Source organism: Dasypus novemcinctus, chromosome 17 (assembly GCF_030445035.2).
Source record: "Dasypus novemcinctus isolate mDasNov1 chromosome 17, mDasNov1.1.hap2, whole genome shotgun sequence".
Taxonomy (NCBI): domain Eukaryota; kingdom Metazoa; phylum Chordata; class Mammalia; order Cingulata; family Dasypodidae; genus Dasypus; species Dasypus novemcinctus.
The window spans coordinates 94,770,428-94,842,516 of NC_080689.1; the positions used below are offsets into that span (position 1 = coordinate 94,770,428).

At 41.1% G+C, this 72,089-nt stretch overlaps 1 long non-coding RNA gene, 1 pseudogene and 1 gene segment (V, D, J or C); all 3 read right to left on the bottom strand.

Annotated features, from left to right (window-relative positions):
- Positions 1–933: 933 nt before the first annotated feature.
- Positions 934–1,514, bottom strand: LOC101445003 (immunoglobulin kappa variable 1D-33-like). The segment is given in 2 exon segments: positions 934–1,256; positions 1,440–1,514. Coding segments are annotated over 2 exon segments (372 nt in total).
- An 11,131-nt stretch (positions 1,515–12,645) lies between these two features.
- Positions 12,646–38,966, bottom strand: LOC139436774 (uncharacterized). Its single transcript, XR_011646212.1, has 2 exons — positions 38,737–38,966; positions 12,646–13,716 (listed from the first exon to the last, which is right to left on the bottom strand). It is a non-coding gene; the product is annotated as an uncharacterized lncRNA (long non-coding RNA).
- A 1,708-nt stretch (positions 38,967–40,674) lies between these two features.
- On the bottom strand, positions 40,675–41,854 carry LOC101444554 (BRISC complex subunit Abraxas 2-like; annotated as a pseudogene).
- Positions 41,855–72,089: the final 30,235 nt, after the last annotated feature.

A 72,089-nucleotide genomic window follows, 5' to 3' on the forward strand; every position in this document is an offset into this window, starting at 1 on the left:
TGAACTCAGGTAATAGCAATTAATTTTCATTAATTATCTCTCTCAAATACTAAATGCTATATTCTCTAGTATAGGGTTGGTCTCAAATTACAGAAATGTATGTACGTTTTAATTTTTTACTACAACAAGGATTGTTGTACAGTATGAACTTTGGACGTGATATTTCACATAGGGTATATGATGATGTGGATTCAAATCCTCTAACAATTTAGATAAAATTCAATTTTAGTCAGTATTATACTTTAGCCATTTTATAACATAACCATAGATAAAGATGATGTTCATAGGTATATGAACATTGGTGGAAAATTTTACATACAACCTGATATCAACATAATTCATTTAATTAGTATCATCCCCTATGACATAAGCATTCCTTAGAGAACATGGATATTAAAGGCATTTAAAAATATATTTGATGCCAATAATAAATGAAAATATGTATCTAAAGAGAAAAAAGGAATATCAGGTAAGAAAATTACCTTCTCTCTCATTGGCCAAACAGGCTTGGATGAAAAGCTGGGTTCAAGCAAGGAAAAAGGGAGAAAGATGGTGTTTCATGTGGGAAGATTTGTGTATTTAGAATCAAGGATTTATATTTGGTAGGTCCAGAGTTGGAGCATGATGGCAGAGAAAGAAGGAGAATGAAGAATAAGGAATTAAGATGGCAAACTTCTTAGGATTTAGTAAGCATGTGAAAGAGAGAATCAATCCACCATGGTGCAAAACATACTGGACTCTTACCCAGAGGTTAAGAAACAAATTATTGACCCAGTTATTTGACCTACCCATGAAACATGGGCAGATTTCTATGGTACAATCCCCTAAAATTTGCAGTGTCTCAGACAGATGGAGGAAGCGAAGTTCAGGGCTGTGTGAGGAGGAAGCAGCTGGTGCTGAGGACTCACTGACCTACATCACCGGGGAGGAGGTTTATGTTCGAGGCTGAACCACTGTGGGAGGAGTAGTATCCCACTGCTGACAGTAATACGTTCCCAGATCTTCATCCTGGACGCCGTTGATGGTGAGAGTGAAATCTGTTCCAGACCCACCGCCACTGAATCGGTCAGGGACCCCAGACGGCCGGTTGGATATACGATATATGAGCAGTTTAGGAGCCTGTCCTGGTTTCTGGTGGTACCAGTTTAAGTAGTTGCTAACGCTCTGACTGGCCTTGCACTTGAGGGTGACGGTCTCTCCTGCAGATGCAGCCACAGAGCCTGGAGACTGGGTCAGCACGATGTCCCCACTGGCACCTGCAGTTAGAAAAGAACATTGATCATACCTTAAATCACAGGTACATAAAATATATATCTAAATGTAGCTGTTCTTATTTTTCATGTATAATCAGATCTGCCTTAGACGAAACAATTCATTCACTCTGCCTGTTAGAACCATTCTCCAACTTTATGAAGATACTGCTCTTCTAAACCTCTCACCTGAGACCCAGAACATCAGGAGCACGAGCAGCTGGGCCTGTGACATCATCGTGCTCAACCGTCTGCTGCACTCAGTCCCCGACTGAAGGGAAACCTCATTAATAGAGCTCTGAGCAGGAAACAAAGTCCCGGAGGAGCCTATGCAAAGCATCGGAGAGGATAAAGGCAAACGTTCCTGTGCAGTGAGTTGTGAAGACAATAATGGAATGAGATCAAATATGGTGATCACAGGAAATGCAACTGTACATCTGCAAAAAGCTCAGAAATTAACTTAAGACTCTAATATTCAATAAAGTTCAGCAAAAGAGCCTAACTTAAAATTCAAAGTTCCTGCAATCAATGTAAAACAATAAATTAATTTAGTATTATTTTACTTATCTGTGCATCTGTAATTTGATAACATAATTTTATAGATATCATACCAGAACCTATGTGGAATATTCATATTACTAGATAGAATGAAGATATAGTACAAAAAGTATATGTCTATATCACTGTATTCTAAAATTTAAATACATATTTGTATTTCCTCTTGGAATTCGAATAGTCACCTACATATAACCAAAACCAGACCACTGTGTTGCCCTCAATCCAAACACTATATCTGAAAATGAGTCACCAGTTCCTTACAAGTCACCATCAGCACTGTCTTTTAGGCCATTCAGTTTCTCCAATCACAAAAAAATGCTATTAGCAGAAGTAAAATGTAAGATCCCTACCTAGTAGTACTACATAAAATAGCTTCATCTTCCAGGGTCTGATAGAGCAGGCTCTTCATTTATTCCTATCTCAAATCAATTATTTTTATAAAATTATGCAAATAACAATATCATGGAAAATGTTAGGCATAGAGTATTAATTTTAAAAATCCCTGACTTCATAAAACTTTAATTTTACTGGAAGGAACAGGCAATGATCAACTAACATTTCTGCAACGACTATCCTGCTTCTCTTATTTTCCTCCTCTAGCAATGGGGAAGACAGGTGGAGAAATGTGAATCCAGGTCCATTTCATGACACAACCCCCTCCATGAACAGAATCAGAAGGAGAGAAAATAATCGGGGAAGTGTATCCATTTCATAAATTAAAAAATACTTTCTCTCATGAGTTTAAATTTTCCTCCAAAGAAACCTCCTTAATGCCCCCAAGGGGTAAATTGAATACAAATATTTTATTGCTAAGAGATTTCAAAGTGAGTTGGGAGGTCATTTCAGAGGTTATGTTCAAGCACCTCTGAGAAGAATCTCACTGATTGCCACAATACAATAACCAATGACTCAAGCAGGGTGCTCCTGAGGGCTCTAGAATCATCTGGACACTTTAGGCATGGCACATACACCCAAGAAAACAAAACCGCATTGGTTGGCCTTATCTCAGAATGTATGTTAGCCTATCTCTCCAATATAACAGAATTAGATGCATTTATAATTTTCTTTCACATGGTTCTTCTGCCCCCTTTTTTTCACCTATGATTAGCACTTTATCTATTAAATATCTGTGTCAAGACCTATGTATTTCAGCTAGTCATAAGCCTGTTGAGCCTGTGAATCTCACCAAAGTTGCAGCCAACACTAACTCTCCAGTTTGCCAGACACATTCAAGACAATTAACAAAATGATGATGATGCATAATGCCCATCCAAGAAAAAATCAGAGTATCTACAACTGCCAGCAAGACATTTACATCCATCTCCCCAATGGGAGCTAAGCCCCAAATCAATTGGAAGTGGAAGGGACGTCATCATGCAGAAATCCTCAAAATGGAGGAACGAACAAGTGTAAGAGGGAATACATTTATGGACTAAAGTAGACGTATTATTATAGTAATGGAAGAATTTGTAGCACTGATATAAAAATAGTGCTCACGAGAGGTTCTGTGGCTGGGAGAAGCAAGAATAGGTGCAACATGGGGTATTTTGGGAACATTGAAATTGTTCTGCAAGATACTGTAATGACAGATACAGGCCATTATACATTTTGTCAAAGTTTTGAAATTATGAAGTGCCATTAGTAAACTATAATGTAAACTAAAGGCCATTGCTACTATCAATGCTTCAATATTTGTTCATCAAGAGTAACCAAATACTACACTATTTAAGGATGTTATTAATAGTGAAAATGTTATGGGGGAAAGGGGCAGAGTATGTAGAAATACCCTATATATATTGTAGGTCTGAAAATGTATTTATTATTTACATTTTTAAATGCTCATCTTTTTAATTGAATTAAACCATATAAATAAAAACATAAAAATACTATATTTATAATGATTTTTCACAAAGGCATCTGTATATCAAGCCTCCAGATGGACAAATAAAACATTTAAAATAACTCCAGCACCCCCTTAGGTTCTCTCCCAAGACTAACCACTATCTTGACTGCTAACACTATAGGTTAGTTTTACCTAATTTTTCACATTTATGAATGCAAGCGCATATGTACGATTTTGTGCCTGGTTTCTCTTGCTCAATGTGATGTTATTCATCCATACCTTTGCAGATCACAAGAGTAATGACCCTAAAGTATTTTCATCAATTTGTTCTATAGATTAATTTTAAAATAATTCTATTGATAATATTGATAAAACATCATTCCATCCAACATGTACAATAATGGAATTTGATATAATTACTTAGTTGTTCATTCATTACTTAAATCATTATTAGAGAATTTTCATTATTTTGATAATAATAGTAATAATAAACAAAGAAGAAAATTTTGTAAATCTCTCTCTGCTTCCCTGCCATATATAAGTGCTATTTCCAACTATATTTGTATATCAATTTATTTATTTTGGGGCAGGTTTAATGAGATATATTCACATACCACATGATCTAACCAAAGTGTATAAGCAATGGCTTTTAATATAATCACAATGTTGTGAATTTATCATCACAAAAAAATTTTAGAACAATTTCATTACTACAAAAAGAGAAACCCCACACCCCTTAGCAGTCACCTCTCATCCCTCTATCTTCCCCAGTCTTACATAACCACTAATCTAAATACATCTCAATAAACTGATTTATACTTACATTTTATAAAAACTGGATCATAGTATATATAGTACTTGGTGTTGGTTTCTTGTCACTAAGCATAATTTTTGTCTTATATTAACATCTTATAGTTTTAACATACATAGGTTCAGGTTCAGAGAGAAAATGATCTTCTATGCAATTTTACCCATGCTCATATTTCACATGTGGTTTTACTATGCTATACATTCCCATGTTACATTTTTGAGCTTTTATTTTAGTAGTATTCACGATCTTAAACTTCCCATTTAAACAACTCTCATACTTTTAGTTACAAATATTATGTTGTCATTTCAACTTTTCTATTCATTTCCCAAGAGTAATACACTTCTTTTCTATCAATCCTGCACAAATTAAGCCTCAACTTTCCATTCTCTAACCTTACTCTATATGCTGTTGACCCATATTCAAGTTATTATCTGCATGCTATTACACAATGTATTTAGCTCTTAGTAGGGTAATCAAAGAGTGCGGTCACCCCTCGGGCTGAAGTGTGGTTTGCTGGCCTGGCAGGGGAGCGGCCACGGTAGGCCTAATTCCACTGCCCCCATAATAGGGTGGTTGGTCGGGCCCACCGCCACCCCTGAAGGAAGCTCGGCATGGGCGCAGAGTGCCCTCGGGTCTCCCCTTCTCGGCAGCCATGCTTCCGCGGCCGCCCCTCCTCCCAGATGGCGCCACCCGATGCCTTGTGGGGCGGCACCCTTCTTCTTCCTTCTCCCTGCGCAGGCGCAGGGCAGAAAATTCCAGTCTGCCCTTTTCCCCTCCCCCGACAGCAGCAACAGCCAGGCGTGGGCAGAGAAATCCAGTCTGCCCTTTTCCCCTCCCCCGACAGCAGCAACAGCCAGGCGTGGGCGGGAAACTCAAGTCTGCCCTCCACCCCAGCAACAGCAGCCACCAATCCCTAAACCCTGCCCCTTCCCCCAGCAACAGTGACAGCCAATCCCTAACCACCACCCCTCCCCCCGTCCAGTACCGTCCACTGACCTTTCACCAGCAACCAATCAGAACAGGGCGTGGCTTCGACCAATCAGCCTTCCCCAGCCCCTATAAAACTGTTGCCTCTCCCTCAGTAAAGTTGACTTGCGTGTTGACCTTGTCTCCGCGGTAGTTTTTCTGCCGTGCACCCTCCAGTCCTGAGAGCCCCCGACAAGGGCCTGGCCTCCCTTGTCCCCAGTTCGTCGCCTGCTTCTCCAGGCGACCCCTTCGTCGCCGGCTTTGCCGGGCGACCCCGTCAGCCGAACCGCGCAACCCCTTGTGAGACCGATCCCTCGTCTGCTGCCGGACCGACCCCTCGTCCCAAGTGGGACCGACCCCTCGTCCCAAGCGGGACCGACCCCTCGTCCAGAGCTGGACCGACCCCTCGTCCGCAGCCAGACCCCACCTCTACCGACCGAGCAAGCCGCCGCAAAAGAGTATTTGTCCTTTTGTGCCTGACTTTCTTCACTCAGAATAATGTATTTAAAACTTTATATCATAACACTGTCTTCTTGTCTCCATGGTTTCTTGTGAGAAATCAGCACTTTATCTTATTGGGTATTCTTATGTGTTATGCATTGCTTTTCTCTTGTTCTCAGAATTCTCTCTTTGTCTTTGGCAATTGACATTCTTATCAGCATGCATCTTGAATTTGGTCTACTTGGAGTATTTTGGATGGGATACATTGGTCTTCTTGGACATGGATATTTATGTCCTTCAATAGGGTTGGGAAATTCTCTACTGTTATGTCTTCAAATATTCCTTCTGGACTTTTCCTCTTCTCTTTTCCCTGTGAGACACCCATGACATGTATGTTTGCATGTCTTTTGCTGCCATTAGTTCCCTGATACCTTGTTCTTTCATTCATCTGTTATTTTGTATGTTCACTTTCAGAGGCTATTTTTTTCAAGCTCACCAATCCTTTCTTTTGCTTCATCAAATCTGCTATTATATGATTCCAATGTTTTTAAATTTGATTTATTGCACCTTTTATTCAATTAAGATCTGCTATTTTTCTATGTGTGCTTACAAATTCTTTTTTGTGCTCACCAATGTCTTCTCAATATCCTTAATCTTTTTAGCCATCTCACTGAATTTATTAAGGAGATTTGCTTGAACATCTATGATTAGTTGTCTCAGTTCCTTTAGGTCATGTGGAGACTTATCTTGTTTCTTACCTGGGCCATATCTTTGTGGTTATTGGTGTGGATTTTAATTTTTTTTGTGTGTCATTTCTTCTGACTTACTAGAATATATATTCTAGGTGCAGTTTTTCTCTTTAGTTTAGAGCTTCCTGCCCTTTCTCCCTTGCTGGTTGCGTAGTAGGAGCCAAGGATATAGTTGGTGCTATAAGCTTTGGAGGCACAAGCTGCCCATATCACCTCAGAAACAAATGAAGCTTCTCCCAATTTTCTCCTTTCCCAGGAGCAGGGACAAAGTCACAGCTTTGTGGAACAATACCTGTAATATAGGCCTAGACTCTAGTTGCCCAGAGAGACTGATGAAGCTTCATGACCCTTTCTCCCCTGTCTCGGGTGGAAGTGGAGCTGCAGGTGTTGGTAGCAATCTATGAAGTCTGGGTCCCAGATGACCTCAGTTGCCCTGGTAGACTTCTGACTATTCAGTCTGTGCCAACCAAATATACCTGCAGTTAAGTGGATAGGCTGGTGAAGGGCTTGTCAGCATCTGCCTTGCCAGAGGCAGGTCTGAAATCTAGGCTAAGACTGCAGGGTGATCTGGGTGAAAGACCATCACTGTGTTTCTACCATCACTGTGTTTTTTGGTCAGTCCGGATTTTCCTCAGGGTGGGGGCAGAGTAAAAATGGTGTCCAAGGGCCTCTTTCCAACTTTGACAGGTTCAAACATTAGCTGTTCTTAGGGTTATATTTTAGCTAGCCAAATTTACTAATCGGTAGCTGAAATCAGTGGCCAACCATCTCCTGCTCACCTTTTTTGTGAATGAAGTTTCCAATTCCAACCACAAAATAAATCCCAGGGCAGCTTGTGATGTCAAAGTAGGATGATCACAGGCCTCTGCAGCTTGGCTGGTAATTTCCTGGAGAGGCTGGCAGGTGTCGCCTCAGTTTCCCTCCTGCTGGAGGTGTGAGTGGAGCCTAGGCTAGAGCTGCAATCTGATCTGGATGGAAAGAAGCCGGTCCCCACCAGCACTGTGATTTTCAATATATCTCGCTTCCCCTCATGCCAGGTATGGAGTTAAGATGCCACCGACAGGTGGTGGACTTGGCCCAGTGGTTAGGGCATCCGTCTACCACATGGGAGGTCCACAGTTCAAACCCTGGACCTCCTTGTCCCATGTGCAGCTGGCCCATGTGCAGTGCTAATGCACGCAAGGAGTGCCGTGCCATGCAGGGGTGTCCCCTGCCTAGGGGAGTCCCATGCGCAAGGAGTGCACACCGTAAGGAGAGCCACCCAGCACGAAAGAAAGTGCATCCTGCCCAGGAATGGTGCCACACCAGGAGAGCTGACACAAGATGACGCAACAAAAAGAAAGATACTCATACCGCTGACAACAACAGAAGCGGGCAAAGAAGGTGCAGCAAATAGACAGAGAGAACAGACAACTGGGGTGGGGGGAGAAGGGGAGAGAGAAAAAAAAGATGGCAGCTATAAGCCTCTTTCTCACTTGGACAGTTTCAAACTTTGGCCGTTCTTAGTATAATACTTTAGTCTGCTGAATTTAGTAATCAGTAGCTGAAATTGGTGCCCAACCATCACTTCATCCCCTGTTTTTGGGAAGTGGAGCTTTCAATTTCAGCTGTGGAACAGGTCTTGAGGCAGCTTGTACCTCCAGTGGAGGATGGGCACCCCCTTAGTGGCTTAGAGCCCTCTATATATGAGCCTTCTCTGAAAATGAGCTTTCACCTACTTCCATTCCTTGAAGTATGTTTCAGGATGCTCTTCTCCTCTCCTGGAGCCTCCAAACAGGTGCTACAGCTAGTTCTCAATAACTGTGAGTATTTACTAACTGCCTGTAGCAGGAGCCGACCCTAGAAACTCCTTACTTTGCCCCCATCTTGCTGATTGTTCTCTCAGGTTAGACACATTTTTAGAAGAAAATATGTAGAAATACATTTGAGGATATTATGAGGAATTTGATATATTCCAACGTTTCCATTTATTTGATCCATATGCGTTTAGTTCTTGCACAGTATCATGTCCCTCTAACATAATCCAGTTGTAAACTAAGTTTTCTAATTCAGGTAAAAGGTCTGTTAGAGGTCTTCAGAATTTATGAAATTTCAGATTTTGAATCCATACTCCATCCCCAAATTATTGGTTTATGATCTAAATTAGATTTTTGACAATGCTATATTATCAAAAACACTGCCAGCTGAGCTGAAAGGAACAAAAAGAGGACAAAATGAAAGAAGACTGTGGAATTACAAAATTCTACATGTTGATAAAACTATGAACATTCAATTTGAAGAAAAGCAAAGTACAATACCTTAAATTGCCAGGCTGCTATCATAGGTACTGCAGAATTGGATGGCTTGAACACTGATTATTTATGGACTCACAGTTTTGAGGTTAGGAGATGTCCACTGTTGTGGCATCAGCAATGCATTGCTTTCTTCCTAAAGTCCATAACATTCCAGTGCTGGCTACCAGAGTTCCTTGAGTTTCCTTTGCTACAGTCCCTACCTTGCATTCATAGCAATGACCTCTTCTTTCTCTTCTGGTTTCTGTTGACCTCCATCTTCTGGCTCCTTCCTGTGGCTTCTGTATTTTTTAATGATTTTCTCATGCTTATAAGAGAACCCAATAATCAGGATTAAGGCTCCCTTTCAATCAGGTGGGCCACACCTGAACTAAAACAACATATTTGAACTCTTATTTACAATGCACCCCCACCCACAGGAAAACTGACAATGATTAAGAATACATGTATAATTCAGTCTACCACAGATGAAGACAGAGGTGAGCTCTGCAGGCAGAGATATCACAGACATAGGCTCAGAGACCAGAGACCTCGGTTCAGAGGCTAGAGTCAGAAGTCCAGAGGGCAGAGCCATGGGCCCAAGGGAAAATGAGTAGGCCACAGAGATGACCCTGGCAATGAACCTGACAGAACTTCGGGATTTCAAAATTGCTTGGGAGCAGTAATTCCTTTCTTCCTTTCAGCCTCTCCCTTTTGGAATTAAGATAGCTGCGACATTTGTACTACATCTACCCCACCATGGTATTTTGGAATCAGTAAAATTCTTTTCTAGTTACTGGTTTACAGAGAGAAATGAATTTACCCCAGATTGGATCCTATTGATAATGTAATACATACCAAATTTAGATAATTTAGATGGTGACTTGGGACTGTAGAGGAGATCATATTTAGGTTTGGGAATTGAGCTGAGGATGTAATTTGTTTAAAATGTTTGGGCATGTTGGGATGAGGACAATGTATTTTGCATTTGGGATATTTGGGCATCATTTGGGATTGAAGGAAACACATAACACACTGAATACCGGCCTGAAAATACCTTGTCTTATATCCTTGTCCCATGCATGCTACCTCATATGAAACACTCATTGTACTTTGTTTAATTTGAGAAGGAGGGATTATCCTGGGATTTCAGGTTAGGCAAAAATGCAAGCACATGTATTCCTATAAAAGGGATACAGGATAATTTGACAGACAAACATAAAAATGCAAGAAAGAAAAGAGCTTAGAGTAATTTGAAAATGCTGGCCTTGAAAGCTGGAGTAATGAAGACTCAAAAAAAAATTCTGGCAGCCTCCACAGGTTGGTAGACTCGGGGAATATATACTCCTGGGGAGCTTCCAGAAGTGTGACCTTACAGAATCCTTGATTTCAGTCTTGAGATACTGATTTCAATTCTCTGGCTTCCAAAACTGTAAGAGATTTGAATTTTGTTATTGTGAGTTATAAAGTTTTTTTTTTTCAGTTTGTTAGAGCAGCCAAAGAAAACTAATTTAATCATTAATAACTGATAAAAAATTGAGGCATTTTAAAGGAGATAAGAAAAGACTATCAATCATAGGAAACAAGTATTTTCTATGTATGAGGTTTGGCTCATAGCCTCACAACATCCTCACAAAACAGGGGCGATTATGATATACACTTTATATCTGAGAAAACCAATACACTTGGAAGTTAAGTAATTTCCTAGAGGACACATGGGCAGAAAGTTTCAAAGAAGTATAAAAAAAAATTAAATTGATACTTGAGGGGAAAGGATCATGGATAAATTTGCACATACTTACAAGTAGGATTAGAAAATTGTAGAATGGCCTTTAACAGGAAGAGAATGACAAAGAGAGATAATATTCAGTCTTTTAAAATTTTCTTTTATTTTCAAAAGAAAATGTAGAACCCAACAAAGGCATTGAGATAGGCCTGTAAAATACTACCAGGAGATGCTGAGCAGGAGGGCCTGTCCCAACAGAGGGTAGAGTAGGTAATGAGGGGAAGTGACAGACAAGAAGAGAGTCTAAACCTGTGCTGGCCAGGATTATATCTTTATATCATATTTGGAGGAAAATAGCAGGAACCAGAGGAAGGGAAAGAAAATAAGAAGGAGTGAAAATAGGAAAGTTTAAATACAGAAGGCACAGGGAAGAGGTAATTGATTCATCAGGGTATAAAACACTGAAATGGGCTTTCACTTCATCTTCTGAAGCATGGAAATAGCCATCAGAAGAACCTAGAATTAGTCTTCCAGGTGTCAAAAGACATGTGGTGCACTCATCCCAAAACCACGCTGAAGGCCAATGAAGGGACATGTGAGGGAAATCAAAGACAACTGAGCCTAGATCAGGCAGTCTTCAGGGGACCTGCCAGATAACTATACACCAAGAGTAGGCCCAGATGAATCAGTCAGGCCCCCATATGAACAGACTGCATAGTTCACCCAAAACTCACCAGCTTAAGCTTTTGGCTAATGGATTTGGGCATGTTATCATACACGACAGTAGATAACTGATACATTAACATCTTTTAAAGGGCTATTCATTCTTAGGCCATAATCTCCTCCTCAGACCTAATTTATTTTCCATCCTATCACTACAAAATGGCATAGTGTATATTTTTCATATGTGTTTTTTTCTCATCAACTATAATGATAGGAAGAATCTTTTCAACTGACAGAGGAACTAATTAATAAATATTACTTAAGTAAATGAATGACATGGATTCAAAGTTAAAATACCTCTTATTGCTAAGAGTAAAGAGCAGTTATATGTGACAGAGAGTTTGGTGTAGTCTACTCAGGTTTAATGAGACATATGGTGAAACTGTATTTCATCCACCAACGTATTTATGAAGAAATTTCAGAAATAATACTAGAATGTCTGGAGTATTTTCACAAGCACATGAGAACAATGTGTTAACTGAAGTTTATCCAAAGTGTTCAGCTTATAGAAGACTTAAGAACCATGAATTCCTTCAGTGTCAAGGGATAGTAAGAGAGAAAGTTGACAATTGGTGAAAAAGTTCAGGAGGAAAGTTGTCACACATTTCTAGATGGTTAAAGCTGAAGAATCAGAAAATTGCCATAAAAGAATTAGACTAACTGAAAGAGAGGGAGAAAAGAAAAGGGGCTTTACAAAGGAGGTGGACTTTCAGTTATTCTATAAGTATTTGAATATAGACTGTTCAAGTTGTCAGGCTGAAATGGGTCGGCTTTCACAAGAGGTATTTATTAACCTAAAAGCTTGCAATTTTGAGACTGAGAAAAATGTGTAAATAAAGACATGATCAGGGAATGCTTTCTTTCCAAAGACCAGCTGCCAAGGATCCTAGTCTCCTCTGTCATATGGTAAGACACATGGTTGCATCTGCTTGTTTCTTCTATATCTACTAGTTTTCATTGCTTCAGATTCCTGCTGCCATGGCTTTCTCCTTCCTTTTCTGAATCTCATTCTCTTATAAAAGACTCCAGTAAAGAGACTGAGCCCCAAAATGAACCAGGAAATAACTGAAGTAACCTTCTCAAAAGGTTCCACCTATAATAGGTTACACACACAGAAAGGATATACCTTAAGATCTTAATTTACTGAGGTTCATACTGCTTCACACCATCAAATATACATATATTCCATTTTGCATTATTTTTCTTTTTTACACACATGGAAAATACAATATTAGACAATGTTGTAAAGAATAAAATTTTATATGTATCAATCGAAAGATATAGGCATAGGATGAAGTAAACACAGACTTTATAACAATATGGAAAACATTTATTTTTTGGCAAGTGTTACAGTTCATCCATTTTATAAGAGAAGTATAGAAATAGGGTGACAATCACAGGAATATGAAGCTCACTGGAAAATTTTACATCCAAACTGAAATCAATCTATTTCATTGAGTGAGAATCATTCCTTTTAACATAAACATTCTTCAATGAGTATGGTATATTAAGGCAGCCACAATTACTATTTGATGGCAACAAGAAATGAAAATAGTTATCTAAATTAAAAAAGAAGGTAGAGTAGCAAATCAAATCCCCTTTTGTGACACTGAAAAGAAAGACTTGGATGGCACAGGGTCTAGGGAAGGAAAGAGTAAGGGAGGAAGATGACCTTCCATGGGGGAAGTTTTGAATATGAAGGATCAAGTATTTAATCTTGGGAAGGACCAGAGTTGGAGGATGATTGGGGAGAAGGAAGAAGATTGAAGGAATAAAGAAAGTAGCTGGTAAATTTTTAAACATTAGGGAGGTACAATGAAGAGAGAATCAATCCATCAGGGTGTAAAGGTTAAAAGACCCTTGCCTAGAGGGTAAGAGGTAGATTTTTACTTATCCTGTCATTTGATATGGCCATGTGAAAAAAGATTTCTATGGTATAGTCCCCTAGGGGATGTGGTTTCTCAGACAGATGAGGGACGCAAACAAATTCAAATCTATTTGAAGAGGAAGCAGTTGGTGCTGCAGGATTCACTGCCCTACAGCCGTAGGGAGGAGGTTTCTGTTCGCGGTTGAAGCACTGTGGGAGGATAGTAGTTATCCTGCTGACAGTAATAATCTTCCAGATCTTCAGGCTGGTATCTGCTGATGGTGAGAGTGAAATCTTTCTCAGACCCACTGCCATTGAATCAGTCAGGGACTCCAGATGGCTGATTGGATGTAAGATAGATGAGCATTTCAGGAGCCTGTCCTGGTTTCTGGTGGTACCAGGCTAAGAAGTTGTTACAATCTGGCTGGACTTGCACTTGAGGGTGATGGTCTCTCCTGCAGATGCAGCCACAGAGCCTGGAGACTGGGTCATCACGATGTCCCCACTGGCACCTGCAATCAGAAAAGTACATAGATCATACATTAAATCACAAATGTGTAAAATATTTATCTAAGTGTAGGTTTTAATTTTTAATAGTTTTTAAAATTATCTTTTTTTAAAGATTAATAGAGCACACAAAATGTTACATTAAAATCTTAAGAGGTTCCCATATACCTCACTCCCCACCCCCCACACCCATCATTTTTTCAATTGTATTTTTTGAAGATACATAGAATATGTTACATTAAAAATATACCTGAAGTTTCCATATACCCAACACACTCCCACACCCCACTCCTCCCACATCAACAATCTCTTTCATCATTGTGGCACACTCATTGCATTTGGTGAATACATTTTGAAGCACTGCTGTACCACATGGTTAAGAGTTTACATTGTAGTTTACACTCTCCCCCAGTATATTCAGTGGGTTATGGCAGAATATATAATGTCCAGCATCTCTCCCTGCAATATCATTTAGGGCAACTCCAAGTCCCGAAATTGCCCCCACATCACATTTCTTCTTCCCTTCTCCCTGTCCTCAGCAACTTTCTACATAAATCCAGAAAGAAGAATTATCATCCTGTTTAGTTCATGACTGAATGATGCTGACACCTGTGTCTTCTTAAGCAATGTTGTGTGCTTTATGCCCCTTTTACCCACAGATGATTTCCTGATGAATGACCACATCCACAGAGTCAGGGCTGAATACTGTGCTATGAAAATACAGGTAAGAGCAGAACTAGCTTTGACGGTGGTCAGGATCTGTCCCCTCTGTTTCTATGGCCATGTTCTCTGACAACTGAAGAAATTCTAGACAGGGCTGTTGGTAAGAGGGCAGTGAACTGTGGCCATCCCAGGTAGACCTGAACCACGCTGCTGTCTACATATTTGCTTAAGACCCTGGAATGTTTCGGATCCCTAAATCTGAATGAATCCTTTCTTCTACATGGGACAACATGGGAATGTTGCATTTTTTCTTGATCTAAGAAATAGTCTTATTCTTCCATTTCTTTTAAAATTTATAATTCTATGTGTTTTATTTAATATTGCATATGCCTGTTGTTCAAATGATTAAGTATATCTTAATTAATTATAGATAAAATCAACTTAGCAAGTATATTTTCTGGGCACAGCTCCCGCTACTCTATGACCACCAGGGGGCAGTCAAGCCAAGTGCTCCTGTTGCAGACATAAAATCAGGCTGAAAAATACATAAGTGCCAATTCAGATGCAGCCAGATCTAACAAGTTTCAGGGTTCTCAAACAATTCTAAATAATCTACGCAATTCCTCCTCCCCAGTATAGATACAGAGCCCCAATGAATGTGCTCAATAATTTTGGTCATGAATAGATGAAAGCAATGTGTTAGCAAATCCTTTTTTTTTTGTCTTTATTTATTTTTCCAACATTACATTAAAAAAATATGAGGTCCCCATATACCCCCCCAGCCCCCTCACCCCACACCTTCCCCCACAGCAACAACCTCGTCCATCATCATGAGACATTCACTGCATTTGGTGAACACGTCTCTAAGTACCGCTGCACCTCCTGGTCAAACAATTACTAAAACCGCAATGATTTTTTTTTTTAAATTGTAGCTACTAAAGACACTTCTTAGGTTATAAAAACTCTGGAACAAATTCTAAACTGGAAAGTGCACTACAACAATTTATATAAAGCCAGATTTTAAGGCATTATTGAAGAAATAGGGTTGAAGAATTCACAAAAGAACTCAATCTCTGAAAGTTCACCAATTACGTTGTTAACTAAGATGATCTTGACATCTCAAATTAGCTGGATATCAGAATCTGGTGGAAAAATGTTTGAAAATATGAATCTTGAGCCACAGTTAGACAAACTACTCAGAATTTCCAGAACTAGATTTAGGGAATCTGTTCTGAGCAAAGTCACCAAATTTATAGCCTGTCTGCACAAGTCCATGAATGGGCATTTAGAAACTAATGCTGTAACATGTAAGCTCTGCCAATGACATCAGTTACAAAAATGAAATGTTTTTAGTAAGATTTTATGAAGCCTGAGGTACGTAGAGCAAAACAAAATAATCAGTACATTTATCTTAATAGTAAAGAAATGACAATCTGGTTAAGGATTGAGAAAATGTATATGTGATTTTTAAATTAAACATTAAGGGGGGGCGGGGCAAGATGGTGGCTGAGTGAGCGCACCTGATAATCTCTCCTGCAAAGAAGTGGTTGGGCAGCATTGGAAATTCTTCGGGACCAGGCTGTTTCGGTATTTTGCAGGGTAAGAGGTGTCTGGACATCGATTTGGTGGGAAGGTAACAGAGAAAATTCATGTATAAGATAAAATTGAGGCTCTATTACATGGAGGTGGGGGCTGTGCATGGGACACTCCCTCCTGGGGTGGGCGGAGCTGCGGCATTGGCCCTGTGGTGGCAATTGCTGAAGGCTCTGCAGTACTGGGGAATTCATAAGCACCGAGCAGGTTATTGGGGGCTAACAGGGCAGGAGGCCTTCGCAGACCGATTTGGGGAGACAAACAGGAGTTTTATTGCGAGGTGGGGAATTTTTGATTACGGACACAAATAATAGCACTTCTGGCTAGAGCCCCGTCCCCAAGGTCGGCTTCCGATCTGCAGCAGCCTTAAATCACCGGCAGCAAAGAGATGTCACCAGGAGGCAGTTTCAGGGACTGGCAGGGTGGGAGACGTCTGGAAGCCGATTAGGGGAATATTTTGCAAAGCATGGGAATTTCGGTTTTGGACTCTGTTATTGGTGTTTCCAGCTGGAGCCCCGCCCCAGGGCCTGGCTATTGATCTGCTTCATTAAATTGGCTGCAGTGTAGAGGCGCCCCCAGGTGGCGGTTCTGGGGCCTTACGGGGTGGGAGGTGTCCTGAAGTCGAATTGATGATACAGCCACAGAAGAGACCAGAGTGAGTGGGTGAATTGGGGGCTCAGACACATAGGTTAGAGTTTGTGGATGTGACCTTCCCCATAGGGCTGGCACCCAGCTGTGGGGATCCCTGAAGGCTGTGTTGCACTGCGGTGTTCCCAGGCTCCCTGTTAATCAAATTTGAGGTTGCCAGGTCTGAGTCCCCTAAACCCTGGTGGCCCACACCCCAGAGACTCACACCTCTTGAGTCTTCAATATCACAGACTTTCCATCCCTGAATCCATCATGCCCTAAGTTCCATCTAAGGTCCTTGATTGTCCTAGTCTTCAACGCTTGCATTTTTCCTTTTTTGTTTTGTTTTGTTTTATTTTATTTTTATTTTACTTTATTTTTTTTATTGTCCTGATTACTAACATTGAATTATCTCCTAGTCTTTTCTCCCATCGTATCCCCCAAAGTCTTTTTTTTTTTTCCAGTTATTTAGGGGGGGTTTTTGCTGTTGCTGTTGTGGTTGTTCTATATCTTTTTTTCTTTTCCTTATTTATTCCTCTCCCTTTAAGCACCCCTTTTTCTTTCTTTCTTCTCTTTTTTTTCCTCTCTCTCTCTTGTCCCTCATTTTCTTATTTTATTTTATCTTAATTATACAATAGGTGCTGCAGGGAACACCTCACATTTGCTGGGTTTCCTCATCCTCTGTTGCCTGATTTCTGTGTGAATTGATTTTGGCTACCTGCACTATCTCCTTTCCCCTACATCTTGATATCCTCCATCATCTACTGTCTCTCTTATATTCCACCTCCCTTTCTTTCATCCCCAAAGTGTCTAACTCTTAATTTCTAATACCTTTGTTTTGTTTTCTGTCTTTTATCCACTCTTGAAACTATTGCCTTTCTTTTCTCTTTCCCTCTCTCATGAAAACACTAGCTTTTTAATTCATACCATATTCCTCCCATATTCAGTCGAATACCTCATTATAGGTACTCTACCTACCGCTATAACTCTACACAACTTACATGAATCTAATATCCATCCTCCCAGATCTCATATTGTTGCTCTGTTAACATTTATCACCAATACTACTTTACACTTTTCCCTTGCTTACACAATTGCCTTTCCCTGGGCCTAATACTTTCCTTCAAAGGGAAGTCAGCCAGCAATAAGAAAGTAGAATAAGAAGAACAAAGTGACAAAGAGAAGATATAACACTTACACAAAAACAACAGCTAATTAATCCCCAAGACTAGACAAAGAAGCTAAGGAACTGATTAAACCTCTCAAGATAAAATGATGACCAGACAGCAACAAAAATCTACAAACCGAACCAGTAATCAGGAAAACATGGCTGAATCCAATGAACAACCTAAAAATCAGGAAAGGGAGCAGAACTTTGCACAAGTAATTAAAGATCTCAGATCATAAATCACAGACAAATTTAATGAAGTAAAGGAAGAGGTTAACAATATGAAGACAACACTTGGAGGGGAAATTGCAGACATATGCAAAAAGATAACAGATATGATGGGAATGAACACCACAGTTCAAGAAATCAAAAATACACTCGCAGCAAATAACAGAAGATTAGAAGAGGCAGAGCAAAGAATTAGTGATGTGGAAGACAGTACATTGGAAATCAAACAGATAATAGAATTGATTGATAAAAAGATAGAAAAAATCCGGCTGGGACTTAGGGACCTGTATTACACTGCAAAACGTTCAAACATACATATTATAGGCATCCCAGAAGGAGAAGAGAAGGGAAAGGGGTCAGAAGGAGTGTTTTAGGAAATAATGGCTGAAAACTTCCCAAAGCTACTGAAAGAGACAGATGTACATATCCAAGAAGCACAGAACACCCCAATCGTCATAAACCACAACAGGCCCACCCCAAGACATATACTTGTCAAATTATCCAATGCTCAAGACAAAGAGAAAATTCTAAAAGCAGCAAAAGAAAACCATCACATACAAGGGAAGCTCCATAAGATTAAGTGCTGATTTCTCATCTGAAACCAGGGAGGCAAGAAGGCAGAGGTATGATATAGTCAAGGTACTAAAAGAAACTAATTTCCAACCAAGAATACTCTATCCAGCTAAACTAGCATTCAAAAATGATGGAGAGTTCAAAATATTCACAGATAAACAGAAACTGAAAGAGTATGCCAACAAGAAACCTCCCCTTCAAGAAATTCTAAAGGGAGTTCTGCAGGAAGAAAGGAAAAAACAGGACAGGCAGAATTGGAGGAGAGTGAAAGAGCAACAAAAAAGATGAGAAGAAAAAACAAACAAACAAAGAAAATATGAAAAAAACAGAAGTCCAATCAAAATATGGCTAACATAAATAATTCCTTGAAAGTAATAACACTGTATGTCAATGGATTAAACTCACCTATCAAAAGTTTCAGACTGGGACATTGGAGAAGGAAATATGACCCATCTATATGCTGTCTACAAGAGGCATATCTTATACCCAGAGAATCAGGGAGGCTGAAAGTGAATGGTTGGAAAACAATCTTACAAGCAAACAATAACCAAAAAAAGGCAGGAGTAGCTATATTAATATCAGACAAAATAGACTTTAAATGCAAAACAATTGTGGGAGACAAAGAAGGATAATACATATTAGTGAAAGGGACAATCTGTCAAGAAGAACGAACAATCATAAATATTTATGCTCCTAGCAAGGGCGCCTCTAAATACGTGAGGCAAACGCTGGAAAAACTAAATGAAAGAATAGATGGATCTGCAAATATAGTGGGGGATTTTAATACACCACTATCAACTCTGGACAGAACATCTCAAAAGAGAATCACTAAAGAAACAAAATATTTGAACAGTATATTAGAGGAGCTGGATCTAATACACATATACAGATCATTACAATGAAACACAGCAAGATATACATTTTTCTCAAGTGCACATGGTTCATTTTCCAAGATAGACCATATGCTAGGCCACAAAGAAAAGCTTAATGAATTCAGAAAGATCAAAATCATACAAAATAATATCTCTGACCACAGTGGAGTGAAGCTGGAAATCTGCAAGGGCCAGAGCCCCAGATTTCACACCAAGATATGGAAAATAAACAGCACACTCTTAGAAAAACAGTGGTTCAAAGAGGAAATCTCAAAAGAAATCAATGACTACCTTGAAACAAATGATAATGATAACACAACATACCAAAATTTATGGGATGCAGCAAAAGCAGTACTGAGAGGGAAATTTATAGCCATAAATTCATACATCAAAAAAAAAAAAGAGCAAAAATTGAAGAACTAACTGCACATTTGGAAGAATTAGAGAATAAACAACAAAGTAATCCAACAGGAAGAAGAAGGAAGGAAATAACAAAGAAAAGAGCAGAATTAAATGAAAGAGAAAATAAGAAAGCACTGGAAAAGATAAACAAGACCAAGAGCTGGTTTTTTGAGACGATTAATAAAATTGACAAACCTTTAGCGATACTAACAAAGAAAAAAAGAGAGAAGATGCAAATACACAAAATAAGAAATGAGAAAGGAGATATCACCACTGACCCCACAGAAATAAAGACAATCATAAGAGGATACTTTGAAAAACTATTCCAACAAAAATGACAATTCAGAGGAAATGGGAAATTCCTAGAAACACATAAGCAGCCTATATTGACAAAAGAAGAAATTGATGATCTCAACAAACCAATCACAAGTAAAGAGATAGAATCAATCATTAAAAAATCTCCCAACTGAGAAGAGCCAGGGCAAGACAGCTTCACAGGTGAATTCTACAAAACATTCCGGAAAGAACTAACACCAATCCTGCTGAAACTCTTCAAAAAATCAAAACAGAAGGAACATTGCCTATCTCCTTATATGATGCCAAGATTACCCTAGTACCAAAGCCAAACAAAGACACCAGAAGAAAGGCAAATTACAGACCAATTTCTCTAATGAACCTAGACACAAAAATACTTAACAAAATACTCGCTAATCATATTCAACAACACATTAAATGAATTATACACCACGACCAAATGGGACTCATTCCAGGTATGCAAGGATGGTTCAACATAAGAAAATCAATCAATGTAATACATCATATAAACAGATTGAAGGAAAAAAATCACATGATTATATCTATAGATGCAGAAAAAGCATTTGACAAAATACAGCCCCCTTTCTTGATAAAAACACTCCAAAGATCGGAATACAAGGAAATTTTTTGAACATGATAAAGAGTATATATGAAAAACCTACAGCCAACATTGTTTACAATGGAGAAATCCTAAAGTCCTTCCCTCTTAAGTCAGGATCAAGACAAGGATGCCACTCTCTCCCCTTCTATTAAACATTGTCTTAGAAGTACTTGCTCGAGCACTGAGAAAAGAACCAGATATAAAAGTCATTCAAATTGGAAAGGAAGAAGTCAAAATTCCATTATTTGCAGATGACATGATCCTATATGTAGAAAACCCTGAGAGGTCTACAATAAAGCTTCTAGAACTCATAAATGAGTTTAGTAAAGTCGCAGGTTATAAGATCAATGTGCAAAAATCAGTAGCATTTCTGTACACCAATAATGAGCAAGAGCAGAAGGAAATCAAGAAACAAATACCATTCACAATAGTCAATAAAAAAATCAAATATTTAGGAATAAATTTAACTAAAGATGTAAAAAACTTATACACCGAGAACTATACAACACTGTTCAAGGAAATCAAAGAAGACCTAAATAAATGGAAGAATATTCCTTGTTCATTGATAGGAAGTCTAAATATTATTAAGATATGTATTCTACCAAAACTGATCTACATATTCAATACATTCCCTATAAAACTCAACACAGCCTTCTTTAAGGAACTAGAAAAACTAACTATGAAATTTATTTGGAAAGGAAAGAGGCCCCAAATAGCCAAAGACATATTGAAAAAGAAAAATGAAATTGGAGGAATCACACTACTGGACTTCAAAACATACTACAAAGCTACAGTAGTGAAAACAGCATGGTATTGGCATAAGGAGAGACACAAGACCAATGGAATCGAATTGAAAGTTCAGATATAGAACCTCATACATATAGCCATATAATATTCAATAAAGCCATCAAACCCTCTCAACTGAGAGAGAATGGCCTATTCAACAAATGGTGCCTGGAGAACTGGATATCCATATGTAGAAGAATGAAGAGGATTACCATCTCACACCTTATACAAAGATCAACTCAAGATGGATCAAAGACCTAAATATAAGAGCCAAGACCATATGGACCTTGGAAAGCAGTGTAGGGAAACATCTACAGGACCTTGTAATAGGAAATGGCTTCATGAACATCACACCAAAAGCACGAGCAGGAAAAGAACAAATAGATAAATGGAACATCATCAAAATTAAACCCTTCTGCACCTCAAAGGAGTTTGTCAAGAAAGTAAAAAGGGAACCTACACAATGGGAGAAAATATTTGGCAACTATATATCTGATAAGAGACTTATAACTTGCATATATAAAGAACTCCTATATCTTGAAAATAAAAAGATAAACAACCCATTTAAAAAATGGGAAAAAGATTTAAGCAGACACTTCTCCAAAGAAGAAATACAAATGGCTAAAAAGCACATGAAAATGATGCTCCAAATCTTTAGCTATCATGGAAATGCAAATCAAAACTACAATGAGATACCATCTTACTCCCATAAGATTGGCAGCTATGAAAAAAAACAGAAGAATACAAATGCTGGAGAGGATGTGAAGAAATAGGAACACTCATCCACTGCTGGTGGGAATGCAGAAGGATCCAAACTTTCTGGAGGACAGTTTGGCAGTTTCTCACAAAACTAACCATAGATTTGCCATATGACCCAGCAATACCACTGCTGGGTATATACCCAGCAGAACTGAAAACAAGGACACAAACCGATATGTGCACACCAATGTTCATAGCAGCATTGTTCACTATCGCCAAAAGTTGGAATTGACCCAAATGCCCATTGACAGATGAGTGGATCAATAAAATGTGGTATATACATACAATGGAATACTACTCAGCTTTAAGAACAAATACACTACAAACACACGTGATAACATGAGTGAATCTTGAGAACCTTATGTTGAGTGAAGCAACCCAGGCATTGAAGGACAAATACTACATGACCTCAATGATATGAAATAAGCAAGCTGCCTCAGAGAGCTAGAGACTGGAAGATAGGCTTACAGGAAATCGGGGATTAGAGGAAGGATGTAAGCTGACAGGGGCATAGGGTTACCTTTGGGTGGGGCTTTGCGTGTTTGAGGGGCTCTAGGGATGGGTGGATGGGTAATATTGCCGAAGAAATTGGGGGGAGGGAAGGGAAACATACAAACAAAGGAGATTCTCAGGTGTTGGTTGAAAGTAAAATGCTGAGAAAACTGTATCAAAATATAATTAGGAGGGTTACCTGTTTAGGATGCTCAGAGGGGATGGTCTGACATTGGATGGACTCCTGGGGAATGTCTGAATGCTCATTTTGCCAGGGTGGGTTGTACCATTGGGTAGAGACCCAAGTAGTGAGAGTGGGGGTGGACCCACATCCTGGGGAGGACTAATGCATCAAATAGAGGAAACTGTATCTCTCAAGAGGAAGGGTGGCTCCCAGGGCATTAGCGCAGTTGAGCAAGTCAAACCCTCAAAAATGTTGCAAGTATCTCTGAACATGGCTCCTCAAGAAATGAAGATTGACTGTCACTGTGGGCCCCAAGGGGAAGGGGGGATAAATATTGAATAGATTGAACCAAAGTAAATGTGAGGGCAAAAGAATTGTTTCTCAAGAGTACACAAGGATGGATATAAAACATGTAATATTACACCAAAAACATATAGGGGACGACAGACTAATAATGTAAACCATAATGTAAAACATAGGATAACTAAAAAATTTAGAAAACTGTATAGCCTAAAGTATAAACCACAATGTAAACACAAATGTCACTTTGTTTGAAAGCTATTGTCTCAATATCTGTACATCAGTTTCAGTAAATATGATATGAATAAGTTAACAGATTATCGCTGTGGAAGGGAAAAGGTTTTATAATGTATATGTGGGAGCACTGTATATTGTATATATGAATTACTGTGATCTAAGGCTCTTGTGAAGAGAAGCTCAATAATTAGGAAAAAAGGAAAGAAAAAGATAGGATGTAGAATTTTTCCAAATCAGTATGTATTCTATATCTAACCTTTAAACTCATCGCTATATTCCATTTTACTAGTAAGGGAACCTGACATTATACTGGACTTCACTTTTCAGGAAGTTTTGGATCACAGAGTGGTTCAACAATGGCAGCAGAGGAATACTGGTATGGGATGTTAGGGACAGGCGATACATGGTTGACAGGGAGTTATACAGGGCATGTGTCCAGGGTGCATGGAAATGTTTGGATATACTAATAGTGGAAACAATTAAAAACAACAGTTGGGGGGGTACTGGGTTCCTGGCCTGGGGGGACTCTGTCGTGGTCCCTAGGGGAGCAGCGGCAGTCCCCCAGGTGCAACGGTAAGGACCAGGAAGGAATGAGGGTCCAACAGTGAGCCCCTGATACTAATGACTATGCTTGTGAGCCTATACACCTGAAATAAGAACAAGGTCTAGAGCAGCACTGTGCCTAAGAGTTCCCTCCTGACAGCCTCCGTGTTGCTCAAATGTGGCCAGTCTCGAAGCCAAACTCAGCATGTAAATGCAATGCCTTCCTCCCAGCATGGGGCATGACACCCAGGGATGAGCCTCCCTGGCACTGAGGGATGACTACCAAGAACCAGCTGATGACATAACTAGAAAATGACCCTTGATTTAAGGTTCAATGCGGACCAGCAGAATATCCCTGTCTACATATAATAACAGGAGTTATAAATGCTGTTTGACCTAAAGTAAGCTGGAAATGGAAAGGACAAATGAGTTTATATGGCTATGAGTCTCTAAAAAAGAGTCTGGAGGTTTTTAATTGCCCTTGTGCACACCTTAGCAGAGTCTCAGAGACAGATAAAGTAGATATAACCCCAGATATTGGTCCTTTTGAGGGCTAAAGAGACCCACAGGTTCTATGGTCATGGCAGATGGGGTTCACTGCCATGCCAGTTGGCCCTTCTTTGGAGTTGGTGTATCTGCGTGATGGAGCTGGACTCAGATGGGATCTCTTTTCACAAGGCTTTCATGCTACTTTACTGGAATTGTAGTTGGTGCTGGGGTTTAAGATATATCTAGGCGATTTGAATCTCTGGAATGACAATATGATAGCCAGGCCCTGACCTCAACAGACTTCAGCTCCTACACTCTGATTTATTGGACTTACCCCACTCACCTAACATGGAGTTGAAGAACGTCAACCACTACACCATGGAGCCTAGAGTGCCTACAACTGAAAGCAGGAGGATTGCATCCAATATCCATGTGGAATCTAAACCCCCTCTTGACATAGATGTGGAATGGACACAACCAAGCCAAGGTCCACAGGAAGGAGGAATACAGTAAGGATCAGAGTGGACTTAATGATATCCTATTCATGAACTATTGTGGTTAATAATAGAGAAAATGTGGCATTGGTGTGGAAAAAGTGGCCATGGTGGCTGCTGGGGTGGAGAATGGGAGGAAGAGATGAGATGTGGAGGCATTCTTGGGACTTGGAGTTGTCCTGGGTGTTGCTCCAGGGACAATTGCCGGACGTTGTATGTCCTCCCATGCCCCACTGGATGGAACGTGGGAGAGTGTGCGCTATGGTGTGGAACATGGGACATGGTGTGCAGCGATGCCCGGAGATGTACTCACCAGACACAATGGATGTGTCATGATGATGTGGGAGAGTGTTACTGTGGGGGGATTGGTGGGGTGCGGGCGGTGTGGGTGAATAGGGACCTCATGTTTTTTTAATTTAATATCTTTGAAAAATGAGTAAGTTGAGTAGAATTTGGGGAAAAAAGAATCGGGAGCTAAAAAATAAAATAAAGAATAGGGAAAAAAAAAAAGAAATTAACCATTAATCTCTGACTTCAGTGTGATCTTGCTAAAAAGCAAGAATGTTCAGTGTATTCAAGAGAAGAGAAGGCAAAAAAATATGTTTCATCAGAAAATAGAGGATTCTGAGGGTAAGGATGTGTTTTTATTATGATAAAGACTCAGGACATAAAAGAATGAGAAGGAACAGCTATCAGTAGAGCCTGAAAATGAAGACAGTGACCAAATATGTTCTAGATGCCAGGCATTGTTCAAATATTTTACTGGTATAAATTTGTTGAGCCTCACAACAATCCTACAAGACACAAAACAATTTTTATATCCTTGTACCACAGAGTAGTAAAGTAGCTTCAATTTCCGGGACTAGGAAGTGACAGAACTATAACAATAAATTTCATACTTTAGGGATCAAGGTCATAGAGAAATCTGTACTAATTTATTGAAAGGCATATTTACAAAATTGAGTGGTTTTTAGTAGGAGTATGAAAGAATGAGATGATTGCCCATCTTTTGTGTATTGCTTGTTTTATTTTAATAAAGCAATTTTGTGGATACATATCAATAAAGCATGAATTCCTCCAAAGTGTACAATCAAAGGTGTTTGTTATAAATGATATTTAGCCTGATTTTTGCACATCGATCCTGTATCCTAACACTCTACTGAAACTGTTTATTCAATCTAACTAGGAATAAATATTCATAACTATTATGGTCCCCATTTCTGTAACTGGCCACATGGTCAAAGTACATATTCATCACTACCTTCTTCCACTACCTAATCCAAGTTCCCTTCACCATTAGCAAGCACCTCACCTGGCTGTTGTTCTTTGCCTGATGGGATGACTCAAACCTTCATTCCTAAAGATTCTGGGTCATTGATAGGCCTGCTTGGATTGAGTTGTTGCAGTTTTCCATTGACTTTAATCACAGTGATACCCTAGGTGATCTCCTCTATTTCAGGCAAACTCTTCTTTACCTCCACTGTGTTGTAACAGTCCTTTCCCTCTTAATAGGATCAATCACCTAGCCAGTACAATAATTCCCTTCTTTCCCTTCGATTCAGAGGCATGAAAAGACCAAAGTGGGCAGGTTGAATTCTTATCATCAAGATCAAAGGAATTAACTTTGTATTTCCTGGTGGAAGCACTCCTCCTTTTGGGAGTAAGACAAGTAGTCCAGCTGAGCATAAGGTAGGAGCGACAGGAATCCCAAACTTTCCTGGTGGAACACTAGTGATAAGAGTGTGTGGTGAAACTCCCATTTTTGCCCCTTGATTCTAGGATTGCGAATCCCAACTATGGGAGAAATAGTACCATAGAGTGAATGCTGATTTAGAGCATGCAAAGCTTCCTGGAAAGCACTGCCCAAGCCTTGCAGATACTGTCACCTAGTTGACAAGGTAAGTGAGCCCTCAAATGACCATTACACCAAGATGGAAGAATCATGCATTTTGTTGAGTTTGTCTCCCATCCTTTCTCATCCAAAATTCAGATTATACATTAATAGCCATTATTATAACCCTAGTATGGAAAGGAGTACCAGGCTTGTAAGAGACTGCAGCTAGCATTTGTTAAATAATTATATGAATGAAAAGATAAATGAATAAGAACATCAGTTATGTCAATTTTATTTATAAGTAAAACAGAATTCTAAGCAATTAAATAATATATAATTTTAGATTTTTTTTGTTGCTATTTCATAAAATTAGCAGTAAGGAAAGTAGGTTAGCCTAGCTAAGAATATTCTGGGGAAATAAATTTTAATACAGACTAATGGTACCAAATATGACAAATATTTTGGGGATTAGTTCTCTTGGATACAAACAACAGTAATGGAGTAGGTTTAAGCTAAGCAAAAATGAAAGGACAAAATGAATATCTTGTGGCCTACAGGTCTGATCACAAGTTGGGGCTGCATAGAAAATGTGTTAGAAGTTAAACGGCATTAACGTAGTCTGAGACATCACAGAAAAGAGAAAGATATGATCCCACTCCTACCACAGATGGACGGTGGACACTCCTTTTGGCAACATCAATGCTGGATGCCAGTCATGAGACACTGGAGGTTGAAGACATCTACTGCTGCCATCATGGGAGAGGATTCACTCTGAACTGTTTTAGACTCAGAGATGCATATTAGAAAAATTTCTACTTGTTATGTCCAAACTGTCTGAATATAGCAACTGTAAATAAAATCCTAAATGCAATTACTTTTTTCCAAATTAGTGTTATTAGAGAATCCAAGACAAGAAATGAGCTCTTCCAGCATTTGAAATATATAAGTAAGGAGAAATACAACCAGCAAGAGGATGGCAGAGTAAGGAGCTCCTAGAGTCAGCTCATGCTACAGGGAAGTTAGTAAACACCCAGAGCTATCTAAAGCACCTGTCTTGTGGCTCCAGGCAACCAGAAGAGCATCCTGCAACATCCTTGAAAGACTGGAAAGAGGAAATGACCCATCTGCAGAGAAGTTTTCTGAGTAGAGCACTCCACACGCCAGGCACCAGTACCCATCCTACACTGGCTGCACATGCTGCTTCAGGAGCTAATCTATGGCTGGAATTGTAAGCTCCACTTCCCAAAATCTGGGGAGGAAGAGATGGTTGGACACAAACTTAAGATATTGACTAGTAAATATGGTGTGCTATAGTATAATCCTAAGAACAGCTAAAGTTGGAACCTGTCCAAGCCAGAAAGAGGCCAGTAGCCACCATTTTAACTCCAAGTCTGGCACAAAGGGAAACAGGGTGGACTGAATGAAAACCACAGTGCTGGTAAGGAGTGGTTTCTTTGTATCCCGATCAGACTGCAGTTCTAGCATAAGTCCCAGTTGCATCTCAGGCAGGAAAGTAGCTGGAAAGACATGCACTGGCCTCTCCAGGAAAATAAAGGCCACACCAAGGCAGCTGGTGATATCCTACTTTGGTGGTACAGATCACCTTAGGGACTATCTTGTGGCTGGAATTGGAAACTCCATTTCTCAGAAACAGGGGAGGAAGAGAGAGTTGACCATTGAATTCAGTTACTGATTAATAAATTTGGCTTGCTAAAGTATTACACTAAAAATAGCTAAAGTTTTAAATAGCCCAAGTCAAAGAAGTGGCCAGTAGCCACCATCTTGAATCTGCACCCAGCATGAGAGGAAGCGGACTGAGTGAAAATCACCATGAAGGTAGGGAATGGTATCTTTCACTCATATCAAAATGCAGTCCTAGCCTAGGCTTCAGCCCCACTTCTTGCAGGGAGCAAGCTGATGGGACCTGCACCAGCCTCTGTGGGAAAATGAAGATACGTTCAGCTAGCACAAATGTAATAGTAAGAAATCTATAGGTTGCCTTGGACTTTACTGCATAGATTGTTGCCCACACCTACAGCTCCATCCCCACACCAGGAAGGGGAGAAAGGAACTTGAAGCTTCATGAGTCTCTCTGAGCAACTAGGGTCTAGAACTACACAACTTGGATTTTTTTTCAGTTTTTTAAATTTTATTTTATTTTTGAATTTTGCTTTTTTATCATTAATAGATCACACAAAACATTACATTAAAAAACCTAAGAGGTTCTGTAGCTCTGCATAAACCTTGGCAAGAAGAAATTTGGAGGAAGTTTCCTTGGTACCTAGGGCAAGGAGTACAGCTTGAGCTTCCACAGCTTACAACACCAACTGCATCCTTGGCTTTCTCAACACAAGCAGCAATGGAAAAAGGGCAAGAAATCCCTAAACAAAAGAGAGAAACTGCACACAGAATTAATACTCTAGTAAGCCAGATCTCAAGAAACCAACAAAAATTTACAGCACACACCAAGAAACAAGAACATATGACCCTGTTAAAAGAATAAGATAAGCCTCCAGATGGCATAATGGAATTGAGAGAACTAATCACAGTTGTTCAAACAAATCTCCTTAATAGATTCACTGAGATGCCTAAAGAGATTAAGGATAGTAAGAAGACATTGTATGAACACAAAGAAGAATTTGAAAGCATACATAGAAAAATAGCAGATCTTATGGAATGAAAGACACAATAAATGAAATTTAAACTACACTGGAGTCACATAATAGCATATTTGAGGAAGCAGAATAAAGGATGAAGAGCTTGAAGAAATGGCCTCTGAAAGTGAACAAACAAAAAGGCAGATGAAGAAAAGAATGGAAAAAATTGAACAGGGTTTCAGGGAACTAAATAACAGCAATAGACAAGGAAAATATGTGTCATGGTTGTCCCAAAAGGAGAAGAGAAGGGAAATGGGACAGAAGGAATATTTGAAGACATAATGGTAGAAAATATCCCAACCCTATTGAACAATGTAGATATCCATGTCCAAGAAGCACAACATACTCCCATTCAAATAAATATGAACAGACAAAGTCTGAAACACATACTAATCTGATGTCAAGTGACAAGACAAAGGAAAAAAGAATTCTGAGTGCAGCAAGAGAAAAGTAACACATCACCTATACAGGATACCCAGTAAGATTAAGTGCCCATTTCTAATCAGAAACCATGGAGACAGGAAGAGAGTGGTATGATATATTTAAGATACTGCAAGAGAAAAACTTCCAACCAGGAATTTTATATCTAGAAATATTGTCTTTGAAAAATGAAAATGAGTTTAAAATATTCACAGATAAACAGAAACTGAGTTTGTAAGCAAGAGACCAGCATTACAGGAAATACTGAAGGGTGTGTTACTTCCTGAAAACTAGAGATAGGAGATAGAGACCTGGAAGAGAGTCTAGAAATAAAGATTATGTCAATAGAAGTAAAAGAATCAAAAGAGTGATGAAAATAATATATGACAGATAAAATCCAAATATTCAGGAAATACTTAACCAAGGATGTGATGAACTTATATCCAGAAGAATACAACTAGTAGTTAAAAGAAACAAATGAGACCTTGATAATTGGAAGAACATTCCATGTTCACAGATTATAAGACCAAATATCATTAAAATGTCAATTATACTTAAATTGATATACAGATTCAATACAATCTTCATAAAAATTCCACAAGAATTTAAAAAAAAAGGAAAACATCATTATCAATTTTATGTGAAAGGATGAGTAGTCCTGAATAGCCAGAAACATCTTAAAAAGGAAAAGAAAAATTGGCAAATTCTCATTTCCAGACTTTAAATCATATTACCTATCTACTTTGGTTAAAACACAATGAAACTGGCATAAAGAAAGACATACAGACAAATGCAACCATACTGATGCTTCAGAAAAAGTCCTTCACATCTATGGTCAAGTGCTTTTGACTGGCATGACAGACCCACTCAGCAATGACAGAACAGTCCATTTAACAAATGGTGCCTAGAAAACTGAATATCCACAGTCAAAATAAAGAAAAAGGCCCCCCTATATCACACCTTATACCAAATTTAACTCAAAATGGATCAAAAACCTATATATAAAAGCCAGAACCATAACCTTTCTAGAAGAAATTCTAAGAAAATATCTTCAAGACGCAGTAGTATGTGGTGGTTTCTTAAAGGAGATGAGAAGAGGACTGAGGTGGGCTTCTGATGTTTAATGCATGTACAAAATTTAGTTAACTTTACTGTAAAAGTTTGGAAGTGTACAGAGTTGATGTTAACACATTTAATGAGTAACAGCTGGTTTATAAATAAGAAGGTGGCTGAAAATGGTCATCTGGGAAAGTAAGTGCCAAGTGAAAGAAAGCTAGAAAATAATCTAGGGAATGAATAACACAGCAAACACAGAAGTGGATGAGAATTGGGGTTAAAGGTACAGAGGCAAGAGTGTCCTTGGTGAGCTAGAGCAGGTGAACATCACATTGCAGGGTGGGGGTATGTGGAGAAGCATGGGAAAAATACAATGGGAGTGACCTATGGACAGTAGTTAATAGTAGTAATGTATTTTTCAAGCATCTATGCCAAAGATGTACTCTGCTGATAATGGAGGAATATGGAAAAAGTGTGCCAAACGTATGCTATGGTCCTGGTAATAATCTGATGATACTGTCTTGTAATCTGTAACAAATGTTCCACCAGGATGTGGTGTGTTGATAGAGGGGTGTTTTTTGGGAATTCTGCAAATGTGCATGTTTATTTTGTAGGATTACAACTTCTATCATAAAAATATATTTAAAAATAGGGTGGGTTGAGGGAAAAATACACCAAATGTAAGACATGGACATAGTAAGATTTTGGAAATATTCTTTCATAATTTGTAACAAATGTCTTAAAACAATGCAAGGTATTGGTGGTGGGTTGATATATGGAATCCCTAAATGATGTTATGCATGTTTGCTTGTAAGTTCACAACTTTTACTATACACTTACTGTTTATGTATGTTCATGTATAAATGATATAAAAATAATAATAGTGTGTGTTGGTGAAAAGTACTTTGGTTAGTAGTAATATTTTGAGGGTGCCCTTTAATCATTAGTTAAAAATGTTTCACAATAATGCAAGGTATTGGTGGTAGGGTGAGGTATGAGAGCCCTCTATGCTGTTATGTATGTTTGTTTTGCAAGTCCACATCAGTTGCTATGCATGTATTGTTTATGTATGTGTATGTATGACTGATACGCTTCAATAAATTTATATATATATATATATGTGTATACACTGTTCCCCACCAACTTTATAAAGGGTGCCATCTTTATAGACACCTAACCTAGTCTACATCTGTAATCCAATATCCTCTTTTAAAAACAGGAATTTCTAAACTTTAATTAAGTTTGTTTCTTTCAGAACGAACATCTTATTAAGCATATAAAAACTTCATCCAGCTTTGTACAGAATGCCAGACCCATCTTCCTCCAGTCAAAATAAAATTACAAAGTTTTTACCTCTTGTTAGATAACGATTACAACACTTGGCCAGCAGGAAGTTAATTACAGAAAAGCGAACATATCCCTTCAGTCCCCTTTAAAATTAAAGGTACAATTACTTTAAGGGTAAAATAAAACTAATAAATGGATCTGGAGCGTGGTGGGAAATCCACATAAGCACCAGTGACCCCCAGGATAACCACGGTGTGTGGGGGGGAGGGGCCCTATGCCCCTAGAATTCTGCTGTCCAGAATGAGAGCTTCTTCTGAAATTAGGATGGGCCTGAATATTACCCAAGAACTTTGTCTTTAGGCCCTCACTAAAAAATTAGGGTAATCAATCAAAATGCAGGCAACCGCCCATCTCGACTCTATGAACATACCAGTCAGTCCAGGGGACTCTGAAAATAGTGATGCCTAAGCTTAATGGACATAAGCTTGGCCTCAAAGGAGGAAATATAATATAGCCTGTGCATAAATGCAAAATTATCTAATTCTGTATCCAAGTGTGCCTACTCTCTAGAAATTAAATTAAGTAATATAGGCCCTATAGGCTTTGACTGAATGTGTATTGAAGGTTGCATCCAGATGGAATGTGGATGATAAGTTAATTCAAGCTTACCTGGATTGTGAGTGAGATGTTAATTCAAAGATATGTTAATTGAGGCTTACCTGGAATGTGGGGGATATGCTAATTCAAGACCTAGCTGGTACTCAGCGAAACACTTTATTAACAAAGTAAAGGTGTTTTCTTTCATAAAAGCACCATTAGCCTCCCCACCTGTATAAAAAGAACCCACAATTCCATCTGGCTCTCGGATTTGGGGATGAAAAGCTCTGAGCCTGACTGGCCGTAAATAAATATTTTTTTTTCCTTCCCCAAATTATTCCTGAACACTGGCCTTTCTATACGCAAATAATTGAACCTCTCTCAACTTCTACAACAAGAGCAGAAAGACTTAGTTTTGCAAAGATGAAATTTAGGGAAGTGGATGAGGCTCAAGTGATAAGGCCTCCGCCCACCATATGGAAGGACCTGGTTTGATCCCTGAGGAATCCTGGTAAAAAGGGAGGGGGAGGAAAAGTGTGCCTGCACAACAAGCCACCTGCCCAAGCAGCAAGCCAAGTGCCCATGTGAGTGCCAGTGTGGAATCCCTGTACCCATGTGGCAAGCCAGTCCCTGCATGGCAAGGTGAGTGCCCACACAGTGAGCCAGTGCCCACGCAAGTGAATCACACAGCAAGATGATGATGCTACACAAAAGAGACAAAGGGGAGAGTCAAGGTGAAGTGCAGCAGAAACCAGGAACTGAGGTGGCTCAAGTGACAGGGAAACTCTCTCCCCATCAGAAGTCCCCAGGATCCAATTCCAGTGAATTCTAGAGGAGAAAAAGAAGAAGAGAAGACAAACAGAGAAATAGATACAGACGATCACACAGCAAAGGGTGCAGACAGCAAAAACAGCAGGTTGGGAGAGGGGAAAAAAGGTGAAATCAAAACAAAACAAAACAATGAAATCGACAAAGGCCAAGAAAGTTAGGTAGCTAATTGCTGGTATATCACAAATTTAACTTATTAAAGTGAGAGGACACTCAACCATGGATATCTCAAAAACAAATAGCATGGCAAAAGCCATGATATTTTAATAGTATATAAAATATTCCAGACAAAGGCCTAACTAGAAAGGACAAAATGACAATTCAATGTAACCAGGACACTTTCAGCCAAGCCTAGTGTAACCCTACATGGGAATGAACTCACCACAGAAAGGAATGACACAAGGACGAAAAATCTGCTGGGACACTTGTTAAAAATATGAATCTTGGAATACATTCCAGTCAAATTGGTCAGAATTCCTAAAGTTTGGAAATTATATTCTATCCAGATCCCAGATTTTTCTTTTGTGTACTGTCTCATCAGTCTTCGATTTGGAACCAATATTTCATCAAGCAAACAGCAATAGCAGCATTTGGAATGATGCTAAAATCTACTTTACATTATTTTTATTAGAATGTAATGAAACATGTAAAGCATATCACAAATTATAAACACTATGACTATCATAATGATAATGTAGCTAAGAAATGAAAAATGTGAATTCGATTTAGAAAATAAGAATCACGGTGATCCTTCATTGAGGAGATGGCAGAAAAGGAAGAAATTGCAGAGTATTAAAGGCAATGTAAGGTAATAAATGGAATCAACAAATATAAATTGGTTTAGTAGCTAAAGGACTGTATGAATTAGTCAACGGGAGGCTGATGCAAAATACCAGAAATCTGTTGGCTTATATAAAGGTATTTATTTAGGGTAGAATCTTACAGTCACAAGGCCCTAAAAAGTCCAAGTCAAGGTACCATGAAAGGTACTTTCTAACACAAAGTCATTGGCCATGTGTTGGAACAAGACAGCAGACAAAGTCCGTGATGGTCCAGCCTTCCTGTCTTCCTCTCTTCCTGTGGTTTGTTTCTGTCTGGGCTCACCTGTCCTGCTTCTCTGTGTTCTTACTTCCTGGGCTTCACTCAAAATTCCAACCATACTTCACTGCAGTGAGATTTCTCCAAGAGTCCCTGCCCATCATGAGACTGGGGTTACAACATCCTATCGATGTGGCCCAATCAAACCATGAAGCATTTTTAATGAAGTAAAAGTAAAAACTCTGAATCCAATATAATCTAATATGACCAGAGGGACAGACCAGTTTAGAAACATAATCCATTATCATTTTTTAAATTCATAAACAATATTCAACTGCTAAAAGGTCTCATGAGGTCTCAAGATTTATTCTTGTACACCTACAATAATCCAAAGTTGGCACTACAAAAAATCTGTTCCTAATCCTGGGAACCTGTATATGCTACCTCATATGGCAAAAACTTTGCAGATATGATTAAGTTAAGAATCTTCAGATAATAGGATTTCATGGTTCATGAGACTGGACCTTAAATGCCTCACATATATCCTTATAGGAGGGACATTTGACCACAAATAGAAAATAGGGTGGGAATAAGACAGTGAAGAAAGGAATTAGAAGCTTTGAGATCTGAAGCATGTCAGTCACAACAATCAAACAATTCCTTGCAGTAAGTCCCTTAATAGATATGCTAAGTTCTATTTCTCTAGTGGAATCCTGATTTTACTACCAAGCATGGAGTACTGCTTATAACAAATACCAAAATATGTGTTAGTGATTCTGGAAATGGAAGGTGGATGTAGGCTGGAAGAATTTTGAGGTATCTGATTGAAAAGCCTAGATTTTCTCAAGCAGAATGTTAGTAGAAATATAGACATTGAAGCTACTTGTGTTGAGGGCTTAGAGGAAATGAGGAACTGTTACCTTAAATGGGAAGGATGACTATCTTTGTATACCTGGGCAGAAATTTGGTTAAATTTTGTCTGAGAGTTTTTTGTGTGAAAAGCAATACTTGAAATCAATAAAATTGTAAGCCAAGCAGCTTTCCAGACAAAGTATTGAAAGTATGTTCCCAGTTCTTCTTGCTATGTATGTAAAATCTAGGAGGAAAAATAAATAGAAAAAAAAAAGTTAAGTAAAAAAGACCTGGGAATTATGCTTTAGGCTATTTGCCACCTATCTAGATTGGAAAATATGTGAAAATTAAGATATTAACTGTAATGAAAGAATGAACTTAAGATAATGTCAAGTGTGACAAAATTGCAAATGTAAAGAGATTAGGCAAGTGCTTCATGGATCCCTTTAACCATGAAGCAGAATCCAGAACAAGAGATAGGCATATCCAGAAAGATCTGTGGGCGACTCCCTTGTCTAATGTCATGAAACCCTCTGAGATAGTGTTTTTCCCTTCATAGCAGCTATTCAAGTATTAATATTATTTCATCAATTTTTTACTGACATGAAATAAAATGATGCGTAATTCACTCTAATTACATTATCTAATGTGCCATATATGTATGATGCATCATACATATGATAGTTGTTTAATGCACATTTTTATTGACTTTAAAGAGAAATATCTTTAGCTACCTATATAGATTTCTTTTTTTAGCACTATTAAATTAACTTTTTATTGGTACATTTAGCTGCCTTGTCAGATATATATTGAAGATTTTCATATGGCATAAAAATAATATTTTCATGAATATAAAAATCTGAATGAAAGAGATGGCAATGGCACTTTTAAAAATTAAATTCACACTGGTGCTGAAGTCACTAGGTAGTTGGTAAAAACTAGAACACATTTGCAGGAAAAAAAATGTTCTGCAGCATTTTAAATCAAATAAGATGGTTTGGACAGATGAAAGGATGAGTGGGCGAATTTGGCCTTCGTGGCCTTCTCGGTCACTCCAATGCATAGGCTGGGATGTTTTCCAGGAGGTGGCAGCCCCAGTGGCGCTGATGACTTGAGGGCCAGTTTCCAGGGGCCAGTGATTGAACGCAGCGACTTCGAAGGGAACACAGGAGACTTCAGCGCCAGAATCCAGGAGCCCATCGAGCCATTGCCCATCGATTTTGAGCTCTAATGAGGGCCTCTGGCGGTGCGTGATGGGCATTGTCCACATTATGGCTTGGGAATTCTTCTGAGGGCCTCTTGGGGGTGGGGCTGAGGCCTGCCCCGCTGGGAGTTTAAAGGCTGCTGGGAACCTTGGGTGGAACGGCAGTCACGGGCCCAGTGATATCCTTTCCCACAACGCGGACACGGCATAGAAGGGCCCCTTGGCCGTCACATCGGCAGGTCTGAGCAAGGCACTGGGCCTGGCTGGGAGCACTCATGGACGAAGTGGCCGGGCTGGCCGCACCGAAAGCAGATGGAAGTGGGGCCGGATGAAACAGCCATGGCAGAGGCAAAGGCAGTAGTGACTGTTTTGACTTGTGGGTCGACGTCACGGCGAGCAATGACCCATTCATGCAGAGCCTTGTCACGTATGGGAAGGACTACGGCCCGGAACGGTGCAAGGCACCCGTCAATGACTAACTCTTTGGCTAACGCAAATTGGGCATCCTCGCTGGAAATTTTCCGTTGACAAGCTTCCAGGATGCGGGCGACAAATGCTGGGAAGGTCTCATTGGGGTCCTGAAGCAGCTGCGCGAGCTTGGTGGGCTGCTTGGTGGAAACTAGAGAGAATGACCGCTGGACGAGGACCTTTACCTGGTGCCAAAACCCTGGGTCAATTTCGAGATAAGAACGAGGGTTTGCATAATTGTTGGTGCCCGTGTATGCATCGGAGGGATCGAGGACGCCAGCCTGGGCATTCTCCACGATTTGCCGGTCAACAGCCGCTTGGTAATGGGCGTGCCATTTGATAAATTGACCGGGCATCAGGATGGCATGGGCTAATGCAATCCAGTCATATGGGAGAACGAGTTGGGTCCCCAACTCCTCAAGTAGTTGCTGCGCATAAGGGCTGCCAATTCCGTCTTCCTTTACAGCTTTGCGGAGGGTCCTGACCTCTTCCGCTGTAAAGGGTAGCCAAGTTTGGGGTCACTGCGGCGTGGGCTGCGGATTCAGTGGATACAGCTGGGGGGTTTGAGAAGACGTGGCACCGGGGACTGATGGAGCAGCCAAGGCAGGTGAAGGGCTATTGCCGTACGGCGGTGGCAAGGGATAAGCGGAACACGGGTGAGAAAATGGCAGCTTAGCGGCTTCCGGGTGACAACAAGATGGCGGCGGGACCCTTCCGGGCGCCGGCCAAGATGGCGGAGCAGCCACATCCGGCAGCGGACAAAATGGCGCGAGGGGCGCATCCGGTTTAGCGGAAGATGGCGACCATGCAGCTTCCGGGCCCGAACCGGATGCTGACTGGGCAGGAAGAGGCGGGTAGAGGCGGGAGGAGGAGGACACCGGCGGAGAAGAAGCCGGATGTTCGCCATCTTGGGCAGAAGTGGGGGAAGAAGGCGGAAGTCCGCCATCTTGGGGAGAGGCAGGAGTGGTTTCTGTCTGCTGCAGGGAGCTCGGGCAGGGAGGTTCGCGCTCGAGAGTGGCAGCAAGTTGGTTAGACAGAGAGTCAGTGTCGGCGGACTCATTGGGATCACAGTCTAGAGGCCGTTTGGGAGAAGCTTCATAAACGGCTTCGGTCGGAGCGCCAAGGAGACAAGCGCGAATGGCAATGAGAACGAGTAAGAGGCCCATTGGGAAGGTGCGTTTCTCGTGCTCCATGGCGGAGGTGACTCGATCTATGAGTCGCAAGTATGTGTCCGGGCTCCAGAGTTGGCAGGTGGTGAGCCACGGATTAAAAGGGAGCAAGAGATCCCAGTACTTTTGGAGCTGCCGCAAGGAGACGCGGACTCCATTGGCATCGAGCAGGGCAGCGAGGGCTCTGACTTGCAGCGCCTGATGCAATGACAAAGAGGCGCCCATGATGGAATAGGGACGGGACGACGGCGAGGGGTCCCTTGGGGCTCGTCGGGCGAGGGGTCCCTACCTGGAGAGGAGGACGATCACAGCAGCAGCAGCAGCAGAGAGGGGCCGGGGGAGGAGCTGCCACGTTGGGCGCCAGTTGTTGCAGAGCGTGGGGGTTTCATCCTTGCTCAGGCCCAAGAGTCGGGGGGGCTTGCTCCTGCTGAACAGCCGGCGGGGGGTGCTCCAAGAGGGAGCACCGGTTCTCCAGGCGTGGGGGACGCGCGGTTGAGGAAAAACCATGGAGACCGCTTGAGCACAAGAACAGGTCTGCTTTATTATGGAAGTACACTTAGCTATATAGGGTTGGGTAGAGGGAGGGGCGTGATGAAGGGAGGGTTGGCTAAGGGGTGGCTGTGGACAGGCTGAAGCTGATGGATAGGCCTGAGGTAAGCAGTTACTGGGGAAGAGGGCAGATTGTGGGTTGGCAATATGAGCGGGACTGGCAGGAAGGACGGCGGGGGCTGGAAGGGGAGGAGGGGTGGAGAAAGGCGGCAACAAAATGGCAGTGGTACAAGGCCAAGAAAACAGGAAAGTAGTTAAAGTACAGACCACATAGAGTAGATATCTGAAGAATGGCCAATTGATCAGTTCATTTTTCAGTCTACATTATATTATCTAATTTAGTATGGGAACTGGAGCTCAGTGAGTAAATGCTCTCTTATAAAATAAAACTACTTTTTTGGGGACTTACATTTTAATCCTCTCAAACAGTAGTCACTGTAGTCCATGAAAAGAAAAAATAATTCATGACATACTTATTTGGATGATTACTTACTGGTAATTAGTATTCCTACTTTTTTTTTAAAGGCAACCATTTTAAATGACAATACATATCAGGCTAATAGAAACAAGTTGAAACAAAGCCCTCTCTTTCAATCTCACAAAGTCAAGCAGACAAGACTAGGTAAATTCAATATATTCCAATGAGGCTTCTTGCAATTATCAAATTTCTTTTCTGGCAAAGATGAATTTGGCTCATCATAAGAAGAAGTTTCTTTGAAGGCTGTTGCTAAACTCACTTCCCTTTGAAAAAGCAAATTTCAAAGCATGATAGTGCAAGAGGCAAGTTTTTTATTTATACAAGATTTATAGACTAATTGTGTATAGACTCTAATTTCAAATTAATTTTAAAGAACAGAAATTATTTTGATAAATTCCCATTTGCCTAAATTTACCAGTACTTCCATGGATAGCACAAGAATTAGTACAATTCGATTATCTTAATAATTCTGTCATGAAGCCTTCACACTGCATCAGAAGGGAGGGCAGCGCAGGCAAGTCTCCTACAAGTTCTGTGCACAAGTTTTGTAGAATTTGAGAGAGGTTCAATTATTTGCAAATAGAGAGGCCAGGACTCAGGAATGATTTTGAGAAGGAAAAATGGTTTATTGATGGTGGGCCAGACTCGGGAGCTTTTTGTTTCAATCCCAAGTCCGGAACAAGATTTTTGAGTCCCTTTTATACAGAGAGGAAAGGCCAAATGGTCCTTTTGTTTCAGTTTTCAATAGGCTTGAATTAGCAAATATATCTTCTACATCTTAGGTAAGCTTTTAACATGGACCTCAGGCATTCTAGATAAGCTTTTAGCATATTTTGTTTGCATTTCCCCTGAATACTTAAAGTTTATAGACCTTGCATTGTTAAACTGTTTCCTGGGACTGGAGTCCTTGCCCTAGTCACCAAGGGCAGGACTGCAGCCTTTTATCATCCCAAACCCACAGGTCACAGATAATTTAGGTTATCTCTGAAGAGACAAAGAGCCTCCTGCCCATAGGCCACATCACCAGGACTGTCCTCTTGGGAATCACGGTATATGAAAAAGCAGGTTTCCCCACATTATGTCCTAAAAAACCATGCCAATTAGCAATTTGGAAAAACAGTGCTAAGTGGTGTTTCTTTTCTTCACTTAAATCTGGGAGCTCTGTGTGTTCGGGGAGTGTCCATTGCAACGTGTTCTGGGTCAAGAATCCCTCGACTGTGAGTATTCGCTATTAGAGGGCTCTGGAGGGTCAATCAGCTGTTCATATTCGCTGTCAACTCATTCATCAACCCTGTCTCCAGTTGCTCTTTAGGAAGGAGAAAGTTCTTCTCCACCTCCATTATACTTCAGTCCGGCACTGGTGGAAGCATAATAGGAGGAGCCCAAGGCTTGAGGCATAAAGACACTGCTTTCCATGCTAGAGTGGCTTAAAGTAATTTCTTGATTGTTTGGGTTAAAATCTGAATAAGAGGGAGGAGGATCAGAGGCATCTGCATCTCCAAGTGTACCTCTGCCTTCCACTGTGAACCCAGATTAGGGCATCTGAGGACTGAACACTTGCTCCAAAATTTCAGAATTCGTCTGCCTGCTTAACATCGTCTGCTGCATTCATCTTTCCTGTTCCTTTTCATTTTTTCCTTTGAGTGATTTCTTTGCAATTCATTCTCTTCTGCCTGGCAAGGTTCAAAAACTCGCTCACTCTTTTCACATCTGCACACACGGCCTGCATTTTCTCCTGAAGTGCATTATAAACCTGATTAATCACCCTGATGCCTTTTATTCCTGCATCATTGTCAGAAAAGTCAGCACCATGCTCTTTAATAACTTTGGCAATACTCTGAAAAGTATTTGGCACTGAAGACACCATACTCCTGCTGGCTAGGATGGCCTAGATTGGCAGTAGCAAGTGATATCCTTTGATTATACTTTCATTTTTTTCTGATGATAACATTTTCTAAAGCCTGAGCAGAATTGTTGGCAGTGGAGATGAACCTGAATAGGAGGAAGACAAGGTCAGGTGTGCCAAGGATCTGGGTGAGCTGCTTATGGATGTCCTGCTGTCTATATGACATCTGCTGCTGCATGTTGCATCAAAATCTGTACCACCCAATAACTTTCTTTCTCTGATATTTAGGAATCCTGTCTAAACTCTGTTCATTAACTTTGCTTGCATAGTCATAAAAACTAAAATGTTTTGAACAAGGCTAATGGGTATGGGTTCCATTTACTTGGAGAAATTCTGTGTTGCTGATTTGTGAGTCAAGAGTGATAAATGTTTCCTCTTGTTTAACCTCTCCCAGCAAAAACCTTTGGAATCAGCTTCGCTGTTGGCGCTGTGGAAACAGAGTGCTGAAGGTATACCCCAAAATGGAATCGCCATGATGGAAATCTCCAGTTGGACCCTCAACCTATCATTTTACTCACATTTTAGATTAAATCGATCCTAGGTTGTCTTATCTTATATACTTTCTGGATGCTTCCATGTAGCTACGTCAGGAACACACATATTCCTAATTCTGAATTTTATTGTCCTTTGTGGCAAAGTCTCTCTGAGACAAGCAGATACATGCCACTTAAAAATTCCTGTTGAATGATCAGATAACATTAAGTCAACAGTTATTTCAGAGTATGAAATTGTTTTCAGGTTATGCACATTTTTGTAAGAAAACATGTAGAAATATTTTTGAGGATATTGTGAAGAAGTGGAAGTATTCCAAAGTTTCCATTTATTTAATCCTAATGTGTTTGTGTCTTATATAGCACCATGTCTCTCTAATAGAATCCAGCTATAAGCAAACTTTTCAAATTTAGGTGAAAGGACTCTTAAAGGTCTTAAGATTTAAGAAATTTCAAACTCCTTACTCATACTCCCTACCCACATTATTGGTTTGTACTCTCCTAAACCAGATTTTTGAGAATTTTATATTATCCAAAATGCTGCCTACTGAGTTGAAAGAGAAAAATAAACAACCAAATTCAAGAACACTGTTGGAATTCCAAAATTCTGCATGCTAGTTCATGCAGATTCAAAAAACCATTGAAGAAAAGAAAGGCAATGCCTTCATTTGCCAGGCTGCTATGACAAAAATACTACAGAATGGTATGGCTTGAACAAAGGGTATTTACATGCTTACTTTGGAGGTTAGGAGATTTCCATTATAGAGGCTTCGGCAAGACATTGATTTCTCTCCAAAGTCTATAACGTTCCAGTGCTGGCTACCAGAGATCCTTGAGGTTCCTTGGCTCTTATCCCTGCCTTGAACTGAGGGCAATGTCTACTTCCTTCTCTTCTCAGTTCTGCTGACTTCCATCTTCTGGCTCCTCTCTGTGGCTTCTATATCTATGCCTGAATTTCTCATGCTCATAAGGGGATCCAGTAATCTCATTGAAGGTGCTGTTTTATTCAAGTGGGACAAACCTTAACTGAAATAAAACATTCAAGAGTTCATATCTAACATGGGCCCACACACACAGGAATACTGATGAAGATGAAGAATATGAATATAATTCAATCTATACCTAATGAAGACAGAGGCCAGCTCTGCTGGCAGAGATATCACAGACATGAACTCAGAGACCAGAGATTTGGGTGTAGAGGCCAGGGCCAGAGGTCCAGAGGGCAGAGGCATGGTCCCAAGGACAATCCATAGGCCATAGTTAACTTCCAGGTAGTGAGACCTAAGGAAACTTCAGGATTTCAAAATTGCTTGCCAGAAGTGGTTATTTACTTCCTTATTTTCCCTCCCGTTTGGAATGAGGATGCCTAAACTTTTATATGATGCCTGCAGCAACATTGTATTTGGAATTAGTAAACCTGTTCTTTGTTCCTGGTCTATAAAGAGAAATGGATTTTGGATCAGAATGGGTCCTTTCAGAAAGTCATATATACCTGATTTAGACAAGGTAGATGACACCTTAGGACTGTGAGCAGATGCTATTTAGATGAGGTTTGGGAATTGACTTGAGGCTGTAATTTGTTTAGACATTTGGGCATGTTGGGATGAGGAGAATTTATTTTACATATGTGGAAAATGAGTACCATTTGGTTTGAACAGATTACTGTATAGATTGAATAATACCCTGAAAATATATGGTCTTAAACCTGGTACCCAAGCATGCTCTCTTGTATGAGATAAACTATATACTTTATTTAACTTGAGATGGAGAGAGTATGGGTTTTCAGGTTGGCCATAAATGCAGTCACATGTATCCCAAGAAAAGGGATGCAGGATAATTTGACAGACAAACAGAGGAGAAGGCAAGTGAGGGCAGAGCAGAGAGACATTTGAAGATGCTGGGCTGGAAAACTAGGGTAATGTAGTCTCAAAACAAAGAATTCTGGCAGCCTTCCTGGACTGGTAGAGGTGAGGAATGAACTCTCCTGGAAACCACCAGAATTGTGGACTTACAGACGCCTCGATTTAAGCCTTGTGATATAATTTCAATTGTCTGGCTTCCAAATTGTGAGAGAATTGAATTCTGTTATTCTGAGTTATCCAGGATTTTAAAATTTGTTAAAGCAGCCACAGAAAACTAATTTAATCATTCATAATTGATAAATAACTGCATCATTTTTGAAAGAGATATGAAAATACTATCAATCCTGGTAGAACAAGCAAGATGGCAGCAGAGCAAGGAGCTCTGAGAGTCAGTTCCTGCTACAGGGCAGTTAGCAAACACCCATAGCTCTCTGGAGTCAGGTGAAGTGCCTGTTTGGGGGTCCCAGGAGACAAGAAAAGCATCCTGCAATATTCTTGAAGGAGTGGAAAGAGGAGACAGCCCATCTACAAATAAGACTAGTTAGCAGAGTGTTCCATGCAGCGGAGGCCATTGCCCATCCTCCAATGGAGGCACAAGGGGCCTTGGGAGCTGAGGCACAGCGTCAGGCAACAGTCTGGCTTGCCTCTCTGGCCAGCTCTGGCGCGAAGTAGGTACCGCTTCCGCTAGGGTAAGGGTGGCTGGTATGGGCGCTCCGCCCTCGGCCTGGTACGGGCATCACCGCCCTCGGCCCACCCTTCGGCCCTCCCACCGCACATCATCTCATGCCCCCCCCTGCTTGCCGAGCCGACCACCTAGCCTTATAAGGGCATGTAGCCCGCCCGGACCAATAGGGAGCTGGGGCCAGCAACGGCCCTCCCCGCACCAGCCCAGTATATCAGTGCCTGCAGTTCCGCAATAAACCAGATCTGCGCCATCAGCCAGTCTCTGTGGTCTGTCTCCTCTAGCTGGGCCGCGTCGTCCTCGCCTCCTGCGACCCCATGAAGCCCCACAGAGGCTTCAACTGGCGCCCAACGTGGGGCACGAGCACACGCTGCCCGTGAGCAGGTAAGGACCAATTCCTCCTCCGCTATGGGAGCCTCTTTCTCCAGGCGGCAGGCCCCGCAGGTTCGGGCGCTTGCTGGCCTAATGGCCTGCCACCAATGTAAGGTTTCGGCCAAGCAGCTCCAGACTTATTGGGATTTACTGATCCCCTTCAATACCTGGCTTTCCACCGCCAATCTATGGGACCCTGACACCTACCGCATGCTGGTTGATCGTGTTTCCGCCGCTATGGAACATGAAAACAAGCGCTTCCCCCCCGGCCTTATTCCCACGTTTATTGCCATCCGCTCTTGCTTGCTCGGCACCGCTCCGCCTGTCACAACCTATAACTGTGCCAGGCCATACCCCCTCAAACAGGGCAATTCCGACCCACGGATAATGATTCTGCCTCCTTAGTTTTTCAGCTTAATAACATCCTGGAGGAGGACGAGGCCACCCCGGGTCCACCGATGCCCTCTGAAATCCAAAATGATCTTGCCCCAAAAGGCCACCTTGCCATCAAACAAAATGGCGATTCCACCGCCGCCGGGTGCCTCCCTAGCGCTAATAAACAAGATGGCGAACTTCCTCCTTCTTCCTCGGCTAACACACGGTAGTCTCTGTACCCGGAGCTTCCTCCTTCGCCATCCCCTGACAAACAGGAAGAGGTCAACTTGAGAGAGGAACCATTACCTCACTCGCCCCCAACTGGAGCGGTTGCCTCGGGGCGGAAATGAGGGCGAGGTTACACAACCCCTCTCTAAGCAATACCACAGCACCACCTAGTGGTAGCCCTATGTTAACCCTGTCCCTCCCTAGCACCTTCTCCCCTGCTTTAAACCCAACACTCGCTTTTACTCCAAGCACCCTGCACCCGCTTACTCTTCCTCCGGTGGCCCCTCCCCCCACACCGCTTACCTCCCATCAAGCCATGCCCCCGCCTCAACAACCCCCTCAGCTATACCCGGTCAACCTAATGCCTACGCCTCAGCACCCCCTCCCCTGGTACCCGTACAGTCCTTCGGAGGTGAAGCGCCTGTGTGAGGCTGTCCGGGAGGATGGACTAGGCAGCCCTTATGCCCAACAACTCCTTAATGATATCTGGCTTAACTTAAACCTCCCCTATGACTGGCAAGCCGTTGCCCAAGCCATCCTTACTCCCTGCCAGTTTGTTAATTGGTGAGCCCACTTTCAAGATCAGGCTGAGCAGCAGGTGAGGGCCAACCACCCCAATGGCATTACTTTTTTCCTGAATGCCTTCCTCGGCTTACCACCCTATAATGTCCCAGCAGCCTTCGCTCAGGCCACTGCCGTTTTCTGGGATCAGCTCCGGAGCATAGCTATGTGTGCTTTTGGCAATTGCTCCGCTATAAAAACTGAAACCTTCACCAAGCTTGTTCAGGGCAAGGAGGAGGATTTTTCTGCCTTTGTTTCGAGAGTTTAAGAGGCGTGTGCCCGCAAAGTAACCAATGAGCAGGCCCAAGCGGCTCTCGCGCAGGAGCTCATCTTAGAGGGGGCAAACCCTGTTTGCAAGCAAGCCATTGCTTCCAAACGGGAGGGTAGCCTCCATGAGTGGATTTTGGCCTGCAAAGACCTAGACCAAACCTCTCATACCCTTGCCACCTCCTTTGCTTCTGCCCTTGCTTTGGCCATGGGACCTTGTTTCCGATGTAACCAGGAAGGGCACTTTGCCCACGACTGCCCCAACTCAAAGGGAGCCCCACCTCCCAAAAAGCCACCGGGGCCAAACACACCTTCTACCCCATGTCCAAAGTGTAAGAGAGGCTATCATTGGGCCAGAGATTGTCACTCATGGTCAGACATAAACGGCAAGCCTTTAAACTTCAAAGGGGGCAAGCCTCAGCCCCGCCCCCAAGAGGCACACCACCTGCCAAAACCCTAATATGGTCCGTCCCTGTAACTGGGGATAAGCCTACTATGGCCCTAAGGATTAACAACCACTGGTACCATGGCACCCTAGATTCTGGGGCTGAAATTTCTTGCTTCCCTGCCTGCTACGCCAAACATTGGGAAGTACAGCGCGGACTGCCCGTTTAGGGGGCCACCGGGGACTCAGTATCTCAACGAGCGCACTATCCCGTCACATGGGAAGATGAAGAAGGTCATACAGGTACCTTCCAGCCACTCTTCCTGTCTGCCCTCACCACTATATTATGGGGGCGAGACATTCTAGAGCAAAGTGGAGCCGTCTTAACCACAGTTCCCCCCCAATAGTTTGCGCCACTGCTCAGCTTGCCCCACCTGACCCCACCCCTCTGCAATGGGACACAGAGGAGCCTATTTGGGTCGAGCAGTGGCCCCTACCATCCCACAAACTTACCGCCCTGCGCACCCTAGTCCAAGAACAACTTGAGGCCGGCCATATTGAGCCTTCCACTAGCCCCTATAATTCGCCTGTCTTTATTATTCACAAAAAATCCACAGGCAAATACCGGCTTTTACATGACCTCAGGGAAATTAATAAACATATTCTTCCCATGGGGTCCAGCCAACCTGGCCTTCCTCACCCTACAGCAGTCCCCCGTCACTTTCATGTCGCTACGATCGACATCAAGGACTGTTTCTTTTCTATCCCACTGCATCCACAAGATCGACACAAGTTTGCCTTTACAGTCCCACTCCCCAACCATCAGGGAGCCGCTTATCGGTATCAATGGAAAGTGCTCCCACAAGGCATGAGGAATAGCCCTACCATCTGTCAAAATTTCATCAACCTGGCGGTTGCCCCTCTCCGGCACCGAGCCTATATCATCCATTATATGGACGATATCCTCCTTGCCCACGAGAAACCCCACCAGCTGCAACTCGTTCTCACACAGCTCAAACTAAACCTGTCACTTATAGGCCTCCACATTAAAGAGGAGAAGGTGCAGCTTAGCCCTCCTTTTACCTTCCTCGGGTTTCGGGTTGCGCGCCATGTTGAGCCCATCGCCCCCCAACTGAATGTCCCTGCTCAGCTCTCATTAACTGAGTTGCAACAGCTATGCGGGAATATCAATTGGGTTAGATCAGCGCTTCCCATCACTACGGCACAGCTCAACCCTCTCTTTGAGTTGTTACAAACATCCAGCAACCCACCCGAGGCAATTACTAAGAAAATCACCATCACACCAGAGGCACGAAAAGCCATACAGGCCGTGAGTCATGCCCTGCAGTCCTGCGCTCTCCAGCGCTACGACCCCACTCAACTAATTTTGGCACTTGTTCTCGCCACTCCAGGAACTCCTACGGGAGTTCTGTGGCAGCAGGGACCCCTGTTGTGGCTACACCCATCCAAGAGCAAGCTCCAAAGGATATGCCCAGCTATTCACCTTTGGATCTCTCTTGCTGCAGACCTTAACACCCTCTGTCTGCATACATACCATGTTCCCCCCTCTACCGTCGTCTGGCCACTCAATGCCAAGCAAACCACCCACCTCATCCAAACCAATGAGGATATGCAAGTCTTGCTTGAGGACTTTAGGGGAGAGTTCGACAATCACCTCCCCCACTACAAATTACTGCAGGGCCTGGTCCAACTCCCCTTTGCTGACCCATTCCATCCCTTCCCCTCTTCAACACCACTGCCCCATTCTACCACCATTTTCACAGACGCCTCCAAAACCAAATATGCGTTTGTAGTGTACCAACCTGGGCACCCCCATCCCCGCACGTTCACCTATACTAACCAATTCTCTGTGCAGACGGGTGAGCTACTGGCCGTGTATGCTGCCTTCAGGGACTTCCCAGCCAAGGCCATCAATATCTTCACTGACAGCCAGTATACACTCCAAGCCTGTCATGTTCTGGCCTTTTCCACCTTCTTCCCTAAGGACACCCCCATCGACACGGCCCCGGCCTCATTAAAGGAATTGCTCGAGCGCCGTACAGCTCCATGGTACGTGGCACACCTGAGAAGCCACTCAGTCTTGCCCGGGTCCCTAACTCGGGGCAATGCCTTAGCCGACCAAGCAGTCTCCACCTATGCGCTCACCGCCATAGGGAACCTTATCACTCAAGCAAAGATACTTCACTCTAAATTTCATTTTTCAGCTGCCTCTCTTAAACATCTACTGCCGGACCTTTCTATAGATACATGTAAATATTTGGTGCATGCCTGCAAAACCTGCACCCCTTTCCTGCCTCTAGGGCCCCTGCAGCCACAGGGGGCAAACCCCCATGGCCTTAAACCAAATTCTCGATGGCAGCTAGATGTCACCCATGTACCATCCTTCGGACGCCTCAAATATGTGCATGTGGCCGTCGACACCTTCTCTCACCTCTGCTATGCTGTCCCCCTTGCAGGAGAAACAGCCAAGTACTGCATTAAGGCCCTAAGGCAAGCCATCCTTTTCATGGGAGTTTCATGGGATCTAAAAACCGACAATGGCCCCGCGTACTGCAGCTCCTCCTTTGCTGCCTTCCTCAGTCTCTACAACATCACTCACCATTTCGGGATCCCATACAACCCCCAGGGCCAGGCCATAGTGGAACGCACCCACCGCCACTTAAAAATTCAAATACAAAAGGAGAGAGACTTGCACCCACACAGCCAACCAAGTGACATCACAACAGCTTGTCTTATTCACATGAACCTCCTCTCCTTTGATAAGAATGGTCTCTTCCCCCTTCACAAACATTGGGGCCCCTCCTACGCACCAACGGTCGCCCCAATGGTTTATTGGAGAGACCCAGAAACACATACTTGGGAAGGGCCCAGCCCCCTTCTCACCCAAGGGAGAGGGTTCTCTTGTGTCTTTCCAGAAAATGCCTCACAGCCAATCTGGATCCCAGGCCGAAACATCAAGCCAGCCACCGCAGCAGCGACGGATGACGAGGAGGGAACGTTACCAGCTGCGCAGCCTCACCTACCGGATGACCCGCCTCGTCCTCGACGAGCCGGCCACCGAGCCCAACACTGAGCTTATCCAGCTCCTGTGCCTGTACCACCATGCCCGAACTGTCCACCCACCACCAAATAACACCCCCACCTCGCTTGTTCCCCTTCTCATCCTTCTTCTCTCCCTTGCTGCAACAGGAGAAGCCGCTAAGCCCCGCAGCCAGTATGAGCTTTGGGCCACTTTACAAGCCCCTCCCCCGGATTCCTCTTTCTGACCCACTCTAGCCCCCTCTTCCCCGCCATCTACCACACCTCCTGCGACCTCGGCCTCCCATGCAACCCTATGTTCCAACCTTCCTCCTTCCACCTCAACGTTTCTGTTTCACCCCCCTGGGATGCCATTTTCCTCTCCCTCAGTAATCAGTCTGACTCGTCCTTCCCCGACACCCTCTACTTCCTCCCTCGCAATATCTGCGAAGTTTGGTACAATCGCACCTCCGCCTCCGCACGCACTTCCGGCATAGCCTACCGACTAGATGGCCTTTGGCCATCCACCTCCGACGCCACCCGATCCAAACAGTTTGCAGCTTATGTGGAACGCCCCCCCCCCGTCCCCAATTGCAGTCCCAAAGGCTCCCCCCATGCTGCACCCTTACAGTCTTTTCTCTGGCGTGACTGCACACACCCCAACCCTACCGCCACAGGCCTCTTCACCCCCATGGCCTTGCTTCCTAATGAAACAAGTACGACTATCTTTGCCGACCCGCTCTGGGTCACACCCGCATACTCCTTCTCTACCTTATCCCTCTGTGGGCCCTCTTCCTGCCTCAACCTGCAACCCTTCGTCTGTCTCTCCAACTGCTCCCTCTCCAATGGCACTCTAACGGTCAACGGCTCAATGTCAACCTTCGCCAGTCGTTCCACTCAAACCATCCACACCTTTGCCTACATTAAGCTCCCATTCACCTTTCTCCTCTGCAGAACTCTAAGCTTCCCCTCTGCGGCCTGCTTTCTCTCCAACTTCTGGAATAACTCCTTCCCATACGCCTTCCTGGTTCTCCAGCCACCCCTCATATGGGTCCCCATCAACGCCTCTGATTGGGTCCCCCCCAAACTCTCCCCCCGCCCCCTGTCCCCGTCAGATCTTGCACCCCGCAGGGTTCAGCGGGACTTCGGACTCTCCGCTGCCATCGCCGTCGCCTTCATTGCTTCCTTAGCAGCCGCCACTACTGCTGCCGTTGCCCTAACGCAAATCTCCCTCACTGCCGGAGTCGTCAACAACATCTTAGCGACAACCCAAGCAGCTCTCGGCACTCAAATGGACATCAACCTTCTCCACCACCACGCCATCTTAAACCTCTGGCAACAAATAGACTTGCTTGCCCTGGACGTTGATACCCTTTATTCCCTTGCCAACACCCTGTGTGATGGGCGCTACCCGTTCTCCCAGCTCTGTATCACCCCTGTCCCTGTCAACCGCTCCGCCCACCGGTCCACCCTCAGAAACCTAATACTATCTTCTTATAATGCCTCCTTCTACAACCACACCCTGGCGCTTCAGGCCTACATAGAGAGTTATTCAGACCTAGCTATTCCCCAGCTCGCCTCATCTCTCCTCGGGGAGCTGGGGCAAAAATTCACCAGTCTGTTCATCCCTGCCAGCCTGGCATTCTATGGCATTATCGGTGCCGGGCTCTTGCTCGTCCTCCTCCTCCTCTGTTGTGTCCGTGGTGCCCTGCGGCATGCGTGGCAAGAGCGACGGCTTATTGCCGCTGCCTCTCTGGTTCTTAGTAAAAATGAAGGGGGAGCTGAGGCACAGCATCAGGCAACAGTCTGGCTTGCCTCTCTGGCCAGCTCTGGCACAAAGTAGGTACCGCTTCTGCTAGGGTAAGGGTGGCTGGTATGGGCGCTCTGCCCTTGGCCTGGTACGGGCGTCACCGCCCTCGGCCCGCCCTTCGGCCCTCCCACCGCACGTCATCTCATGCCCCCCCTCCTTGCCGAGCCGACCGCCTAGCCTTATAAGGGCATGTAGCCCGCCCAGACCAATAGGGAGCTGGGGCCAGCAACGGCCCTCCCCGCACCAGCCCAGTATATCAGTGCCTGCAGTTCCACAATAAACCAGATCTGCACCATCAGCCAGTCTCCGTGGTCTGTCTCCTCTAGCCCGGCTGCATTGTCCTCGCCTCCTGCGAACCCACGAAGCTGCGCAGAGGCTACAGGGAGCTGTTCTGTGTTTGAATTGAAAGTTCCACTTCCCCAAAATGGGGGAGGAAGAGACAGGTGGGCACCCATTTCAGGTACTGGTGAGTAAAATCAGTGGGCTACAGTATAATTCTGAGAACAGCTAAAGTTGGAGCCTGTCCAAGTCAGAAAGAGGCAGGAGCTGCCATCTTAACTCTATGCCTGGCATGAGGGGAAGCTTGACAGACTGAGAATCCAAGTGCTGGTGGAGACCAGTTTCTTCCCATCCAGATCAGATTGCAGCTCTAGCCTAGGCCCCAGTGCCACCTCCAGCAGGGAGGAATCTGCAGGGACCTGCACCTGCCTCTCCAGGAAATTACTGGCCAAGCCACGGAGGTCAGTGATTTTCTTACTCTGGCTGCTTGTGCCACCCCAGGAGATATTCTGTGACTGTAATTGGAAGCTCCATTTCCCAAAAACAGGGGAGGAGGTGACAGTTAGCTGCTGATTTCAGTTACTGATTGGTGGACTTGGCTGGCTAAGAGATAACCCTGGGAACAGCTGAGATGTGAAGCAGTCCAATGCAGAAAGAGGCCAGAAGTCGCCATTCTGACTCCACCCCCAGCCAGAGGGGAAGCTGGGCTGACTGAAACTCTCAGTGTCAGTAGGAACCAGTTTATTTCATGCAGATCAGCCTGCAGCCCATCTAGGCTTCAGCCCTGCCTCTGGCAGGAGGAGTCTGAGGAGTCCTGTACCAGCCTATACAGGTAAATGCAGGTAACTTTGGTTGGCATAGACCAAACACAGGAAGTCTACCAGGGCAACAGCAGTCATCTTGGACCTGCACTGCATAAATTGCTGCTCACACCTGCAGCTCCATCCCCACCCCAGGCAGGAGAGAAAGGGATGTGAAGCTTCATCAGTCTCTCTACACAACTAGAGTCTAGGTTTGCACTTGAATTACTCCACATAGCTGTAACTCTGTCCCTACCCCTGGCAAAGGAGAAAGTTGGAAGAAGCTTCATTGGTCCCTGGTGCAATGAGGGCAGTTTGAGCCTCCACAGCATACACCACCAACTACATTCTTGGCTCCTACTGCACAACCAGCAAGGGAGAAAGGATAGGAAGCCCTAAACTAAAGAGAAAAACTGTACCCAGAATAAATACTCTAGTAAGCCAGATGCAAAGACACCAACAAAAAAATTACAATCCAAACCAAGAAAGAGGAGTCTATGTCCCAGTTAAAAATCAAGGTAAGCCTATAGATGACAAAGGAGTTGAGACAACTAATTACAGATGTTCAAACAAATCTCCTTAATCCATTCGGTGAGAGGGCTACAGAGATTAAGGATATTAAGAAGACACTGGATGAACACAAAGAAGAATTTGAAAGCATACATAGAAAAATAGCAGATCTTATGGGAATGAAAGGTTCAATCAATGAAATTAAAAAATATTGGAATCATGTAATAGCAAATTTGAAAAGGCAGAAGAAAGGATTCGTGAGCTTTAAGAAATGGCCTTTCAAAGTGAACATACAAAAGAACAGAAGAAAAACAGAATGCAAAAAAAAAAAATGAACAAGATCTCAGGGAAATAAATAACAGCAAAAGGCATGCAAACATGTGCGTCATATGTGTACAAAGGAAAAGAGAAAGGAGAAGGGACAGAAGGAATATTTGAAGAAATAATGTAGAAAATTTCCCAACCCTATTGAACGACATAGATATCACTGTCCAAGAAGCACAATGTACTCCCATCCTAAAAAATCCAAATAGACCAACTCCAAGACAACTACTCATCAGAATACCAAATGCCAAAACAAAGACAGAATTCTGAGAGCAGCAAGAGAAAAGCAATGCATAATATATAAAGGCTATCCAGTAAGATTAAGTGCTGATTTCTCACCAGAAACCATGGAGGCAAGAAGACAGTGGTCTGATATATTCAAGATAAAACAAGAGAAACACTTCCAGTCAAGAATCTTATATCCATCAAGACTATCTTTCAAAAATGGGGTGAAATTAGAATATTCATAGATAAACAGAAACTGAGAGAATTTCTAAGCAGGAGACCAGATTTTCAGGAAATACTACAGTGTGTGCTAGAGTCTGAAGAGAAATGACAGGAGTGAGGGACCTGGAAGAGAGCCTAGAAATGAAGATTATATCAATAAAAGTAACTAAAAGTGTCAAAAGAGTGGTGAAAATAAAATATGACATAAAAAATAGTCAGGAATAAACTTAAACAATGATGAAAAGCACTTGTATTCAGAAAACTGCAAATCAATGTTAAAACAAATTCTAAAAAGCCCTAAAAAACTGGAAGGATATTCCATGCTCATGGATTGGAAGACTAAATATCATTAAGATATCATTTCTACACAAACTGATATACAGATTTAATTCAATCCCTATAAAAATTCCACCAGCATTAAATAAAAAATTGAATACATGATCGTTAAATTTATTTGGAATTATAAGGAGTCCTGAATAGCCAAAATCATCATAAAAAAGAAAACCGGACCCTAATCTCCAGCCTTTAAATCATAATGCCTACCTATAGTGGTAAAAACAGCATGGTACTGGCCTAAAGACAGATATAACAGACCAGTGGAACCAAATTTATGGTTCAGAAACAGACACAGGTATGGTCACATGATTTTTGACTAGCCAGTCAAAGTCACACAGATTGGGCAGAAAATTCTATTCAACGAATGGGTACTGAAAGAATTGGATATCCACAGCTGAAAGCAAAAACCATAAAACTTCTAGAACATATTATTGGAAAATATCTTCAAGACCTGATGGTAGGTGGTGGATTCTTAAAGGAGATAAGAAGAGGACTGAGTGGACTACTGAAGTTTAATGTAGGTAGAAGTTTTAATTACCTTTACTGTGAAAGTATGCAAATAAATAGAATGGAGGTAACACACAGTGAGTAACAGTTAGTTTATAAATGAGGATGTGACTGAAAATGGTAGTCTAGTTACGTAAATGCCAATTGACAGAAAGCTAGAGAATAATCTAGGAACTGGATAGCACAGTAAACCAAGAGGTGGATGAGAATTGTGGTGGATGGTATAGATGCAAGAGTGTTCTTTATTAGCTAGAGGAAGTGTATATCGGTACTGCAGAGTTTTGGGAATGTGGAGAAGCATTGGAAAATTACAACTGGAGTTACCTATTGACTGTGGTTATTAGTAATAATATAATATTCTTGCATCTATGTAAAAGATGTACTGTTGATACTGAGGCAGTATGGAAAATGTGAGCCAAATGTACACTATGGACATAGGAACAATCAAATGATACTATTTTTATCTGTAGCAAATGAAACACCACATTGTGGGGTGTTGATGGAGGGGTGTTGTTTGGGATTTCTGCACATGATTGTTTTGTTTTATAAGTTTACAACTTCTATCATAAAAAATATATTTAAAAAATAATAATAGGGTGGTTTGGGGGAAAAACACTCCAAATGCAAGATAAGAACTATGATTAGTAGTAAGGTTTTGACAATATTCTTTCATCATTTGTAACAAAGGTCTCATGACAATGCAAGGTGCTGGTAGAGGGTTGATGTATGGGACCCCTGTATGATGTTATGCATGTTTTCTTTGTAAGTTCACAAATTTTACTATATATTTAATTCTTTATGTATTTGATATAAAGATAATAATAATAGAATTGGTTGGGGGATAATACTTTGTTTAGTAGTAATATTTGACAATGCTCCTTAATCATTAGTTAAAAAGTTTTAACAACAATGCAAGCAAATTGGTGGTAGGGTGAGATGTTATATATGTTTGTTTGATGTTAGATATGTTTGTTTTGTAAGTTCACAACTATTATTATGCACTTATTGTTTATGTATGTTTATGTATGAGTGATATACTTCAATAAATTTAAAAAATTAAAAAGAATATATCATGAAAACAAGAAAAAGTATAGGGCATTCCCATGTAACCCCACTCCACCACCTCCCACATTTGCCTCTATTAATAATATCTTACTTATTGTTGTATTTTTCACAATTGATGTACCAATATTTATACATTGGTACTAGTCAAAGTCTATAGTTCACATTTCAGTTTATAGTTTGCACCATAGTGATATAAGTTTTGACAAAATATATAATGATCTTTATCTGTCATTGCAATATGTTACCCTAAAAAATCCTATGTTCATTTCACCTATTCTCTGGTAACCAATATCTTTATATCAATATTGCAAATTTTTCATTACTATACTGCTAATAAGTCTACTTTGGTCCATCGTTACATTCTCCCCTTATGTTTATTCATTCATCAGTTTTGAGGCTTTGGGGATGATGCTCCCTGCTCTACTTCAGATTGGGGGAGGGCTTAGAATTTGTGGGGCAGATGGAAGGGAGTTTTTGTGGCATTTGTTGAACACTTTTCTTTTTGGGATGGGAGTTGTCCATCACCATCGTTTTGGTAATTGTCCTGTGTGAATCCAATGAACTGAAGAGCAGGTGTAGACTGTGACTCTGCTGAGATTCAGGCTCAACTGGCATATGAACAGAACGAAGATTTAAGAGTCTGGAACATGTATTTAATAGGTATAGTTTCAAATAAAAGAGGTAGAGGAATCATGAGTAGGGAAATTAAAAATGAATCTAACTGTTATGTTAGGAATACAATTATCATATATTCCAGGATAAGGCCTACCAATGGGGAGCTAATTTTATGAGCCTGGGTGCCTGGATAAAGGGTCTGGATGATTCTAGAGCCCTCGGCAGGACCTCTGTTTAAGATTTTGTTTACTGTGGCAGTTAGTGAGATGTGCCTGAGATGTTCCTAAGTATAACCTCTGAAATGACCTCCCAGTTCACAAGCACATGCCCCCCACATTGAAGAAGAAATACATTTCTCTTATACAGCACTTGTCTTACCATGGGCATTTCCTTGGTAGCCAAAACTTCTGCATCATCAAATGAAGAAAACTATCACTTTCATGACAGAGTCAACATTAAGTAAGGGAATGATTCTAGAGACAAAACAATATTCCTGTGATTTTCAATGTTTTTCATGTGATAAAACTGAAAGAAGACCTAAACAATTGATCAGCCCAAATTTTCCAAAATGAATTTATCTCAGGGTATAATTTTGTCTGTTACTGCCTTCTTTTTTTTTTTTTTTATTAAGCTACTTTAAGATTATAGAAATTTATCGAAGAGCAGCATTTCCATAGATGCTCCACCACTCACACACTTTTCCCAATTTTGCCTAACAATAGCATGTTGCAATGTTGTAGTACTTTTGATAGAGTTGATGAAATTATATTATAATAAATATACTATTAATTGTAACCAATAGTTTACATTAGAGGGTCACTGTTTTGTCCTGTTCTAAGTTTTTATAAAAAAAATTTTTTGGTGACATGTATACAAACTATGATTTCCCATTTGAAATACTTTCAAATATACAATTAAGTATATTTCAAATATACAATTATTCAAATTCACACTTTGGTTCCACCAGCACCACCATTGATTTTCAAAATATTTCTTTCATCCCAAACAGAAGATCATGTCAATGACATCTTAAATACCCTTTACCTACCACCACCACTCTTGTCCATGGTAAAATGTATTATTGATTTTACCATAAGAATTTACAGATTCATATAATTTTATGTAAATAAGATAATATAGTATTTGTCCCTTGATGTTTGCTTGCATTTAGTATGTTCCTGTTTGCAACTTTTATTTTAATGATCTCAACTCAGTAAGAAGTTCAAAGTGTGAGTTTGGGCACTTATATAATTGGATTATAGACTTCCAAATTATTTTGAATAGTATTTGAACAAGTTTGTCAGGAAATCTGTAGCATATATAGCTTTGCATTTTCCCCACAGCTTTTCCAATTCTTTACCCTTCTAATTAGCATTTTATTTTTTAATAGTTACACAGTTATCCTTGGGAAATAATTTTTCCTGGCTCATGATTGATAATTATGCTTCGCTTTCTTTCTCTCCCAGGAAACACCAAGAATCATCTATTCTATGAATTGTTTAACACCTCAATAGTAACAAAAAGTTGTTACATCAGCCTTAAGGACAAACTTTGCAAATGCTCCTTTAACTTAGTTACTATGAGAAAGTAACTTCTGTCTTGCTGGGAAACACTGTGAACTTTTGGTCCTTGATTATCTGTGCTGAGCACTGTACTGTTAATCATATCCCCCCTCACGTGCCTTCCACACATAGATGTATGGTATTAAAGACCCCTCTTGCTTTGTGGCAAGTGCTACTCAAGCCTTGGAAGTGCCATGTTTTCCAGAGCTGCCAGGGATGAGAATTTAGGTCATGGGCAGGTTAAGCTTCTCCAAGAGAGAGGAGTCCCCTCTGGACCATTGGGGACAAGGCCCCATGTATGCCCCCTATCGAACACACGTTTCACTCAGACCTGTCTCAATCTACCTTTGGTCTGACATATCCCTCTCAGTTTGGTGGGAAGCTGTTATTTTACAGGGCTCCCTGCTCGACTCAGAACATCTTTACAGAAAGTTCATTGCTACTGTAGTATACCTAGGTCAATTTACGTGTTTCTCCAAAGGTTCAAATCTTTCTGAATATGAATTATTAATTGCCATCAAATAGAAAATATTGGAGTAAATTATTTGATTTCTATTCAATATCAGCAGTGTATAAAAGTTGCTATTCAGTTACTCTGTATGTCCGTGTGATTGTGCATGTGTGTATAAGTGGGTGGGCATATATAATATGTATATAAACATTTGTAAAGTTTGGCCATAAGATTTTCTCTTCAAATATGTAGAACATCACAGGTTGCTCAGATACAATTTTGAAAACAAGTCTGCCATAATCAATTCCTAGCAAATCCCAGCATTTTCGTTTTCTATATTGGTAAGAAAATGATATTTGCCACAATATTGTGAAGTTTTAAAAATGTTTTATTTGGCTTTGTTTCCAGATATTACGACAAATACATGCAATGGATTGGCTTAAATCATTAATCTCTTACTGCATAGTTTAGGAGGCTGGTGGCCACTTCCTCTGGTAGTAGAGACCGTTCTGGCTGCCTGGTCATCCTTGGGTTCCTTGACTTTCCCATCTGGTAGTGATTTCTCTCCTTTCTCTTCCAGGGCCCTGCTGACTGGGTTTCTGCATCCTCCCTGTGAAATTCTCTTTCTAAGTCCTCCAGCAGTAGCATTAAGATGACCTTACCTTAACTAAAACAACATCCTCAAAAGTTCCTGTTTTACAGTGGGTTCACACTCACAGAAATAGGGTTACGGTTAAGAACATGTTATTTGTAGGGTACCTCAATCAGTCTACTATAATCATCACACAACAAAATAAGTTCTTCTCCACGTTGAGGTTTTTAACGGAGTTTGCAATAGTATTAACAGCAATCAGGCATTTCACTTTCCACAGACTGAATTTCCAGAAGGTTTTCTTAAATACTATAAATCTAAGGAAAACTCAAGACATTAGTGGAATTAAACCGGTTTCTTTTTGAAAGGTTCTGATGTTCCTGATATAAAACTATCATCACTGAACTATTTGAAAATGATTGCTACGCTAATGAAGAATAGCAAAGAAGTCTGTCACTTTATAATTAGAAGTTGTGCACAAATAATAGAATCAAAGATGAGAACATTTAATTTAGACATGCCTCTAAATTATCTAAATAAAATCTCATTCTTCAGAGTGATGCCTAACTGCATCTTCAGGAGCTACACATAATAAATTGTTGTTGGGTCCAATGCTCTTCAAATAAATGCTTTCATGTGAAATGGATGCTGGGAGCCAGAAGTTGAAATCACAGAACATAGATATTTGACATTCTTTTCCAACTGGCCAGAATTCCCAGAATTGGAATTTGAGAAGCTGTATTTCAGCTCATATTTTTCTTAGCTAGTCTGTCTGCACAAGTCATTGAAGGGGAATTTAGTAACCAAAGCTGCCCCAAACAAGCAGGCTTACGTTTTCAGTTAAAACAATCAAACCTATTTCATGTGGTTTTTATGAGGATTAAGTGAGATATGTGAAGCATATAATGAAGGTTAATCACTATCACAATCATCTATCTTTAAGGTAATGGCAATTCATAAGGGAATAAAAACTTAATACTTGATTTGGCGATTAAAGTTCAATGGCTCACTTCATTGTGTGGTGGGTGAAAAACAAGAATTGCAGGGTAATGAAGTAAAGACATGGAGGGAACAAATAAAAATTACATCAGGAAGTAGACCGCTCATGTGTTTTGATTTGATAAAATTGAAGGTGATAAGAAAGAGCTATTGAGAAGTTGATTAGTTAGTGTACAAGTGTTTTCTTAAAGCCTTATACTTTCATTGACTTATTTTGCTTCACAGTAATACAACATTAAAATAATCATATCCATTTTCATATTAACCTGCCAAAGGGGTGCTGATGCAAAGTACCAGAAATCTCTTGGCTTTTATAATAGGGATTTATTTGGGGTAAAGCTTATAGTTCCAATGACATGAAAAGTCTAACTCATGGTACAATAAAAGTTACTTTCTCCCCAGAGTCTACTACCACGTGTTGAAGCAAGATGATGGGTGATCACTGTCAGGTCTCTCCTTTCCCTCTGGGCTTCCGTTCTGAGGCTCAGCTGCCTCTCTTATTTTCTCAGGGCCTCCTCTATCAGTCTCAGCTGTTCTGCTCTATTCCCAGGTTCTGCTGTAAGCTATCAGGCATATGGCTTATCTTTCCCTGGGTCTCAGCTGTTTGAACCTTCTTTCTGTCACATAACAGAATCAAATATAAGAGACCTCCCTCTTCTTGGGCCTGTCTGTCCATGTGAGTCCCTTTATATCAGACCCAACGAGGGGGAAGGGACTTGACCTGGGTCATGCCTTAATGCCTTAGTTTAAAAAAAAGCCCTAAAGCTTTCTTAACAGGTAACCTAATCAAATGCTTCTCAATTGGATTTAAAGCAATCATAGAGTATCGCACCCAGAGGAATAGATTAGTTTATACATATAATCTTTCTACTTCTGGGATTATAAAATAATCTCAAATTGCAACAAATTTACATGTAAAAAGATCTTCTCATGGAATAATAATTTAATCAAGTTCTCCTGGCTAAAAAGGGTCAGAATTTTCAAGGTAAAATTGATATTGGAGGAATCAAATTAATGAATAAATTAGCACAAAGTTTTAGATTGTTATGTTTCGATAATTAGAGAATAAACTTTAAAAAGTGTATGACTGAGAGAGATGAATTTCCATCTTTTAATTTTAGTTGCTATTGCTTTCAGAAGGAAAGGCTGTACTGAGCAAAGGGACTACAATAGAACTGCAATAACTATAATCAGATGACATTAAACAGAATATCCTGGTTGGAAAAGATGGTGAGTAGAGAGGAATGGAGGAGGCAGACTAGGGTCTGTGGTTGAGAATTGGAATATGGAAGGACCAATAGTATCTTGGAAAACTCCCAGATTTGAAGCATAATAGTATGGACAGGAGGAAGAGAAGGAGGCTGATAAGGATTTAAAATAAGAAGTATTAAAAGCTAGAAGGCATAGGGAACTGGTAGTTGAGTCATGAGAGTATAAATCTATATGGAACATATAAACCAAGGATGGAGCCAGAGCTTGGCTTGGCTCGTGCATGTGCATCTATCTGTATGGAGCATGATGATAAGATTCCGGACCTGTACAGGAAGTGTCCGTGAGGGGTAATGGTAGGCAAAATATTGGCTCAAAAATTGCCAACACTGTAAACCCTGGATCTGTGAATATGATACCTGTTATGGTAAAAGAGACTATGAAGATATTATTAAGAATATGGATTTTCAGATGGGGAGATTATCCTGGAATTTCTTGTGGTCCCAATCTACGCACATGAGTCCTTAAAAGCACTTTTCCCATCTGTTGTCAGAGTGGGGTATGATTATACAAGAAGTAGTAGAGAGATATAATGTTGATGATATAAAACTGAGGAAGAGAGTATCATCCAGTAATGCAGGAGGCCTGGAAGGGAAGGAAACCAATCTTAAATAGATCTTCCAGAAGAGAATGCTGTCCTGTAAACAAATTACTTTTAGCCTAACTAGAATTATTTTGGAGTTCTAAACTCCAGAACTTTACATTTACATACTTCTAATGTTTAGGCAATTAAATCCATAATAATTATTTACAGGAGAAATAGGAATCTATTACGAAGATTGAGTGTGCATTTCCCTGGTGTCCTTCCCTAACAGAAAAACAAAGGGACAACAAACAAACCTCTTAATTGCCTCCTGATCCTTGAAATCATTCACATGAGTAAGTCAGACCCCACAACCTCTCATGCTTAAAGAGAAAGTGGATAAGCTCAGGGCAGTGTGGGCAGGAAGCACCTGCTACTGCACAAATTCACTGAGAAAGAACCCTCAGGAGGAGGTTTTTGTTCGAGGCTGAAGCACTGTGGGAGGACTGCTGTAATGCTGATGACAGAAATATTCTCCCACATCTTCAGCCTGGAATCTGCTGATGGTGAGAGTGAAGTCTTTTGCAGACCCACTGCCACTGAATCGATCGGGAACCCCAGATGCACGGGTGGAAGCCCAGGAAATGAGCAGTTTATGAACCTGTCCTGGTTTCTTCTGGTACCAGGCTAAGTAGTTCATCTGGCTGGTGCTGTATAAAATACTCTGACTGGACTTGCAGAAGATGGAAACAGTCTCTCCTGGAGAAACAGCCAGGGAATCTGGAGACTGTGTCATCACAATATCCCCACTGGCCCCTGAAATTAGGATGAACAAGTATCATACATTGCATAGAAAATACGTTAAAATGTATCTCTAAAATTCACATTTCTGTTTTATTGTATGCATTTGAAACAGTTTCTTTCACTCTGCATATTTCAAATGAAAAGTTTCTTTCACTCTGCATATTAAAATAATTTCTCCAGATTTATAACCGTGTTACACTTCTAAACCTCTTACCTGAGGCACAGAGCAGCAGGGAGATGAAGAGCTGAGCCTGTGACACCATCTTGCTCTCCTTTGTCATGCACTCAGGCCCCATCTCCATGGGATCCCCATTAATACAGTTCTGAGCAGTCACTCAATTACTGGAGGAACTTATGCAAAGCATTAGGGAGTATGAAAGCAAATGTGCTGTGCAGTGAGTTGTGAAGACAAAGAAGCAGCAGACAAAATATCACTACCACAGGGAATAAATTGGAAGCTTACAAACACCCCCTAAATTACTTAAGTGTATAACTGTCAACAAAGGTCGGCAAAATTTCTGATCATAAAGTATTTTTAGTATCATTTGTATTTTTTCAAACAATCTGCTACTTTTGAAAAAAATAAAGTAATTTTGTAATAGAATCCATGTCCTTGTGAAATTATACTTTCAGAACTTAATTGAAGCATATAAATGTAACAGTACATGGAATATATTCACGTCATTATGTTCAATGAGGACATATGTGCAGAGTTTTATCTCTAGCTCAGATTCATTTTTAAATTTTAGCTACTTCATTCAAGTTCTTCTTTGTCATCTCAAAGACAACTCAGTATTTCCACATATTGAATCTCTGATATTAAATAAGTCAACAGATGGCTGTCATCATTCACACTGCAAATAGGTCAAATTCTATTTCACGTCCTCTCAAATCCAGTTGTCCCAAACAAACCAAAGCTGTCGCAGCTCCCCCTGGGGGTAATAAGTGACATAGCTTCCCTGGTGTGGTAGTTGACCTGGTGAAGGAATGTTAGCTAACCTGGGTAAGTCCAACATACTGGAGAGTAGGTGTTAAAACACTGCTGAACTCAGGGCCCAGCTGGCACATGGATAGTCCAGAGATCCAAGTCTCCTGAGTGCCAGCCATAGGTTCAGTAAATGTGACAAACAAGGCATGTGTAGAAGGGTCATATCTGAGTCCAACTCCACCACACTCAGGAACACAAATTCCAAAGTAGGGCCCACTGGCAAGGCACTGAACTCCATTACCATCTGCCGTGACCATAGAACCTGTGTGTCTCCAAAGCCCTCAGAAGCACCAGTATGTGGGGCTTACTGGTAGTCTATTGTAGAACTATTATCACTCTAACAATGGAAATAGTTGTATCATTGATGTAGAGACAATGACCATGGGCATTGCTGAGGGCAGGGAGAGGGAAGAAGATGAGTGATGTGGGGGCATTTTTGGGACTTGGAGTTGTCCTGAATGATACTGCAGGGATAGATGCAGGACATTATATATCCTGCTATAACCCACTGAATGAACTGGAGAGAGTGTAAACTACAATGTAAACTACAATCCGTGCAGTGTAGCAGTGTTCCAAAACACATTCACCAAATACGATGAATGTGTCACAATAAGGAAAGAGGTTGTTGATGTGGGAAGAGTAGGGTAGAGTGGGGTGTGGAGTATATGGGAACCTCATACTTTTTAATATAACATTTTTTGTGATCTACGTATGTTTAAAAAAGACAAAAATTTTAAAAAAATAGGATGCTGGGTATGTGGTATGCGGGAATTCTTTGCACTATCTTTGCAACTTGTCTGTAAATAGGAAACTATTTTTAAATAAAAACTTTATTTAATGTGGAGGCATTTTCGGGACTTGGAGTTGTCCTGAGTGGTGCTGCAGGGACAATTTCTGGACATTGTATGTCCTCCCATGGCCCACTGGATGGAACGTGGGAGAGTGTGGGCTATGGTGTGGACCACACGCCATGGAGTGCAGCGATGCCCAGAGATGTACTCACCAGATGCAATGAATGTGTCATGATGATGGGGGAGAGTGCTGCTGTGGGAGGAGTGGGGGGTGGGAGCAGTGGGGTTGAATGGGACTTCATATTTTTTTAATGTAATATTTTTAAAAAATGAATAAAGAAAAAAAAATCATTGCCTTAGGAGAGGGTCCCCTTCTTACCACTCAGGAATTGTGCTGTCACAGATGCACATCCACCGAACAGGTATTCCTTGTTTGTCAAATGTCTACTGTGTTCTTGGCTGACTACATATTTGGATTTAGCAAAATCAATATATTTTACAGCTTTGTCTTCATCCCACCATGTAATGTGTCTTCTTCCATACAGTTGCTATTATATGTCCCTATATTCCTTAAGTTTACCAACTTAACAAACTAACTTTGATTTCCTAGTAGTGATATTTTTTCCTGCTGCATAATAGAGGTATCTCATTCTAACGTTAAGGAAATTCAAAAAGTTCAGAATGTGAAGTATAAAGGATCATGCAACAGGATGCGTCATAAAGAATGCCTGCTTATGATGACACATATAAAACAAAGGGGAAGAAATGTCCTGCTCAGAGGACAGTTGAGGTGATGCCTGAATGATGGAGGGAGTTGGCCATGAAGAATTCAGGGAAGACCATTCCAGAAAATGCTCAGGACCTGGGAGAATAATGACCTCGACATATGCTAGGACAAAGATCACAGGATGTGGAGGCAGACAAGGGCCAGATCTTAGGAGATCATGAAGCTTTTGGTAAATTTAGGGTTTATCCTAATTTCATGAGAATCCTGGGATATTTGGTGAGAACTAATTCATTTTTTCAAATATTTTCTAAGACATGTTATTTGCTTTGAAGCTGATGTAAAAGGGATGTTAGGAAGCCTTCATTATATATGTGCCAGCGAGGAAGTCAGCACACTTATCCTCTCTCTGCCGGATATTTTATATAGATTTTAACAGTGAAATTATCCAAATACTACCCAGTGCCTAAGATACAACTGGAGCCCAATAAATTATTTGGTAAAGGATAACAAAGGATTTTGTTTTAGTGAGGATTCTAAGAAGCTAATCACGATGCCTGGATCCTGATGTATGTGCAACTTCTCCCAGCTATTCAATCAAAAGGTAACTTAAGGATGACATCATCAACTTTGTGACATAAGATATCCCATGAAAAGTCTTCCAATGAGATTCGGTGAATAAAAGGACATATTTCACTTGCTTAGAACTCTGGAGAATTGAAGGGATTAAGTAAGGACTCCACAGATGCTGAATCAAAAAAAAGTTAAATATCAGGAAGAAAATTTCTGTCCCAGAAATTTCTGTCCCTTCTCACTCCATCCTGCACAGCAGGGAGCTGCTGAGAGGTACAGGCTCAGATTCCTGTCACCAAGAATTCAGGAAATAAGGGCCCTTCCTGCAGAGAGTTAGAACCCCATGCATATCCAGAGACTCATATCTACAGAAAACAAGGGTGAAACACAAGACCCTGAGGGGTGCTGCATTAAAAAATGTCCCTGGGAAGAATGAGAGGCTTCAGTAGAAGAGCAACTGGCAAGACATGCAGTCATTCAATCCTGTTTCTGTTGGCCAGAACACATAAACACAAAATAGACTTTTCTGGAGTGACCTCATAGGGCTACTCAGAGCAGTATATCCTAATGGGGAAGCTAGAACCAGAAAATCCACACAGAGAGGAAAAAAATAATAAAAAAGCCAAAAAGTATAATTTTTAAAACTACCATATATCCAGGGTAAGAATCAGGTGAAGAAGAGCTGAAAAATATCAGATCAGTTAAAAGGGATCTATTCCAAAGGTATAGAACAAATTGGTTCAAGCAACACAGAAGAGCCTTAATACAGAGCCAATCAGCAATAAAAGCCCAGACAAGTAGGAGAAACTGATCTGCAGAGGTAACTCATCAAGATAATCAGATGTGTAGAAATTAGCAAAAAGTTACAAGTAATACTAAAAAGCAGGATATTTCGAATTTGACAAGAGAATAAATGAAAGCTTCAAAGGAGATTTAGAATTTGAAACATTTAAGCACAGAAGTTGAAACAAATACACTAAATCAATTCAATGACATGAAGGAAATAAACCTAAAGATATAAAGACTAATAGATTGAAAATGTGTGATCATGATGAAGAATTTGAAAGTATAAAAAATATAAAGAGATTAATGAATTGAAAGGCACAATGGTAGAGATGAAAAATATTCTAAAAATATAAAACAACAGATTTGAACAGATGAAAAAAGAGTCAACAAACTAAAAGACAGGGTCATCAAAATCATACATTCAGAAAAACAGATAGAAAAAATCAAGCAATATCTCTGAGATTTGAGCTTACATATGAAAGACACCAAGGATATTTAAAGAAATAATGGCCAGAAATTTCCCTACTTTTATGAAAGACCTAAATAAACATGTCTAAGAAGCACAGCATACTACACAGAGAATAAAACCTAATAAACCTACTCCAAAATACATATTTATCAGAATGTCAGATGCCAAAGGTAAAGAGAGAATTCTGTAAGCAGCAACTGAAAAGTGATTCATCACATACCAGGGATTCACAAGAAGACTTGGTGACAAGTTCTCATCAGAATTGTGGAGGTGAGAAGGCAGTGGTGTGATGCACTGAGAGTATTGGAAGAGAAAAACTGCCCTCCTAAAACTCTTTAACAATCAAATCACCTGTCCACCCTGCCTCACCTTCCTTAATGGAGCCAGACTAGCTCATTCCTTTCATCTTACTGGACATCAAAAGTGTAGTAAACAATAGCAAGCAACAAATGTAGGGAAAGTCACTTATGGTGTCTCCAACCCCCTGAACAAGACTTCTTCTTTCACTATGGGACTAAAGCTTACATCTCCATGCCTCTTTTCTGGACAGAAACTTATGCTTTAGTATATCTGTTTCCCAACCTCAAATACAGGCCTGGATATGAATCATTTCCACTCCCTGCGTTTAGATGTATTGTTCCCTTCAAAAATATCTCCTTTTGACAGCAGACCTTCCCAATACTCATGCCGCTTCTTTGCAGTGTGTTTGGAAGTGGTGGAGCAATAGGCATAAGTACCACCCATCTTGTCCAGACCCAATGGGTCTATCATAGTCTCTTGAAAGAGTTAACAACTAGCATATAAAGAACCACAGCTAGCCTAGAACTTGTTCAGATCCAGCATTATTATTTGGCGCTGTAGTCTTCTAAAAGCAGAATGCTCACTGCTGCTCAGGGAGGCACTTGCCCTTACTTGGTAAAGAATGTTGCAGCTATGTCAACCAGTCCTCTAAAGTCCAGGAAAACATTAAAAAACCTTAAGGACCAGGCAAACAGGCTGGGCAAAGCTGCCAGCAGTGCTCCACTTTCCCCTTTCTCAGTATCTTCACTGTTCTCATTTCTCTCACTCCTCTTGGTTCCTAGCCCCCCTAGAGCCCCACACAACTACCTTTCTTATACTTTTTTTTTTAAAGATTTATTTTATTTATTTCTCTCCCCTCCCCCCAGTTGTCTGCTCTCTGTGTCCATTCACTGTGTGTTCTTCTGTGGCCACTTCTATCCTTATCAGTGGCACTGGGAATCTGTGTTTCTTTTTGTTGTGTCATATTGTGTCAGCTCTCCGTGTGTGTGGCACCATTCTTGGGCATGCTGCATTTTCTTTTGCACTGGGTGGCTCTCCTTACGGGGTGCACTCCTTGTGCGTGGGGCTCCCCTACACGGGGTACACCCCTGCGTGTCACGGCACTCCTTGCGCACATCAGCACTGTACGTGGGCCAGCTCCACACAAGTCAAGGAGGCCCGGGGTTTGAACCACAGCCCTCCCATGTGGTAGGCGGATGCCCTATCCATTGGGCCAAGTTCGCTTCCCCTTTCTTATACTCTTAATAGACCCCTGTATGTTTAAGTTCCTAACCAATATATCTCTTCTAAGATGGATGTGTTCCAACACAAAGACAAGCTTTTACTCAGGAATAAATACCACCCAGTCTCAGGCATTAAAGCAAGTAACCCACCTACAGGCCTCAGTGGCTTAGGAAGAAAGTGTTACAACTTGTCAGACAAGGACTACAATCCCTAATCATCAGGAAACAGATACAGAAGAATGGCCTCCATTCTTCAACTCCTCCTTAAGATTAAGGGTGTACAAACATTCTCAGAGGGGGATTTGAGGCAGGAGTGCATAAGGACCTGAGAAGGAAGGGGGCAAAAAATGTGATAAGTTTGGTAAGAGAAACTGAGTATTGGCCTGTTTACTAGAGTTATACTGCTGAGCCACATCGACAGCTGCGTAAGGGGCGACTGACAAGCACACGCCCTGCAGCTTACAGGACATGCACTCAAAGACTGCTATCAGGAGACAACCAGCAAGGAGGGAAGAGGCAGTATGGGCATCACTACCAACCACCCCCTAAATCTTAGGTGACCTCATGCCTCCTGGACAGGGACAAGAAGCTAATCACCACCAGTCAGCATGCATATGCCCTGAGGAGTTCACGGAGAGCAGCCAGAAGCCAATCACACTGGACAGCAGCCCCCACACCTCTTGGCATTTCACAGCTGTGGGTCCTTGCACCCTAAGACCTTGCTTATCGGTTTAGACCCTGGAGTCCAGAACCACCGTAAAAAGGGGGATACTATGCAGAACTTGCATTTTCCTCCCTTGAAAATGCCCACCTTCATCCTTGAGTTGTAGTTTCTATTCCTCACCTTACCGCATCAAAAATTCTTTGCTTGCCTGATTGACTTGTGGCTTGTCCTTGAATTCTTTCTCATGATGAAGCCAAGAAGCTAGACAACAACTCCAATAACAGTATGTGAGAATCCTGTATTTTATGCCTGCTTGTTCAGTAAACCTACAATTTATTTAATAAAGAAAAAAATTCAAAATTATTTCATTATATACAGGACACACAAACACACAAAACATAAAAGGCCCTTCGTTATTACCCTTGGAAATACATCTATCACAAATTTTAACTTTTTAGGGCTTTCTTTTATCAATGTCTATATCTCTTTCTACTAATGTGATTGAGAGCATTATTTACACCATTAGTTTAACATTTGTAAAAAGAAGAGTACCTTGTATGTAGTAGTCTCTCAATAAATATTTGCTCAAAATTTGCATGTATGAAAAAATAAGTAAATGAAGGCATAAATTCAATCCAGTTAATTTACAAAAATAATATAACCTTAAGTGATACACTAATGATGGTGATTTTTGGCAACTCCAAAAATTATTCTGATTTTCAATGGAAGTGTAAAGAGTTTAGTAGAAACATAAGTATTCTGGGGGAGGCAATTTTGATAAAAATCTAATACTATTAAATATGTCAAATTATTTTCTTAGTCAAAACTTCTGGATGCTAACAACAGAAACCAACAGGGTCTAGCCTACAAGGAAAATTAAAATACTGAATGAATATCATGTTGTTAACAGAATTTTGTTTTTAATTTTGAGGAAGATGTTGTAGAAAATGTACCGGTAGTAAGATGGCATAAATACAGTTTAGGACAAACAACAAGAAAAGATTTAAGAAGGTCCCACTGCCACCTCAGATGCACTGTGGGCAGTTCCACTTGCACCATCATTGGTAGACTGTGGGTATAGGATATTGGATGTTGAATCTGTCCTGCTGCTGCCTTTATGGGAAAATATTCTCTTTGCCCATATTTCAGACACTCTAGTTAAGAATTTAGAAAATGTGCTATGTATTATTTTCATAAATGTTTCACCATAAATATATATCTAACCCTAGCAAATGTAATACAGGTTGTTGAAACAGAACAATATCCATTTTAGTGTGTCAGATAAGTAAAAACAATAGATGCCAATGATTCTCATTATAAAAATTGAGTAATAAAAGAGAAACTTTTAAGATTTTTAACCACCACCCTGTGCTTTAAGAATTTTACCTCAATAATCGTTCTTACATTGCAGGAACATCTCCCAGCCATCACCGTGGATCAGAACTCATGAATTGAGCCTCATAAATGGAGCCATTCCTGGGGTTTGAAAGTTTAGCAATATCAAGCAAAAGAGACACTGACACTATAAGATAGAGTCACCATCCCATTTCTTCAAGGGAAGAATATTTGCAAATGTGGAGATGGAGATTTTCCTCCAGAGTGATTTGCCTGTTCAGAATGATCCATGATAAATAAATGTGACATTAAATAATCTTAAGAAGTAACATGTACTTGCTCACATGTCACACAGGCTGTATGTTGGGTTTCATTTTTTTCATCTATCCCCAGGTTAAAACACATCTCTGTGCCATTCCCTGTGCAATTTCTTCATCAATATTAAGACTTTGGACAAGTCACGCTTTCTCATTGTAGCCATCCTTGACCATTTGTGATACATCATTTGTAAATGCCCACAAATTTTCATCCCTCATTTTATCTATACATTTTGCAATGAGACTTTATGGCCTCCACTATAAATAGGTAGGGAATAATTGACCTCCTCTAGAAGATAAGATGGTCTTGTGAATTGCATATATCCATATAATGCAACAAACAGAATACTAGGGTACTCCTAAGTCTAGGTTTCAGGACACATTATGTGCTGTCATTTCCTCTTTTGGAGCCTGAAAATACTAATCAAGAGAGATTAGAATTAGTTTGCCAGGTAGTGAGAGACCTGTGGTCCAGTCAATCCCAAACCAGACTGATGGCCAGCTAACAGACATGTGAAGAAATCAAAGATGATTGAGCCTTGATCAGACAGTCCTCAGGAGACTTGCCAGATAACTGGAAACCATGAGTAAGCCCAGCCAAATCACTCTATCATTCCCATATTAACAGACTACACTGCTAAGGCAAAAAACTCAACAATTTAAGGTTTATGCTACTGGGTTTTAGGAGTGGTATATTAAATGATAGTAGCTAACTGAAACAAAATTCTTATTTCAAATTGCTATCCATTCTAACCCCGCCAAGCTCTTTCTGAATGACCTAACATTTATAAAATGAAATAGTAAGTATTTCACTTATGCATGTTTTTATTTTCTGTCTCACCAAAAATAACAATAGGAGGGAGTTTTGTATATGACTCAGAGTAAGCACAATAAATATTTCTTTATTTTTTCATATTTTTATTGTATTTTTAATAAAAGATGCATGGATCATGAAAAGTGTTACATTAAAAAATATAAAAGGTTCCCACAAAACCCAAACCCCACCTGAACCACTTCTCTCACATCAAAAACTTCTTTCATCATTGTGGCACATTCATTCAATTTGGCGAATACATTTTGGAGCCCTGCTGCACCGCATGGATTATAGTTTACATTGTAGTTTACAATCTCCCCCAGTACATTCAATGGGTTATGGCAGGATATATAATGTCCAGCATCTGTCCCTGCAATATCATTTAGGACAACTCCAAATCTCTAAAATGCCTCCCACTTCATGTCTCTTCTTCCCTCACCAGTCTTCATCAACTACCGTGGCCACTTTCTCCAGATCAATGCTACAGTTTCTTTCACTACTAGTCACAACAGTTTTATAATAGAATAAAAGTAAGTTCACTCTAATCCATATTATATCCCCCCATTCTGT